Here is a 72,089-nt window from a genome sequence, read left to right as displayed (position 1 = left end):
CAAGGTTTTGGTAGCAGGGGGCTGCCGGGGTGGCCTCTGTGAGAAGAGTCCAGAAGCTGCCCCATGTTAGATAAGGGCCAGTGCCAGCTGGCTCCAAAGAGACCCGCTGCTGGCCAGAGTCAAGCCATGAGCAATGCTGGTTGGACCTCTGGGAGAGCAGATTTAAGAAAGAAAAAAATTAAATAAAAATAAAAATAAAAATTAAAATTAAAATTAAAATTAAAATTAAAAAATAAAAATACAATTAAAAATAAAAATAAAAAACCTGCTGGGCAACAGCAGCTGGGAGAGTGAAGAGTGGTAAACTGCCCTGCAGTCACCAAGGTCAATGAATAAGGAGGGGGAGAATCCATCAATCCATTTCTTGGGGGGCGTGGTCTGCACCAACTTTGTTGGTGGGCGTCTGCCCAAGTCCTGGATGTTGTTCTCCTCAGCCGAGCCCCCGATGGTCTGCTCCCATGTTTTCAGTGGGTTCCCAACCATCGTTTCCCCATCATCCATCTATGGACACCTTCTGGGGGGTTGACCGTTGAGGGCATCTATTTCTTGGGTGGATTTCCTCTTTGTCCCTAGTAGCACAATTTCATCCATCTTCTGACACTTTACAGGGTGATTGGCCACGGAGGTCATCCACTTCTTGGGTGGACTCCCTCTTCCTCCTGAGCCACACCATTTCATCCAGCCTTGGATGCTTACAGGGGGGTTGGCCGTCGAGGTCATCCATTTCTTGTGTGGATTTCCTCTTCTGTCCCAGACGGATCGTTACATCCATCCTTTGGCCTTTGCAGCGCACCACCCAAAGGCTGGCAGTCCCTGCCTGATTTCCCTGCACCCTGTCTACTCCAAGTCTCCTTGAATTCCAGGCACTAGGAACTTGGCAAGAGGTTGCCAGCTACAGGGCAGCCCTTTTTATGGGGCGGGTGCCAGCATACACTGAGGTGGCACGAGAGTAGGTGGCAGCTGACATCACAGGAGGCCCCTTCGTGGCAGAGGAGGCAGATACTGAGTCCACCCTGCATCGTTTTGCTCATCCTTACCACAGATCTTAGAAACAGTCTTCCCCATTTCATCTCTTCCATTTGCTCCTTCTGTTGCTCTTGAAGGAACTGAGCGGATTCTGACAGAGCTGAAATTGGTTGTGCTACTGTTGTATTTGCTCCATTCTGCTCCTGCCTTTCACCTTGCCTGACGGCTGCAGATGGGTCCCTCCTGTTTCAAGGGGGGAAACAGATCCTAGCCCAGGAGCTGGCAGGACTCATTGAGAGGGCTTTAAACTAGGTATGAAGGGGGATGGGGATGAAATGAGGCTCAATAGAGATGATCCTCCTGCCTAACTAACCTGATTTCCTTTTATGATAAGATCACCCGTATGATGGACCAAGGGAAACCAGCTGATGTGATTTTTTTGGACTTCAGCAAGGCTTTTGACACGGTTTCCCATAGGATCCTACTGGACAAAATGTCCACCATACAGCTAAATAAAAACATCATACGATGGGTGAGCAATTGGCTAACGGGCAGGGCCCAAAGGGTTATGGTAAATGGGGCTGCGTCAGGCTGGCGGGCGGTCACCAGTGGGGTCCCTCAAGGCTCCATTTTAGGGCCGGTACTTTTCAATATTTTTATAAACGATCTGGATGTAGGAATAGAAGGTATTTTGAGCAAGTTTGCTGATGACACCAAACTTGGAGGAGTTGTGGACTCGAATGAGGGTGGAAAGGCCTTGCAGAGGGATCTGGATAGGTTGGAGAGCTGGGCGATCACCAACCGCATGAAGCTCAACAAGAGCAAGTGCCGGGTCCTGCACCTGGGACGGGGAAATCCTGGCTGCACTTACAGACTGGGCAATGAGACGCTAGAGAGCAGCCTAGAAGAGAGGGATCTGGGGGTCGTGGTAGACAGCAAGTTGAATATGAGCCAGCAGTGTGCCCTGGCGGCCAGGAGGGCCAACCGTGTCCTGGGGTGCATCAAGCACGGCAGCGCTAGTAGGTCAAGGGAGGTGATTGTCCCGCTCTACTCTGCGCTGGTGCGGCCTCACCTCGAGTACTGTGTGCAGTTCTGGGCACCACAGTATAAAAAGGACATGAAACTGTTGGAGAGTGTACAGAGGAGGGCTACGAAGATGGTGAAAGGCCTGGAGGGGAAGACGTACGAGGAACGGCTGAGGTCACTGGGCCTGTTCAGCCTGGAGAAGAGGAGGCTGAGGGGAGACCTCATCACAGTCTACAACTTCCTCGTAAGGGGCTGTCGAGAGGCAGTAGACCTTTTCTCCATTAACACCAGTGACAGGACCCGCGGGAACGGGGTTAAGCTGAGGCAGGGGAAATTTAGGCTCGACATCAGGAGGGGGTTCTTCACAGAGAGGGTGGTTGCACACTGGAACAGGCTCCCCAGGGAAGTGGTCACTGCACCGAACCTGTCTGAATTTAAGAAGAGATTGGACTGTGCACTTAGTCACATGGTCTGAACTTTTGGGTAGACCTGTGCGGTATCAAGAGTTGGACTTGATGATCCTTAAGGGTCCCTTCCAACTCAGGATATTCTATGATTCTATGATTCTATGATCCTGGAGTACATGGAAAACAGCTTCCTGACTCAGCTGGTTTGCTGAGAAGGACTACCTACCAGAGAAGGACTGGTGGGAGATGTGCTGGTCGGGAGCTACCTTGGTCAGAGTGACCACAAAATGGTGGAGTTCTCTGTTCTTGGTGAAGTCAGGAGGGGCGCGTCAGTTAAACTGCTACCCTGGACTTCCGGAGGGCAGACTTTGAGCTGTGCAGGACACTGGTAGGAAGGGTCCCTTGGGAGTCAGTGCTGAAGGGCAGAGGGGTCCAGGAAGGCTGGATGCTGCTCAGGAAGGAAGTCTTAAAAGCACAGGACCAGGCTGTCCCTGTGTGCTGTAAATGAGCTGGCGGGGAAGAAGACCAGCGTGGCTGAAGAGGGAAATTTTACTGAGTGTCCAGGAGAAAAAGAGAGTTTACGTCTGGTGGAAGAAGGGACAGGCAACTCGGGGAGAGTACAAGGAAGTTGCCAGCATACGCAGAGAAAAAAATCAGGAAGGCTAAAGCCGAGCACGAGCTCAGCCTGGCCCACGGCTTGGACAGGTACACTCTTTGCTGGGTTAAAAACTGGCTGGATGGCCGGGCCCAGTGAGTGGTGGTGAACGGAGTGAAATCCAGCTGGCGACTGGTCATGAGTGCTGTTCCCCAGGGGTCGGTGTTGGGGCCCATCCTCTTTAATATCTTTGTTGATGATTTGGATGAGGGAATTGCGTGCACCCTCAGAATGTTTGCAGATGACACCAATTGGGGGGGAAGTATTGATCTGCCGGAAGGGGTGAAGGCCCTGCAGAGGGACCTAGACAGGTTGGATCGATGGGCAGAGGCCAATGGGATGAGGTTCAACATGGCTAAGTGCTGGGTCCTGCGCTTTGGTCACCACAACCCCATGCAACGCTACAGGCTACAAGTAATTTTATGCTACAAGTAATTTCAATAATTAAAAGTTTCACAAGTTTAATTTTAACAATTGAGAAAATCACAATTTTAATTCTAATCATTAAAAAATAAACATATCAACAAGAAGTGCTTCGTTCAGAGGAAGGGCAATTTCCACAGTGTGCGCTATCCCAGCAGGCCACTAGATGGTACGACAGGATTCTGTCTGCACGACGGCAGCCACCCAGCGCTCCCAGGCAAAATCCTCCAGTCAGCAGCTAACATTCTTCTGGCTGAAGATTTGTAACTCTGCAATGAAATTTAGAAATTTTAATACATGTGCATTCATCAACATTTTTGTCGTTTACAGTTAATTGCTATGTTCCAGAGCTCCATCTTCAGCGGTGACTTTCTGAGGTGCGTTCACAGAACGCTTCACATAGCAGCATACTGCACAGACTGTCTCACAGCTGCCTGCCTAACACCTACAAAATGATGAGCTATGAAAATTAAGCTACAGGATTCACGTGTAGATTGTGATCCCACGTGGAAATCGCAGTGCCTGAGAGTCAAGAGCAGCTATGAGAAACTTCTGCTCTGGAGCATCCTCCAGAGGAGCCACCACATCTCTGGGCCTTCCTTGCCCTTTGGAAACGTACAGAGAAATGTGGGGGGTAGGTTCTTTTTCTGTAGTGGACTTTTTCATTGCTTTTCAACAGTTTTACGGTTTACCTGCTTAAATTCATCCTTGCAGAGATTTGATTCAGAATTGGTTTCAGCTTATGAAATTAGCCTTATGGAAGCACCACCTATATTTAATATGTTTGATACCACTTTGGAATGCAAACCACTAGCAAAAATGTTCCAAAATACTTTTAACCCCAGTGGAGAGATAAGTTATATGGAGTGAAAAATTAAGAGCCTTTTACAATTTTGAATTAATGAGCCCATAGCTAGAACACTCTATACAGTTCAGAGTACTTCCATAGCTGGTATGTGACACCTGAAAATACTTTGGGAAAAAAATCAGTTAGGAGTTGGGAGCATTTCTGAAGAATGCTTTAAAAAATGCAATACTTTTAACCAACTGACAAGCAGAAAAGGAGAGGAATCAGACAAATGCCTATACGTATTTTTATGGAGATGCATTGCTTGCAGGGATTAAGTAGAAGATGGGGAAGAAAGAAGACAGACACACAAATTCAAATACTGAGATACATTGGATGTGGATGGGAGGATGGCTTGGTTCATTTAGACTGAAAAAAGGCTTTAAATGCCACTTTACATATGGAACAGTTTTTCTTGAACATGTAGGATGCAGTGGAGAAAATGACCAAATAGATCTTCCATTTTTATCTTGACCTGTCCCTTTTCTTCTATTCTTCGTTAACTAGTTAAAGGAACTGGCTATTCAAGGCAGCAAGGCCTATTAGGGTGGCTTGAACCTTCAGCAATACTTTTTTGGATTTGTTGGGAGGTTTTTGTTGGTATGCTTTGGTGGGATTCTCGTACTATAAAGACAGTAGGGATCACAGAGAGTCTCCCATCGGGTATGTTTTCCTGGTTCAGCCGCTACTCATTTAACTCAGGGAAAACAGCACTGAACTGTGACAGATGCTTACAGGATGTGAGGGCATTACGCTGGCTGTGTTAAAAATACCACTGTGAAACACAGAAAAAATAGTGTCAGCTCCACAGAGACTGGCCCACTGGAGTCCAGTCCTACCAGACCTTCACAGCCCAAACCAAAGTGCATTTTAGTTGTGCCATTGCAATATCCCTGTGAGAGAGACCCTAGGAGACTTGCACAGCTCTGCTGTGGTCTTGTGCCATAATTTGCACCCACCGTTCAACTCCATTGACTTTAACAGGGATTGATTTCAGCACCAGAACCACAAATTACTGTCATTCCTTTGCAACATCAGTCAATAAAATACCTTATCAAGTCAAGCTGTACATTCTAATTAATTCCGTAATTCTGACTGTAAATTCTAACTAACGAAGTAACAAATTTTATTCTTTTAAACCTTACATTTGAGGTTCTCAGATAGCCTGGGGGCTCAGCGCAGGACAGGAAAGGAGGGCTCAAACAACACTTGAAAGTTCACTGGTCTTGTATGGGTGGCAAGCGAAAGGCAAGCAGGGGCCAGCTGCACTAATGTACCTACACTTCCTACCTGTGGTTAAGTCCACAGTCATTCCCCTCAACTCCAACACGGCTGAACACCATCCTTCTCAGGCTGTCCCTTGATGGTGTGCCCCCATTTTCTTTTATTAGTGGGCGTCTGTTCATGACCTGGACATGAATCATCTTATTTCGCACCTCGATGGTCCTCACTGACGTTGTTGGTGGGCATCTGTCAGTGGCCTGGACATTGCTCTTCTCAGGCTCAACTCTGATGCCTTGCGCCAGTGCCGTTGGTGGGTGTCTGTACCAAATTGCCACCATTTTGTTAACGTCAACCCACGCCCTGATGGTCCGCAAAAACTTTGTCAGTGGGTCCAGATTCATTTGTGCATCATCCACCTTTTGATGCTTATTGGAGGGTTGGTTGTCAAGGTCATCCATTTCTGCTGTGTATTTCCTTTTCCTCCCCAGCCGCACCATTTCTTCCAGCCTTGGACGCTTTCTGGGGGGCTGGCCATCAAGGTCATCCATTTCTTCCGGGTATTTCCTCTTCCTTTTCAGCCGCTCCATCTCATCCAGCCTGGGACGCTTACGAGGGGGTTGGTTGTTGAGGTCTTTCATTTTTTCCGTGTATTTCCTCTTCCGTCCCAGACGGATCATTGGATTCATCCTTTGGGCTCTGCAGCGCACTGCCCAAAGCCACCAAAGGCTGGCAGTCCCTGCCTGATTGCCCTGCATAGGTCACTGTCCAAATGCCCTTCGAGTCTCTCTGTGGCACTCCAGGTGCAGGAAGCTTCTGGACTAGTTGCTGGCACTTTGGCAGCCCCTTTATTAAGGTGGGGGCAAGATGACCTCATAGAGAGGTGACATGACGTTTAAAGAGGCTTCCCCTCTTTCCTCACACCTCATTAAAATGGTTGCCCTGGTGCTGGCAATTACTCGCCGAGCTTCTCGCTCCCCGAGTGCCAGGGAGACACTTGAAGGGCCCAGCTTCATGGGAGCCACTGCACAGGGCTGTTGCGTGAGCCCACCACAGGGACGCCAAGGCCAGGGCGGCCTGTGGGACTGGGTCTGCGGTCAGAGGCCAAGATGACTGATGGGCCCTTGCTGTCTTCAGCTCCTCCTGTCTTCAGTGATCGGAGGCACGGCTGAAGGCAGAGGCAGCTCCACCACCACTGCCCCTTTCTGCTGCTCAGAGAAGAATGTGAGGCCCAGGAGAGAAGCGGAGAGAGACCGCTTGGGCTCGGTCCCTCAGTGCTCCCTCAGGAGGCCTCATCAGGCCCATCCTGTTCTATGCTAATTAGATATCTCCGTTTGGTGATAAAACCAGACCTGGCAGAATTTGGGAACTTAATTAGCTTTTGTCAAACATTTAGGTAATAATAGGCCCATGAACAGTCGGAAACCTGGGCTTACAATGCACAAGTCTTGCGATCTTGTTTACTTTTAAGCGGTTATGCTTAAAATCAGTGGATGTATGAGCAATACTCGCAACGTATTTTGATTTCAAGAACTTCATGCAATACGTTCTGGATTTCTGCAATTAAAAAATAGTTTGAATGATCTTTATTAGGAAGTTCATGGCATAACATGAAAATAAACACATGCCCTAATGAATCAAAATGGATTAAGTTATGGAGAAGTTTGCACAGGATTTTATTAGACCCAGTTTCATTGAATATTTTCAATGAAAATAGAAAAAGATTAGAAGGGCAATTCCCCCGCTCTACTTTTTGATGTGGAGAACCAGGGTTGAGGCTGTTACATTCTGATGTGGTGTTTCCTGTGATATCTGTGGCAGGGTTCAGAAAGGAGCTGTATTGCGTTTCCGTGGCAAGGTTTTGGTAGCAGGGGGCTGCCGGGGTGGCCTCTGTGAGAAGAGTCCAGAAGCTGCCCCATGTTAGATAAGGGCCAGTTCCAGCTGGCTCCAAAGAGACCCGCTGCTGGCCAGAGTCAAGCCATGAGCAATGCTGGTTGGACCTCTGGGAGAGCAGATTTAAGAAAGAAAAAAATAAAATGAAAAATAAAAAATAAAAAATAAAAAGAAAAAAATAAAAAATAAAACGTAAAAAATAAAACATAAAACATAAATAAAAATAAATTTTACAAAATAAAAATAAAAATACAATTAAAAATAAAAATAAAAAACCTGCTGGGCAACAGCAGCTGGGAGAGTGAAGAGTGGTAAACTGCCCTGCAGTCACCAAGGTCAGTGAATTAGGAGGGGGAGAATCCATCAATCCATTTCTTGGGGGGCGTGGTCTGCACCAACTTTGTTGGTGGGCGTCTGCCCAAGTCCTGGATGTTGTTCTCCTCAGCCGAGCCCCCGATGGTCTGCTCCCATGTTTTCAGTGGGTTCCCAACCATCGTTTCCCCATCATCCATCTATGGACACCTTCTGGGGGGTTGACCGTTGAGGGCATCTATTTCTTGGGTGGATTTCCTCTTTGTCCCTAGTAGCACAATTTCATCCATCTTCTGACACTTTACAGGGTGATTGGCCACGGAGGTCATCCACTTCTTGGGTGGACTCCCTCTTCCTCCTGAGCCACACCATTTCATCCAGCCTTGGATGCTTACAGGGGGGTTGGCCGTCGAGGTCATCCATTTCTTGTGTGGATTTCCTCTTCTGTCCCAGACGGATCGTTACATCCATCCTTTGGCCTTTGCAGCGCACCACCCAAAGGCTGGCAGTCCCTGCCTGATTTCCCTGCACCCTGTCTACTCCAAGTCTCCTTGAATTCCAGGCACTAGGACCTTGGCAAGAGGTTGCCAGCTACAGGGCAGCCCTTTTTATGGGGCGGGTGCCAGCATACACTGAGGTGGCACGAGAGTAGGTGGCAGCTGACATCACAGGAGGCCCCTTCGTGGCAGAGGAGGCAGATACTGAGTCCACCCTGCATCGTTTTGCTCATCCTTACCACAGATCTTAGAAACAGTCTTCCCCATTTCATCTCTTCCATTTGCTCCTTCTGTTGCTCTTGAAGGAACCGAGCGGATTCTGACAGAGCTGAAATTGGTTGTGCTACTGTTGTATTTGCTCCATTCTGCTCCTGCCTTTCACCTTGCCTGACGGCTGCAGATGGGTCCCTCCTGTTTCAAGGGGGGAAACAGATCCTAGCCCAGGAGCTGGCAGGACTCACTGAGAGGGCTTTAAACTAGGTATGAAGGGGGATGGGGATGAAATGAGGCTCAATAGAGATGATCCTGGAGTACATGGAAAACAGCTTCCTGACTCAGCTGGTTTGCTGAGAAGGACTACCTACCAGAGAAGGACTGGTGGGAGATGTGCTGGTCGGGAGCTGCCTTGGTCAGAGTGACCACAAAATGGTGGAGTTCTCTGTTCTTGGTGAAGTCAGGAGGGGCGCGTCAGTTAAACTGCTACCCTGGACTTCCGGAGGGCAGACTTTGAGCTGTGCAGGACACTGGTAGGAAGGGTCCCTTGGGAGTCAGTGCTGAAGGGCAGAGGGGTCCAGGAAGGCTGGATGCTGCTCAGGAAGGAAGTCTTAAAAGCGCAGGAGCAGGCTGTCCCTGTGTGCTGTAAATGAGCTGGCGGGGAAGAAGACCAGCGTGGCTGAAGAGGGAAATTTTGCTGAGTGTCCAGGAGATAAAGAGAGTTTACGTGTGGTGGAAGAAGGGACAGGCAACTCGGGGAGAGTACAAGGAAGTTGCCAGCATACGCAGAGAAAAAAATCAGGAAGGCTAAAGCCGAGCACGAGCTCAGCCTGGCTCACGGCTTGGGCAGGTACACTCTTTGCTGGGTTAAAAACTGGCTGGATGGCCGGGCCCAGTGAGTGGTGGTGAACGGAGTGAAATCCAGCTGGCGACCGGTCATGAGTGCTGTTCCCCAGGGGTCGGTGTTGGGGCCCATCCTCTTTAGTATCTTTGTTGATGATTTGGATGAGGGAATTGCGTGCACCCTCAGAATGTTTGCAGATGACACCAATTTGGGGGGAAGTATTGATCTGCCGGAAGGGATGAAGGCCCTGCAGAGGGACCTAGACAGGTTGGATCGATGGGCAAAGGCCAATGGGATGAGGTTCAACATGGCTAAGTGCTGGGTCCTGCGCTTTGGTCACCACAACCCCATGCAACGCTACAGGCTACAAGTAATTTTATGCTACAAGTAATTTTAATAATTAAAAGTTTCACAAGTTTAGTTTTAACAATTAAGAAATTCACAATTTTAATTCTAATCATTAAAAAATAAACATATCAACAAGAAGTGCTTCGTTCAGAGGAAGGGCAATTTCCACAGTGTGCGCTATCCCAGCAGGCCACTAGATGGTACGACAGGATTCTGTCTGCACGACGGCAGCCACCCAGCGCTCCCAGGCAAAATCCTCCAGTCAGCAGCTAACATTCTTCTGGCTGAAGATTTGTAACTCTGCAATGAAATTTAGAAATTTTAATACATGTGCAGTCATCAACATTTTTGTCGTTTACAGTTAATTGCTGTGTTCCAGAGCTCCATCTTCAGCGGTGACTTTCTGAGGTGCGTTCACAGAACGCTTCACATAGCAGCATACTGCACAGACTGTCTCACAGCTGCCTGCTTAACACCTACAAAATGATGAGCTATGAAAACTAAGCTACAGGATTCACGTGTAGATTGTGATCCCACGTGGAAATCGCAGTGCCTGAGAGTCAAGAGCAGCTATGAGAAACTTCTGCTCTGGAGCATCCTCCAGAGGAGCCACCACATCTCTGGGCCTTCCTTGCCCTTTGGAAACGTACAGAGAAATGTGGGGGGTAGGTTCTTTTTCTGTAGTGGACTTTTTCATTGCTTTTCAACAGTTTTACGGTTTACCTGCTTAAATTCATCCTTGCAGAGATTTGATTCAGAATTGGTTTCAGCTTATGAAATTAGCCTTATGGAAGCACCACCTATATTTAATATGTTTGATACCACTTTGGAATGCAAACCACTAGCAAAAATGTTCCAAAATACTTTTAACCCCAGTGGAGAGATAAGTTATATGGAGTGAAAAATTAAGAGCCTTTTACAGTTTTGAATTAATGAGCCCATAGCTAGAACACTCTATACAGTTCAGAGTACTTCCATAGCTGGTATGTGACACCTGAAAATACTTTGGGAAAAAAATCAGTTAGGAGCTGAGAGCATTTCTGAAGAATGCTTTAAAAAATGCAATACTTTTAACCAACTGACAAGCAGAAAAGGAGAGGAATCAGACAAATGCCTATATGTATTTTTATGGAGATGCATTGCTTGCAGGGATTAAGTAGAAGATGGGGAAGAAAGAAGACAGACACACAAATTCAAATACTGAGATACATTGGATGTGGATGGGAGGATGGCTTGGTTCATTTAGACTGAAAAAAGGCTTTAAATGCCACTTTACATATGGAACAGTTTTTCTTGAACATGTAGGATGCAGTGGAGAAAATGACCAAATAGATCTTCCATTTTTATCTTGACCTGTCCCTTTTCTTCTATTCTTCGTTAACTAGTTAAAGGAACTGGCTATTCAAGGCAGCAAGGCCTATTAGGGTGGCTTGAACCCTCAGCAATACTTTTTTAGATTTGTTGGGAGGTTTTTGTTGGTATGCTTTGGTGGGATTCACGTACTATAAAGACAGTAGGGATCACAGAGAGTCTCCCATCGGGTATGTTTTCCTGGTTCAGCCGCTACTCATTTAACTCAGGGAAAACAGCACTGAACTGTGACAGATGCTTACAGGATGTGAGGGCATTACACCGGCTGTGTTAAAAATACCACTGTGAAACACAGAAAAAATAGTGTCAGCTCCACAGAGACTGGCCCACTGGAGTCCAGTCCTACCAGACCTTCACAGCCCAAACCAAAGTGCATTTTAGTTGTGCCATTGCAATATCCCTGTGAGAGAGACCCTAGGAGACTTGCACAGCTCTGCTGTGGTCTTGTGCCATAATTTGCACCCACCGTTCAACTCCATTGACTTTAACAGGGATTGATTTCAGCACCAGAACCACAAATTACTGTCATTCCTTTGCAACATCAGTCAATAAAATACCTTATCAAGTCAAGCTGTACATTCTAATTAATTCCGTAATTCTAACTGTAAATTCTAACTAACGAAGTAACAAATTTTATTCTTTTAAACCTTACATTTGAGGTTCTCAGATAGCCTGGGGGCTCAGCGCAGGACAGGAAAGGAGGGCTCAAACAACACTTGAAAGTTCACAGGTCTTGTATGGGTGGCAAGCAAAAGGCAAGCAGGGGCCAGCTGCACTAATGTACCTACACTTCCTACCTGTGGTTAAGTCCACAGTCATTCCCCTCAACTCCAACACGGCTGAACACCATCCTTCTCAGGCTGTCCCTTGATGGTCTGCCCCCATTTTCTTTTATTAGTGGGCGTCTGTTCATGACCTGGACATGAATCATCTTATTTCGCACCTCGATGGTCCTCACTGACGTTGTTGGTGGGCATCTGTCAGTGGCCTGGACATTGCTCTTCTCAGGCTCAACTCTGATGCCTTGCGCCAGCGCCGTTGGTGGGTGTCTGCACCAAATTGCCACCATTTTGTTAACGTCAACCCACGCCCTGATGGTCCGCAAAAACTTTGTCAGTGGGTCCAGATTCATTTGTGCATCATCCACCTTCTGACGCTTATTGCAGGGTTGGCCATCAAGGTCGTCCATTTCTTCTGTGTATTTCCTCTTCCTTTTCAGCCGCTCCATCTCATCCAGCCTTGGACGCTTTTTGGGGGGCTGGTCATCAAGGTCATCCATTTCTTCTGTATATTTCCTCTTCCTTTTCAGCCGCTCCATCTCATCCAGCCTGGGACGCTTATGAGGGGGTTGGTCGTTGAGGTCTTTCATTTTTTCTGTGTATTTCCTCTTCCGTCCCAGACGGATCATTGGATTCATCCTTTGGGCTCTGCAGCGCACTGCCCAAAGCCACCAAAGGCTGGCAGTCCGTGCCTGATTGCTCTGCATAGGTCACTGTGCAAATGCCCTTCGAGTCTCTCCGTGCACTCCAGGTGCAGGAAGCTTCTGGACTAGTTGCTGGCACTTTGGCAGCCCCTTTATTAAGGTGGGGGCAAGATGACCTCATAGAGAGGTGACATGACGTTTAAAGAGGCTTCCCCTCTTTCCTCACACCTCATTAAAATGGTTGCCCTGGTGCTGGCAATTACTCGCCGAGCTTCGCGCTCCCCGAGTGCCAGGGAGACACTTGAAGGGCCCAGCTTCATGGGAGCCACTGCACAGGGCTGTTGCGTGAGCCCACCACAGGGACGCCAAGGCCAGGGCGGCCTGTGGGACTGGGTCTGCGGTCAGAGGCCAAGATGACTGATGGGCCCTTGCTGTCTTCAGCTCCTCCTGTCTTCAGTGATCGGAGGCACGGCTGAAGGCAGAGGCAGCTCCACCACCACTGCCCCTTTCTGCTGCTCAGAGAAGAATGTGAGGCCCAGGAGAGAAGCGGAGAGAGACCGCTTGGGCTCGGTCCCTCAGTGCTCCCTCAGGAGGCCTCATTGTTAGCGTTCATGAAGACACATAATCCACAAAGTGATTATATGAAGGTGCTTTATTAGGCGCCGGAAGTTAGGGGCATGCCTGCCCAAATCTAACTTCGTCTGATTTGTTTTCTTAGTTCTCTTTTATCTCCTAAGATACTACATATGCATTAGGTTTCACAACTCATCTATGCATATTCATTTCCTAGCTCCACCTAGCCTCGCTTCGTATGCTAATTATCTTATCAGTCCTTCTGCGCTTGCGTATCACTCTCTGGTGGTCGTCCGGGTGGTCGTCGGGATGAAGTAAGATGTCTTCATCAGAGTTGAACTTTTTAACCTTTCCTTTTCACGCATGCTCTCTGAGCCCTTGGTCTCAGTCCAAACTGCAAGGTTGGTTTGACCCAGTTCCCAGAGTCCAAGAAGCCCCAGTTATCTAGATGTCTTGCAAATTGAGCATTCTTTTAATCCTCCTTACTCCTCATCATGAATTGGTGCATTCTCATGTTACCCTTGCACATATATTTTGTATCTTCCAAGCGCAGCCTCGGAACAGTACATCGCAAATGTAACATACTAAACAATATTGTATTATTTCTTCTTCTATTACTAACATTTCCCCCCTTTGAAAGCATTTCACTCCTTTCGAGGAGGGCAAATGCTTTCACTAACTAACTAAAATATTTTATACTCAGTGCTCACCAATAATATAACCACGGAAAATTACATCATTAAGAATCAAGGAAATTACAAAGATTAGGATTGTCACAACATTTCATAAGTCCACCACTTCTGCTTTATGTTACATTCGCTCTTCTGGTTGGGTTCACTTGATCTGAAACTGATCTTGTCTATTCGGTTTTCATTCCATTTCACCTCCTGGGTTCCTCAGATTCTTTCTCTGAAATCCAAAGTTGTTAGATGCCGGTGGAGGATATTGAGGATGTGGTTCCATTTACCGAGCAATAGTTTGCATCACTGTCCGGTTCCAGGTTGTCTTCCTTAGAATCAGACTTTTCAGCATTATAAATGTTAACCAAATTAGTACCCCTACAATCACCAATATAATTATTGTCTCCAGTAAGGACTTAACCCAATTACTAATATTCCATCCACTAAAAATTTTATCCAACCAGCTTGTTGTCATATCTTTCTCTTCCTGTTCTGCATCTTGTTCCACTCGAGCCAGTTGTTCTATGTCATGTTCTACATCAATAGTCACATTTGGAATGTGGATGCAGCAATGATCAATACGATCTTTTAGAAATCCACATACTCCATGTTCCTTTAATAACAGTGTATCTAATGCCAATCGATTTTGTAGCACCATTTTAGTTGTAGATTGTAGTTGGATATTAAGGTCTCTAAAGCCTTCTTTTGTGGCTCTCGCAAGCCTACTCACTTGTCCTGTAAGTTTATAAATCATTTCCCTATTTCGATAAGTAGCTACCTGTGCAAATAGAGATTCTAACGCCCAACTGAATTTTACTCCATCCGAGGGTTCATGCCATGTATCTTCATCTTTCCCTTCTTCTAAACTTCTTTTTGCCCTACTAATTTGTAGGGTTTCCAACTTTCCCTTAAAAGGAGACTTTTTCCATATTGGACGCAGTGTGGGGAGGGAGTCCTAGAGTTATTTCTTTTACTTCCCCATCTATCGGTGGGTGTGTAGTCCAAGTTCCGTTACTGGCTGCCCATACAAATTGTCCTGGACTTTGTATGGTACTATAGCTACAATCCACTGTGACTTGACTAGCCTGGCTATTTCTTTCCGAATTGTACTTAATTCCTCGGCAAGCACATCCTGCCCTAAGAGCTATCAATACCGGAAGTAAGTGCTCGATATCTTCATTATTACTGTCGCAAGTATATTTCTTCTCACAAGTCCACCAAGCTACCTTTGTTGACTCTTGTCTACCACTACTATCAACCCGGCTTACTGTATAAAACTGATCAGTTCCATTCTGCTTTCCCTGCCATTTAATACACCATGATGTATTCCCTCCATACTGGAATTTCTGCAATAAACTTACTGTCCAATCACTATCCCACCCTTTCATTCCTTTTGGCTTATTTTTCTCTTGTCATTCCCAAACAATCTTTTCTCTAACTCCTTCTACTACACGTAGTTCGTCGTAATAACACTGTCCCACATTCTTAAATCTGCCTTTCATTATGAAATGGTAGTTCTTCTTCTTTTCACATTCAGACCTTGATGCTGGGGGGCTCAGTTTCCTATAGTATTGTGTAACATTTATCCTCTCTAGAACTTTCACTTCTTTACATTGAATTGTTTCATTTCCTTTTACTTGGGGCAGTGGCAGGTGGTTATACCCCACTCAAGCGGGTCCCCTGTTGCTTTTGGAATGGGCAAACAAGCAGTAATTCTATCAGTTCCTTTCATTATGGCAAAATCTTTAATCAATCCTACCAGTAAATTCTCTGATGGTTGCCTGTGTGGGATCTGTACCACTTGTGTCCATGGTACCTGGCCCTCTCTTTTTCTTCTAGATCCTTTTCAGTGGGCTACCAATATTCCTTTATCCAATTTCGGATATACCAATATTTCTCTTATCCCGTAATCTGTGCTATTTTCATGTGTTACCACGCACCGGTAATTTCCTTTGTTGACTTTAGTAACACTAAACAGGGTTCAGGTGGTAGCTCCTCTCAGCTGTTGGCCCAATTCTATGGTTTTACTTACGTACGCCTTCCCCTTCCATCCAGCCTTCAATCCTGTATTGTCCCTGGTTGTGTCTACGTATATTTCCTGGCTCTGTCCGGAGTCATTTATTTTTTCCCAGACCACCTGTAGAGAGCTAATTGTTATTGGTTTATCGTTGTGCATTCCACATTCCAAAGTAACATTTTCTCCTCTGAATATTTCCTCTTTCTTATATTTTTCTGGTATTTCTAGGAACCCAATTACAAGGTATTTACACAAAACAATTACTGTTATCGTTACTGTTGTTAAGAACCCCAATATTGTATGGTTATACGCGCTTCATCTGTAGTTTTGTATCTCCGATTGCTCGCACTGACCAAAATTCGGGAACCTTTTTCACCCGAGTATAATGAATCCAAGCATCCACCCCTTCTACCTTTAAAACTAGTCAATAATACTTGATAAGGTCCGGCCCACCGTTCTCTCAGGGGTTCTTCATTCCAGTTTTTAATGTACACTTGGTCACCTGGCTGAATGTCGTGGACAGGATTTTCCAGTGCCAACGGTCGGTTCCACACCAGAACACTTCGAAGTTGAGCTAAAGTTTTACCAAGAGACAATACATAATTATAAACATCCTGGCTCCCTGTTATATGCATATTAGGATTTGGTTCTGGGGATTCATAAGGCTTTCCATACGTAATCTCGTATGGGCTTACTGACATTCCACTCCTTGGCTTTATCCTTATTCTCAGTAAAGCTATAGGCAAAGCTTGTGGCCATTGTATTTTGGCTTCCTGGCAGATTTTACTGATCTGTCCCTTTAGAGTTTGGTTCATCCTTTCTACCTGTCCACTAGATTGGGGACTCCATGCAGTATGTAAATTCCAAGAAATTCCTAATAGCCGACTTACGTCTTTAACCACAGATGAAACAAAGTGCGGCCCCCTATCCGAGGATATTCCTAATGGTACCCCAAACCTCGGAATGGTTTTCCACTATATAACCATTTTACTGTCTCTTTAGCTTGATTGGTGTGACAGGGAAGGGCTTCTGGCCATCTGAAAAAGGTGTCAACCCCTACTAACAAATACCTACATCCCCTAGTCCTAGGTAACTCTACAAAATCAACTTGCCAGTAATCTCCTGGTTCTATTCCTACTCTAACTCTTCCCATTTCAGCATGTTTTCTTGCTACTGGATTATTTTTCAGACAAATCTCACACTTTGACATTACTGATTTTGCCATTGTTAACATATGTGTAGAGATAATGCTACGTTTTAAAATGTTACTATTGCCTCTGCACCCCAGTGACACTCATTATGTCTTGTCTGAAGTATTTCTCGCATCACCAAGGGGGGTATTACTACCTGGCCCGTAGCGGTTACATACCGTCCATCAGAGTTCTTTCGGGCCTTTAGGAGATTTGCTAATTTCTCATCCTCTGGTGAATATCTTGGTTCCTTGGGAAGATTAAGACAAGTGGGGCCTACCTTGAGTGGTACCAAAGCCATTACATTCCACACCTCCCGAGCAATTTGTCGAGCTGCTCGATCTGCCAGCCGATTCCCTTCTGATATTTTCAAGGTTCCTCCTTGATGAGCTTTACAGTGCATAATAGCCACTTGTTTTGGTTTTTGTACCGCATTTATCAAATTTAACACCTCCTCTTGATAGCTTAAATTGGCTCCTTGTGAGGACAACAGCCCTCTTTCTTTCCATAATGCTCCATGAACATGGACTAATCCAAAAGCATACTTTGAATCTGTCCAAATGTTTACCATCTTCCCTTTACTCAGTTCCAGTGCTCGAGGTAGGGCTATCAGTTCCGCTCGCTGTGCTGATGTTTCAGGTGGTAAAGGTTTTGCTTCGATCACTGTCTTCAGGGTTGTTACTGCATACCCTGCATATCGTGTTCCATTCTCCGCAAAACTACTACCATCAGTAAAAAGTTCCCAGTCATACCTTTCAAGGGGTACATCCTTCAAATCCTCGCGGCTGGCATGGGTATGTTCACTTATTTCCACACAATTGTGTTCCAACGGTCCTTCTTCTGGAACAGTTCCTAGAAATACTGCTGGATTTAACAGGTTAGTTGTTTTCAAGGTTACGTCATCTTGTTCAGTTAGTATTGTCTGATATTTCATCATTCGGCTGGGTGATAACCAGTGGCCCCCCTTTTGTTCTAAAACAGTTGTTACCATATGTGGTACAAAAACTTCAATATGTTTTCCCATTTGAAGGCAAATAATTTTCTACTATCTTTATCAAGAGGTATGCAAAAGAAGGCATCCTTTAAATCTATCACAGTAAACCATTTATATTTCTCTCTCACAGATGTTAACAATGTGTAAGGATTAGCCACTACCGGGTGAATGTCCTTTGTTATTTCATTTATTGCTCTAAGATCTTGTACCAATCTATACTCACCATTTGGCTTCCTTACTGGAAAAATTGGAGTATTGTATTCCAATTTACATTCTTCCAGAATCTGATGTTTGAGAAATTTGTCAATAATTTTCACTGTCCCCTGCCTAGCTTCTATCTTAAGTGGATATTGTTTGATTCGAACAGGTTTGGCTCCTTCCTTTAATTCCACCTTTACCGGTTGTGCCAGTTTCGACTTCCCTGGTATATCTGTTTCCCATACTGTTGGTATAACTGCATTTTCTACTTCTCTTGGAATATTAACAAAGAGTTTATCTTTGATCATTAGGATTTGTCCTACTTTGGACTCAGGTACCTTCGTTATTAATTCTCCATCCTCAAAGGTTATTGTTGCATCTAATTTAGCTAATAGATCCCGTCCCAAGAGTGGAATCGGGCATTCTGGTACATACAAAAATTCATGGGTTAGTTCCTTACCCCCAAAACGCAAATCAAGGGGTTGTAAGAATGGCCGTTCCTCCTCCTTCCCTGTGGCTCCAATTATTGTAGTTGTCTTAGTTCCCAATCGTCCTTTTAAACTATTTAACACTGAATATGTTGCTCCTATTACATTTACAGACTAATTAACACAGAGAAAGAAGCTCCTGTAACCAACAACAACAAAAATTCAAGCCTCTCTCTTCGTTTCCTAGCTTTATTTCAGCTAGTGGACCTGCTAGGGTAGATGCCCCAGGTCCCCGTCATTTCTGACTGTTGTACGTTTATCCTGCAGCCTAAGACAAATTCTTTCTGATATCAGGGGCCGATTGCCCTAGAAAGAGGCTAGCCAATTGCCTCTGTTTGTTTTCTGAAGCCAGGTCCAAATTTTCTGTCTTTTTTTTTTTTTTTTTTCCATTGCATTTCAAAGTTGGTCCAAAAATTCAAAAATTCCATAGGGTTTTCTTTTGGACCTTGTTGGAACAGATTCTCAATTCCCAATGTAACCAGATTTTGGTATTTACATAATTTCCGGGGTGGTAAGGTCTCGGGGGGGGGGGGGGGGGGGGGGGGGGGGTCGGTCAGGGGAATGCAATGGTTGAAAGTTCCCTGAGCGGTCCCATTGGCAATCTGAGCTCACACATGAACTCAGGTTGTTTCAAGAGTTAGCTGCTTTTCTGTTTCCATGACAACTCTCTCCCGGACCCATCACGGTCCCCCTGCCCCAGAGGGCTCACACCACGATTTAGAGATCTCAGCCTCGGGTTGAGGTGGAACTATTAACATTCCTACATCCTCTTTCCCTGCTCATTCAACTTCAAACAGCTCTGTTAAATACTACATGCCACACAGCCTTTAACACCTTCAACAACCCTTTTAACACTTCCTTTATCTTCTTCCAGCCTGTACTTTTCTAATGCCAACACCAAAGGCTCAGTCAGGGACCAACTTAATTCCATACCTTTTCCCTCCAAGATGCTGAAACAACATATCAGTATACAACATTTCATCCTATTTTCCTTCTCTCCTCAAAAACAACATTAATTGCAAGACACTGTTATAGTCGATTGATCCATAAAGTGGCCATTTAGTTTATATATTGGCCACAATTGATTGCAATACTTAGTGGAAATCCTCTTGCTTTCCGCGCCCCCCCCACTCCCCCTTCCGACAATACCCTTGCAATGTGCCAATATACACCCAAGGAGGCTTTCTTTAAAACGTCTTTGTTTTGGATATTACCCATTTCCTTGATTTCCCATTCCCTTTTATTTATTTATATTAATTACTGTCCCTTGTTTCAATTTCCACGCAAACCTTTTTATTGCAGGTTTTTACTATGTTTTCCTAGTCTTCTCAAATGTCCCAATTCTCTGGGATTAAACTCCACATACAAACTTCACTATTTCAGATTATTAATGAGCCCCGTTCCAATCGTAAATCCACAGGACTTCGGAAAAACACCTGAAGCACTCAGCCTTCCGTCTTCTAGACAAACAATACCACCTTTTCCACAAAATTTACATTTCAACAAGGCCGAATTTCAAGCCGAATGCTAATTTTTCTCATGCACTTTGTTAGTAAGCCTACACAAAACAAGGAATCACTCCTGTGTATCCATCAAGACGGGGGTTTAAAAGGTATTGAGGCCTAAATAAATTCGCTCTCCATTCTACCGCTTTGATAATCAGTCAGCCCCCTTCCCCCGATACTTGGGAAACCGACCAAACACCACCGCAAATATACCGAAACTTTTAAACTGTTACTTAGATAATGTTCCCACCTTCCTCCTTGTCACACTCAAAACATTTAAGAACGAAATAGGATTGCAAGATGCACCGCCGGGCCCGTGTATTGGGCACCACCAATCAACATTTGGATAAAGCAGCACTTCTTTTCGGTCTGTCGTGCGCTTCGTTCGTCTCCGGCCGCTCCCCTCGCGGAGGATACGGAACCGCGGATCGGAACTCCGCACTCGCTTCGCAGCGATGCTGCGTCTCACTCACAACACAATCATGCAATCACACAGAGAGGCCCCTTGCACTCTCGCTCACAAAATAACATTAATTGTAAGATAGTATTGTACTGTAAGGTTCCGTTTTCTGCCCAACTTTCTTGATCTTCTAGTTCATACTGTGGCCACCAAACATTACAGTAATCAACCAGTTTACCCTTTCGTGACTCCTGTCTGAAACACCCCTCCTTCCAGTGTGCTAGTAAACAGCCCAAAGGGGAGGATCGCGGTACCGAAGCATTACCGCCCAGAATACTTTTAAGTTTTTCCATTATCAGCTATAGCTTTTACCGAACCGAACCAGATGCTGAGCCTGCAGCAAAACCAGACCACTGATGCCGAACCTGCAGCGCTTTCGCGACTGTCTGACGGACGGCGCCTAGGCTTACCACGGGAATTCCCTAGCCCAACCGTGCGTGGCTTTCGCCGCGTCTGACCGGCAGGCTCCCAGACCAGATCGGTACCGATTATCAGAAAGCACCTTTTTCTTACCCTTTCAGCGGTACGTTGTGAGCAGCGGGGGTCGGTCGCGGCCGATGGCTCCCCGAGAAACTCCTCGGTGCCGGCTGGAGCGTGATCAGTTCGCGAGCCGCCTCAGCAGTGCCCACGAGGTCCCATCTGGGTCGCCAAAATGTTAGCGTTCATGAAGACACATAATCCACAAAGTGATTATATGAAGGTGCTTTATTAGGCGCCGGAAGTTAGGGGCATGCCTGCCCAAATCTAACTTCGTCTGATTTGTTTTCTTAGTTCTCTTTTATCTCCTAAGATACTACATATGCATTAGGTTTCACAACTCATCTATGCATATTCATTTCCTAGCTCCACCTAGCCTCGCTTCGTATGCTAATTATCTTATCAGTCCTTCTGCGCTTGCGTATCACTCTCTGGTGGTCGTCCGGGTGGTCGTCGGGATGAAGTAAGATGTCTTCATCAGAGTTGAACTTTTTAACCTTTCCTTTTCACGCATGCTCTCTGAGCCCTTGGTCTCAGTCCAAACCGCAAGGTTGGTTTGACCCAGTTCCCAGAGTCCAAGAAGCCCCAGTTATCTAGATGTCTTGCAAATTGAGCATTCTTTTAATCCTCCTTACTCCTCATCATGAATTGGTGCATTCTCATGTTACCCTTGCACATATATTTTGTATCTTCCAAGCGCAGCCTCGGAACAGTACATCGCAAATGTAACATACTAAACAATATTGTATTATTTCTTCTTCTATTACTAACATCATCAGGCCCATCCTGTTCTGTGCTAATTAGATATCTCCGTTTGGTGATAAAACCAGACCTGGCAGAATTTGGGAACTTAATTAATTTTTGTCAAACATTTAGGTAATAATAGGCCCATGAACAGTTGGAAACCTGGGCTTACAATGCACAAGTCTTGCGATCTTGTTTACTTTTAGGTGGTTATGCTTAAAATCAGTGGATGTATGAGCAATACACGCAACGTATTTTGATTTCAAGAACTTCACGCAATACGTTCTGGATTTCTGCAATTAAAAAGTAGTTTGAATGATCTTTATTAGGAAGTTCATGGCATAACATGAAAATAAACACATGCCCTAATGAATCAAAATGGATTAAGTTATGGAGAAGTTTGCACAGGATTTTATTAGACCCAGTTTCATTGAATATTTTCAATGAAAATAGAAAAAGATTAGAAGGGCAATTCCCCCGCTCTACTTTTTGATGTGGAGAACCAGGGTTGAGGCTGTTACATTCTGATGTGGTGTTTCCTGTGATATCTGTGGCAGGGTTCAGAAAGGAGCTGTATTGCGTTTCCGTGGCAAGGTTTTGGTAGCAGGGGGCTGCCGGGGTGGCCTCTGTGAGAAGAGTCCAGAAGCTGCCCCATGTTAGATAAGGGCCAGTTCCAGCTGGCTCCAAAGAGACCCGCTGCTGGCCAGAGTCAAGCCATGAGCAATGCTGGTTGGACCTCTGGGAGAGCAGATTTAAGAAAGAAAAAAATAAAATGAAAAATAAAAAATAAAAAATAAAAAGAAAAAAATAAAAAATAAAACGTAAAAAATAAAACATAAAACATAAATAAAAATAAATTTTACAAAATAAAAATAAAAATACAATTAAAAATAAAAATAAAAAACCTGCTGGGCAACAGCAGCTGGGAGAGTGAAGAGTGGTAAACTGCCCTGCAGTCACCAAGGTCAGTGAATTAGGAGGGGGAGAATCCATCAATCCATTTCTTGGGGGGCGTGGTCTGCACCAACTTTGTTGGTGGGCGTCTGCCCAAGTCCTGGATGTTGTTCTCCTCAGCCGAGCCCCCGATGGTCTGCTCCCATGTTTTCAGTGGGTTCCCAACCATCGTTTCCCCATCATCCATCTATGGACACCTTCTGGGGGGTTGACCGTTGAGGGCATCTATTTCTTGGGTGGATTTCCTCTTTGTCCCTAGTAGCACAATTTCATCCATCTTCTGACACTTTACAGGGTGATTGGCCACGGAGGTCATCCACTTCTTGGGTGGACTCCCTCTTCCTCCTGAGCCACACCATTTCATCCAGCCTTGGATGCTTACAGGGGGGTTGGCCGTCGAGGTCATCCATTTCTTGTGTGGATTTCCTCTTCCGTCCCAGACGGATCGTTACATCCATCCTTTGGCCTTTGCAGCGCACCACCCAAAGGCTGGCAGTCCCTGCCTGATTTCCCTGCACCCTGTCTACTCCAAGTCTCCTTGAATTCCAGGCACTAGGAACTTGGCAAGAGGTTGCCAGCTACAGGGCAGCCCTTTTTATGGGGCGGGTGCCAGCATACACTGAGGTGGCACGAGAGTAGGTGGCAGCTGACATCACAGGAGGCCCCTTCGTGGCAGAGGAGGCAGATACTGAGTCCACCCTGCATCGTTTTGCTCATCCTTACCACAGATCTTAGAAACAGTCTTCCCCATTTCATCTCTTCCATTTGCTCCTTCTGTTGCTCTTGAAGGAACCGAGCGGATTCTGACAGAGCTGAAATTGGTTGTGCTACTGTTGTATTTGCTCCATTCTGCTCCTGCCTTTCACCTTGCCTGACGGCTGCAGATGGGTCCCTCCTGTTTCAAGGGGGGAAACAGATCCTAGCCCAGGAGCTGGCAGGACTCACTGAGAGGGCTTTAAACTAGGTATGAAGGGGGATGGGGATGAAATGAGGCTCAATAGAGATGATCCTGGAGTACATGGAAAACAGCTTCCTGACTCAGCTGGTTTGCTGAGAAGGACTACCTACCAGAGAAGGACTGGTGGGAGATGTGCTGGTCGGGAGCTGCCTTGGTCAGAGTGACCACAAAATGGTGGAGTTCTCTGTTCTTGGTGAAGTCAGGAGGGGCGCGTCAGTTAAACTGCTACCCTGGACTTCCGGAGGGCAGACTTTGAGCTGTGCAGGACACTGGTAGGAAGGGTCCCTTGGGAGTCAGTGCTGAAGGGCAGAGGGGTCCAGGAAGGCTGGATGCTGCTCAGGAAGGAAGTCTTAAAAGCGCAGGAGCAGGCTGTCCCTGTGTGCTGTAAATGAGCTGGCGGGGAAGAAGACCAGCGTGGCTGAAGAGGGAAATTTTGCTGAGTGTCCAGGAGATAAAGAGAGTTTACGTGTGGTGGAAGAAGGGACAGGCAACTCGGGGAGAGTACAAGGAAGTTGCCAGCATACGCAGAGAAAAAAATCAGGAAGGCTAAAGCCGAGCACGAGCTCAGCCTGGCTCACGGCTTGGGCAGGTACACTCTTTGCTGGGTTAAAAACTGGCTGGATGGCCGGGCCCAGTGAGTGGTGGTGAACGGAGTGAAATCCAGCTGGCGACCGGTCATGAGTGCTGTTCCCCAGGGGTCGGTGTTGGGGCCCATCCTCTTTAGTATCTTTGTTGATGATTTGGATGAGGGAATTGCGTGCACCCTCAGAATGTTTGCAGATGACACCAATTTGGGGGGAAGTATTGATCTGCCGGAAGGGATGAAGGCCCTGCAGAGGGACCTAGACAGGTTGGATCGATGGGCAGAGGCCAATGGGATGAGGTTCAACATGGCTAAGTGCTGGGTCCTGCGCTTTGGTCACCACAACCCCATGCAACGCTACAGGCTACAAGTAATTTTATGCTACAAGTAATTTTAATAATTAAAAGTTTCACAAGTTTAGTTTTAACAATTAAGAAATTCACAATTTTAATTCTAATCATTAAAAAATAAACATATCAACAAGAAGTGCTTCGTTCAGAGGAAGGGCAATTTCCACAGTGTGCGCTATCCCAGCAGGCCACTAGATGGTACGACAGGATTCTGTCTGCACGACGGCAGCCACCCAGCGCTCCCAGGCAAAATCCTCCAGTCAGCAGCTAACATTCTTCTGGCTGAAGATTTGTAACTCTGCAATGAAATTTAGAAATTTTAATACATGTGCAGTCATCAACATTTTTGTCGTTTACAGTTAATTGCTATGTTCCAGAGCTCCATCTTCAGCGGTGACTTTCTGAGGTGCGTTCACAGAACGCTTCACATAGCAGCATACTGCACAGACTGTCTCACAGCTGCCTGCTTAACACCTACAAAATGATGAGCTATGAAAACTAAGCTACAGGATTCACGTGTAGATTGTGATCCCACGTGGAAATCGCAGTGCCTGAGAGTCAAGAGCAGCTATGAGAAACTTCTGCTCTGGAGCATCCTCCAGAGGAGCCACCACATCTCTGGGCCTTCCTTGCCCTTTGGAAACGTACAGAGAAATGTGGGGGGTAGGTTCTTTTTCTGTAGTGGACTTTTTCATTGCTTTTCAACAGTTTTACGGTTTACCTGCTTAAATTCATCCTTGCAGAGATTTGATTCAGAATTGGTTTCAGCTTATGAAATTAGCCTTATGGAAGCACCACCTATATTTAATATGTTTGATACCACTTTGGAATGCAAACCACTAGCAAAAATGTTCCAAAATACTTTTAACCCCAGTGGAGAGATAAGTTATATGGAGTGAAAAATTAAGAGCCTTTTACAGTTTTGAATTAATGAGCCCATAGCTAGAACACTCTATACAGTTCAGAGTACTTCCATAGCTGGTATGTGACACCTGAAAATACTTTGGGAAAAAAAATCAGTTAGGAGCTGAGAGCATTTCTGAAGAATGCTTTAAAAAATGCAATACTTTTAACCAACTGACAAGCAGAAAAGGAGAGGAAGCAGACAAATGCCTATATGTATTTTTATGGAGATGCATTGCTTGCAGGGATTAAGTAGAAGATGGGGAAGAAAGAAGACAGACACACAAATTCAAATACTGAGATACATTGGATGTGGATGGGAGGATGGCTTGGTTCATTTAGACTGAAAAAAGGCTTTAAATGCCACTTTACATATGGAACAGTTTTTCTTGAACATGTAGGATGCAGTGGAGAAAATGACCAAATAGATCTTCCATTTTTATCTTGACCTGTCCCTTTTCTTCTATTCTTCGTTAACTAGTTAAAGGAACTGGCTATTCAAGGCAGCAAGGCCTATTAGGGTGGCTTGAACCCTCAGCAATACTTTTTTGGATTTGTTGGGAGGTTTTTGTTGGTATGCTTTGGTGGGATTCACGTACTATAAAGACAGTAGGGATCACAGAGAGTCTCCCATCGGGTATGTTTTCCTGGTTCAGCCGCTACTCATTTAACTCAGGGAAAACAGCACTGAACTGTGACAGATGCTTACAGGATGTGAGGGCATTACGCTGGCTGTGTTAAAAATACCACTGTGAAACACAGAAAAAATAGTGTCAGCTCCACAGAGACTGGCCCACTGGAGTCCAGTCCTACCAGACCTTCACAGCCCAAACCAAAGTGCATTTTAGTTGTGCCATTGCGATATCCCTGTGAGAGAGACCCTAGGAGACTTGCACAGCTCTGCTGTGGTCTTGTGCCATAATTTGCACCCACCGTTCAACTCCATTGACTTTAACAGGGATTGATTTCAGCACCAGAACCACAAATTACTGTCATTCCTTTGCAACATCAGTCAATAAAATACCTTATCAAGTCAAGCTGTACATTCTAATTAATTCCGTAATTCTAACTGTAAATTCTAACTAACGAAGTAACAAATTTTATTCTTTTAAACCTTACATTTGAGGTTCTCAGATAGCCTGGGGGCTCAGCGCAGGACAGGAAAGGAGGGCTCAAACAACACTTGAAAGTTCACAGGTCTTGTATGGGTGGCAAGCAAAAGGCAAGCAGGGGCCAGCTGCACTAATGTACCTACACTTCCTACCTGTGGTTAAGTCCACAGTCATTCCCCTCAACTCCAACATGGCTGAACACCATCCTTCTCAGGCTGTCCCTTGATGGTCTGCCCCCATTTTCTTTTATTAGTGGGCGTCTGTTCATGACCTGGACATGAATCATCTTATTTCGCACCTCGATGGTCCTCACTGACGTTGTTGGTGGGCATCTGTCAGTGGCCTGGACATTGCTCTTCTCAGGCTCAACTCTGATGCCTTGCGCCAGCGCCGTTGGTGGGTGTCTGCACCAAATTGCCACCATTTTGTTAACGTCAACCCACGCCCTGATGGTCCGCAAAAACTTTGTCAGTGGGTCCAGATTCATTTGTGCATCATCCACCTTCTGACGCTTATTGCAGGGTTGGCCATCAAGGTCGTCCATTTCTTCTGTGTATTTCCTCTTCCTTTTCAGCCGCTCCATCTCATCCAGCCTTGGACGCTTTTTGGGGGGCTGGTCATCAAGGTCATCCATTTCTTCTGTATATTTCCTCTTCCTTTTCAGCCGCTCCATCTCATCCAGCCTGGGACGCTTATGAGGGGGTTGGTCGTTGAGGTCTTTCATTTTTTCTGTGTATTTCCTCTTCCGTCCCAGACGGATCATTGGATTCATCCTTTGGGCTCTGCAGCGCACTGCCCAAAGCCACCAAAGGCTGGCAGTCCGTGCCTGATTGCTCTGCATAGGTCACTGTGCAAATGCCCTTCGAGTCTCTCCGTGCACTCCAGGTGCAGGAAGCTTCTGGACTAGTTGCTGGCACTTTGGCAGCCCCTTTATTAAGGTGGGGGCAAGATGACCTCATAGAGAGGTGACATGACGTTTAAAGAGGCTTCCCCTCTTTCCTCACACCTCATTAAAATGGTTGCCCTGGTGCTGGCAATTACTCGCCGAGCTTCTCGCTCCCTGAGTGCCAGGGAGACACTTGAAGGGCCCAGCTTCATGGGAGCCACTGCACAGGGCTGTTGCGTGAGCCCACCACAGGGACGCCAAGGCCAGGGCGGCCTGTGGGACTGGGTCTGCGGTCAGAGGCCAAGATGACTGATGGGCCCTTGCTGTCTTCAGCTCCTCCTGTCTTCAGTGATCGGAGGCACGGCTGAAGGCAGAGGCAGCTCCACCACCACTGCCCCTTTCTGCTGCTCAGAGAAGAATGTGAGGCCCAGGAGAGAAGCGGAGAGAGACCGCTTGGGCTCGGTCCCTCAGTGCTCCCTCAGGAGGCCTCATTGTTAGCGTTCATGAAGACACATAATCCACAAAGTGATTATATGAAGGTGCTTTATTAGGCGCCGGAAGTTAGGGGCATGCCTGCCCAAATCTAACTTCGTCTGATTTGTTTTCTTAGTTCTCTTTTATCTCCTAAGATACTACATATGCATTAGGTTTCACAACTCATCTATGCATATTCATTTCCTAGCTCCACCTAGCCTCGCTTCGTATGCTAATTATCTTATCAGTCCTTCTGCGCTTGCGTATCACTCTCTGGTGGTCGTCCGGGTGGTCGTCGGGATGAAGTAAGATGTCTTCATCAGAGTTGAACTTTTTAACCTTTCCTTTTCACGCATGCTCTCTGAGCCCTTGGTCTCAGTCCAAACTGCAAGGTTGGTTTGACCCAGTTCCCAGAGTCCAAGAAGCCCCAGTTATCTAGATGTCTTGCAAATTGAGCATTCTTTTAATCCTCCTTACTCCTCATCATGAATTGGTGCATTCTCATGTTACCCTTGCACATATATTTTGTATCTTCCAAGCGCAGCCTCGGAACAGTACATCGCAAATGTAACATACTAAACAATATTGTATTATTTCTTCTTCTATTACTAACATTTCCCCCCTTTGAAAGCATTTCACTCCTTTCGAGGAGGGCAAATGCTTTCACTAACTAACTAAAATATTTTATACTCAGTGCTCACCAATAATATAACCACGGAAAATTACATCATTAAGAATCAAGGAAATTACAAAGATTAGGATTGTCACAACATTTCATAAGTCCACCACTTCTGCTTTATGTTACATTCGCTCTTCTGGTTGGGTTCACTTGATCTGAAACTGATCTTGTCTATTCGGTTTTCATTCCATTTCACCTCCTGGGTTCCTCAGATTCTTTCTCTGAAATCCAAAGTTGTTAGATGCCGGTGGAGGATATTGAGGGTGTGGTTCCATTTACCGAGCAATAGTTTGCATCACTGTCCGGTTCCAGGTTGTCTTCCTTAGAATCAGACTTTTCAGCATTATAAATGTTAACCAAATTAGTACCCCTACAATCACCAATATAATTATTGTCTCCAGTAAGGACTTAACCCAATTACTAATATTCCATCCACTAAAAATTTTATCCAACCAGCTTGTTGTCATATCTTTCTCTTCCTGTTCTGCATCTTGTTCCACTCGAGCCAGTTGTTCTATGTCATGTTCTACATCAATAGTCACATTTGGAATGTGGATGCAGCAATGATCAATACGATCTTTTAGAAATCCACATACTCCATGTTCCTTTAATAACAGTGTATCTAATGCCAATCGATTTTGTAGCACCATTTTAGTTGTAGATTGTAGTTGGATATTAAGGTCTCTAAAGCCTTCTTTTGTGGCTCTCGCAAGCCTACTCACTTGTCCTGTAAGTTTATAAATCATTTCCCTATTTCGATAAGTAGCTACCTGTGCAAATAGAGATTCTAACGCCCAACTGAATTTTACTCCATCCGAGGGTTCATGCCATGTATCTTCATCTTTCCCTTCTTCTAAACTTCTTTTTGCCCTACTAATTTGTAGGGTTTCCAACTTTCCCTTAAAAGGAGACTTTTTCCATATTGGACGCAGTGTGGGGAGGGAGTCCTAGAGTTATTTCTTTTACTTCCCCATCTATCGGTGGGTGTGTAGTCCAAGTTCCGTTACTGGCTGCCCATACAAATTGTCCTGGACTTTGTATGGTACTATAGCTACAATCCACTGTGACTTGACTAGCCTGGCTATTTCTTTCCGAATTGTACTTAATTCCTCGGCAAGCACATCCTGCCCTAAGAGCTATCAATACCGGAAGTAAGTGCTCGATATCTTCATTATTACTGTCGCAAGTATATTTCTTCTCACAAGTCCACCAAGCTACCTTTGTTGACTCTTGTCTACCACTACTATCAACCCGGCTTACTGTATAAAACTGATCAGTTCCATTCTGCTTTCCCTGCCATTTAATACACCATGATGTATTCCCTCCATACTGGAATTTCTGCAATAAACTTACTGTCCAATCACTATCCCACCCTTTCATTCCTTTTGGCTTATTTTTCTCTTGTCATTCCCAAACAATCTTTTCTCTAACTCCTTCTACTACACGTAGTTCGTCGTAATAACACTGTCCCACATTCTTAAATCTGCCTTTCATTATGAAATGGTAGTTCTTCTTCTTTTCACATTCAGACCTTGATGCTGGGGGGCTCAGTTTCCTATAGTATTGTGTAACATTTATCCTCTCTAGAACTTTCACTTCTTTACATTGAATTGTTTCATTTCCTTTTACTTGGGGCAGTGGCAGGTGGTTATACCCCACTCAAGCGGGTCCCCTGTTGCTTTTGGAATGGGCAAACAAGCAGTAATTCTATCAGTTCCTTTCATTATGGCAAAATCTTTAATCAATCCTACCAGTAAATTCTCTGATGGTTGCCTGTGTGGGATCTGTACCACTTGTGTCCATGGTACCTGGCCCTCTCTTTTTCTTCTAGATCCTTTTCAGTGGGCTACCAATATTCCTTTATCCAATTTCGGATATACCAATATTTCTCTTATCCCGTAATCTGTGCTATTTTCATGTGTTACCACGCACCGGTAATTTCCTTTGTTGACTTTAGTAACACTAAACAGGGTTCAGGTGGTAGCTCCTCTCAGCTGTTGGCCCAATTCTATGGTTTTACTTACGTACGCCTTCCCCTTCCATCCAGCCTTCAATCCTGTATTGTCCCTGGTTGTGTCTACGTATATTTCCTGGCTCTGTCCGGAGTCATTTATTTTTTCCCAGACCACCTGTAGAGAGCTAATTGTTATTGGTTTATCGTTGTGCATTCCACATTCCAAAGTAACATTTTCTCCTCTGAATATTTCCTCTTTCTTATATTTTTCTGGTATTTCTAGGAACCCAATTACAAGGTATTTACACAAAACAATTACTGTTATCGTTACTGTTGTTAAGAACCCCAATATTGTATGGTTATACGCGCTTCATCTGTAGTTTTGTATCTCCGATTGCTCGCACTGACCAAAATTCGGGAACCTTTTTCACCCGAGTATAATGAATCCAAGCATCCACCCCTTCTACCTTTAAAACTAGTCAATAATACTTGATAAGGTCCGGCCCACCGTTCTCTCAGGGGTTCTTCATTCCAGTTTTTAATGTACACTTGGTCACCTGGCTGAATGTCGTGGACAGGATTTTCCAGTGCCAACGGTCGGTTCCACACCAGAACACTTCGAAGTTGAGCTAAAGTTTTACCAAGAGACAATACATAATTATAAACATCCTGGCTCCCTGTTATATGCATATTAGGATTTGGTTCTGGGGATTCATAAGGCTTTCCATACGTAATCTCGTATGGGCTTACTGACATTCCACTCCTTGGCTTTATCCTTATTCTCAGTAAAGCTATAGGCAAAGCTTGTGGCCATTGTATTTTGGCTTCCTGGCAGATTTTACTGATCTGTCCCTTTAGAGTTTGGTTCATCCTTTCTACCTGTCCACTAGATTGGGGTCTCCATGCAGTATGTAAATTCCAAGAAATTCCTAATAGCCGACTTACGTCTTTAACCACAGATGAAACAAAGTGCGGCCCCCTATCCGAGGATATTCCTAATGGTACCCCAAACCTCGGAATGGTTTTCCACTATATAACCATTTTACTGTCTCTTTAGCTTGATTGGTGTGACAGGGAAGGGCTTCTGGCCATCTGAAAAAGGTGTCAACCCCTACTAACAAATACCTACATCCCCTAGTCCTAGGTAACTCTACAAAATCAACTTGCCAGTAATCTCCTGGTTCTATTCCTACTCTAACTCTTCCCATTTCAGCATGTTTTCTTGCTACTGGATTATTTTTCAGACAAATCTCACACTTTGACATTACTGATTTTGCCATTGTTAACATATGTGTAGAGATAATGCTACGTTTTAAAATGTTACTATTGCCTCTGCACCCCAGTGACACTCATTATGTCTTGTCTGAAGTATTTCTCGCATCACCAAGGGGGGTATTACTACCTGGCCCGTAGCGGTTACATACCGTCCATCAGAGTTCTTTCGGGCCTTTAGGAGATTTGCTAATTTCTCATCCTCTGGTGAATATCTTGGTTCCTTGGGAAGATTAAGACAAGTGGGGCCTACCTTGAGTGGTACCAAAGCCATTACATTCCACACCTCCCGAGCAATTTGTCGAGCTGCTCGATCTGCCAGCCGATTCCCTTCTGATATTTTCAAGGTTCCTCCTTGATGAGCTTTACAGTGCATAATAGCCACTTGTTTTGGTTTTTGTACCGCATTTATCAAATTTAACACCTCCTCTTGATAGCTTAAATTGGCTCCTTGTGAGGACAACAGCCCTCTTTCTTTCCATAATGCTCCATGAACATGGACTAATCCAAAAGCATACTTTGAATCTGTCCAAATGTTTACCATCTTCCCTTTACTCAGTTCCAGTGCTCGAGGTAGGGCTATCAGTTCCGCTCGCTGTGCTGATGTTTCAGGTGGTAAAGGTTTTGCTTCGATCACTGTCTTCAGGGTTGTTACTGCATACCCTGCATATCGTGTTCCATTCTCCGCAAAACTACTACCATCAGTAAAAAGTTCCCAGTCATACCTTTCAAGGGGTACATCCTTCAAATCCTCGCGGCTGGCATGGGTATGTTCACTTATTTCCACACAATTGTGTTCCAACGGTCCTTCTTCTGGAACAGTTCCTAGAAATACTGCTGGATTTAACAGGTTAGTTGTTTTCAAGGTTACGTCATCTTGTTCAGTTAGTATTGTCTGATATTTCATCATTCGGCTGGGTGATAACCAGTGGCCCCCCTTTTGTTCTAAAACAGTTGTTACCATATGTGGTACAAAAACTTCAATATGTTTTCCCATTTGAAGGCAAATAATTTTCTACTATCTTTATCAAGAGGTATGCAAAAGAAGGCATCCTTTAAATCTATCACAGTAAACCATTTATATTTCTCTCTCACAGATGTTAACAATGTGTAAGGATTAGCCACTACCGGGTGAATGTCCTTTGTTATTTCATTTATTGCTCTAAGATCTTGTACCAATCTATACTCACCATTTGGCTTCCTTACTGGAAAAATTGGAGTATTGTATTCCAATTTACATTCTTCCAGAATCTGATGTTTGAGAAATTTGTCAATAATTTTCACTGTCCCCTGCCTAGCTTCTATCTTAAGTGGATATTGTTTGATTCGAACAGGTTTGGCTCCTTCCTTTAATTCCACCTTTACCGGTTGTGCCAGTTTCGACTTCCCTGGTATATCTGTTTCCCATACTGTTGGTATAACTGCATTTTCTACTTCTCTTGGAATATTAACAAAGAGTTTATCTTTGATCATTAGGATTTGTCCTACTTTGGACTCAGGTACCTTCGTTATTAATTCTCCATCCTCAAAGGTTATTGTTGCATCTAATTTAGCTAATAGATCCCGTCCCAAGAGTGGAATCGGGCATTCTGGTACATACAAAAATTCATGGGTTAGTTCCTTACCCCCAAAACGCAAATCAAGGGGTTGTAAGAATGGCCGTTCCTCCTCCTTCCCTGTGGCTCCAATTATTGTAGTTGTCTTAGTTCCCAATCGTCCTTTTAAACTATTTAACACTGAATATGTTGCTCCTATTACATTTACAGACTAATTAACACAGAGAAAGAAGCTCCTGTAACCAACAACAACAAAAATTCAAGCCTCTCTCTTCGTTTCCTAGCTTTATTTCAGCTAGTGGACCTGCTAGGGTAGATGCCCCAGGTCCCCGTCATTTCTGACTGTTGTACGTTTATCCTGCAGCCTAAGACAAATTCTTTCTGATATCAGGGGCCGATTGCCCTAGAAAGAGGCTAGCCAATTGCCTCTGTTTGTTTTCTGAAGCCAGGTCCAAATTTTCTGTCTTTTTTTTTTTTTTTTTTCCATTGCATTTCAAAGTTGGTCCAAAAATTCAAAAATTCCATAGGGTTTTCTTTTGGACCTTGTTGGAACAGATTCTCAATTCCCAATGTAACCAGATTTTGGTATTTACATAATTTCCGGGGTGGTAAGGGTCTCGGGGGGGGGGGGGGGGGGGGGGGGGGTCGGTCAGGGGAATGCAATGGTTGAAAGTTCCCTGAGCGGTCCCATTGGCAATCTGAGCTCACACATGAACTCAGGTTGTTTCAAGAGTTAGCTGCTTTTCTGTTTCCATGACAACTCTCTCCCGGACCCATCACGGTCCCCCTGCCCCAGAGGGCTCACACCACGATTTAGAGATCTCAGCCTCGGGTTGAGGTGGAACTATTAACATTCCTACATCCTCTTTCCCTGCTCATTCAACTTCAAACAGCTCTGTTAAATACTACATGCCACACAGCCTTTAACACCTTCAACAACCCTTTTAACACTTCCTTTATCTTCTTCCAGCCTGTACTTTTCTAATGCCAACACCAAAGGCTCAGTCAGGGACCAACTTAATTCCATACCTTTTCCCTCCAAGATGCTGAAACAACATATCAGTATACAACATTTCATCCTATTTTCCTTCTCTCCTCAAAAACAACATTAATTGCAAGACACTGTTATAGTCGATTGATCCATAAAGTGGCCATTTAGTTTATATATTGGCCACAATTGATTGCAATACTTAGTGGAAATCCTCTTGCTTTCCGCGCCCCCCCCACTCCCCCTTCCGACAATATCCTTGCAATGTGCCAATATAAACCCAAGGAGGCTTTCTTTAAAACGTCTTTGTTTTGGATATTACCCATTTCCTTGATTTCCCATTCCCTTTTATTTATTTATATTAATTACTGTCCCTTGTTTCAATTTCCACGCAAACCTTTTTATTGCAGGTTTTTACTATGTTTTCCTAGTCTTCTCAAATGTCCCAATTCTCTGGGATTAAACTCCACATACAAACTTCACTATTTCAGATTATTAATGAGCCCCGTTCCAATCGTAAATCCACAGGACTTCGGAAAAACACCTGAAGCACTCAGCCTTCCGTCTTCTAGACAAACAATACCACCTTTTCCACAAAATTTACATTTCAACAAGGCCGAATTTCAAGCCGAATGCTAATTTTTCTCATGCACTTTGTTAGTAAGCCTACACAAAACAAGGAATCACTCCTGTGTATCCATCAAGACGGGGGTTTAAAAGGTATTGAGGCCTAAATAAATTCGCTCTCCATTCTACCGCTTTGATAACCAGTCAGCCCCCTTCCCCCGATACTTGGGAAACCGACCAAACACCACCGCAAATATACCGAAACTTTTAAACTGTTACTTAGATAATGTTCCCACCTTCCTCCTTGTCACACTCAAAACATTTAAGAACGAAATAGGATTGCAAGATGCACCGCCGGGCCCGTGTATTGGGCACCACCAATCAACATTTGGATAAAGCAGCACTTCTTTTCGGTCTGTCGTGCGCTTCGTTCGTCTCCGGCCGCTCCCCTCGCGGAGGATACGGAACCGCGGATCGGAACTCCGCACTCGCTTCGCAGCGATGCTGCGTCTCACTCACAACACAATCATGCAATCACACAGAGAGGCCCCTTGCACTCTCGCTCACAAAATAACATTAATTGTAAGATAGTATTGTACTGTAAGGTTCCGTTTTCTGCCCAACTTTCTTGATCTTCTAGTTCATACTGTGGCCACCAAACATTACAGTAATCAACCAGTTTACCCTTTCGTGACTCCTGTCTGAAACACCCCTCCTTCCAGTGTGCTAGTAAACAGCCCAAAGGGGAGGATCGCGGTACCGAAGCATTACCGCCCAGAATACTTTTAAGTTTTTCCATTATCAGCTATAGCTTTTACCGAACCGAACCAGATGCTGAGCCTGCAGCAAAACCAGACCACTGATGCCGAACCTGCAGCGCTTTCGCGACTGTCTGACGGACGGCGCCTAGGCTTACCACGGGAATTCCCTAGCCCAACCGTGCGTGGCTTTCGCCGCGTCTGACCGGCAGGCTCCCAGACCAGATCGGTACCGATTATCAGAAAGCACCTTTTTCTTACCCTTTCAGCGGTACGTTGTGAGCAGCGGGGGTCGGTCGCGGCTGATGGCTCCCCGAGAAACTCCTCGGTGCCGGCTGGAGCGTGATCAGTTCGCGAGCCGCCTCAGCAGTGCCCACGAGGTCCCATCTGGGTCGCCAAAATGTTAGCGTTCATGAAGACACATAATCCACAAAGTGATTATATGAAGGTGCTTTATTAGGCGCCGGAAGTTAGGGGCATGCCTGCCCAAATCTAACTTCGTCTGATTTGTTTTCTTAGTTCTCTTTTATCTCCTAAGATACTACATATGCATTAGGTTTCACAACTCATCTATGCATATTCATTTCCTAGCTCCACCTAGCCTCGCTTCGTATGCTAATTATCTTATCAGTCCTTCTGCGCTTGCGTATCACTCTCTGGTGGTCGTCCGGGTGGTCGTCGGGATGAAGTAAGATGTCTTCATCAGAGTTGAACTTTTTAACCTTTCCTTTTCACGCATGCTCTCTGAGCCCTTGGTCTCAGTCCAAACTGCAAGGTTGGTTTGACCCAGTTCCCAGAGTCCAAGAAGCCCCAGTTATCTAGATGTCTTGCAAATTGAGCATTCTTTTAATCCTCCTTACTCCTCATCATGAATTGGTGCATTCTCATGTTACCCTTGCACATATATTTTGTATCTTCCAAGCGCAGCCTCGGAACAGTACATCGCAAATGTAACGTACTAAACAATATTGTATTATTTCTTCTTCTATTACTAACATCATCAGGCCCATCCTGTTCTGTGCTAATTAGATATCTCCGTTTGGTGATAAAACCAGACCTGGCAGAATTTGGGAACTTAATTAATTTTTGTCAAACATTTAGGTAATAATAGGCCCATGAACAGTTGGAAACCTGGGCTTACAATGCACAAGTCTTGCGATCTTGTTTACTTTTAGGTGGTTATGCTTAAAATCAGTGGATGTATGAGCAATACACGCAACGTATTTTGATTTCAAGAACTTCACGCAATACGTTCTGGATTTCTGCAATTAAAAAGTAGTTTGAATGATCTTTATTAGGAAGTTCATGGCATAACATGAAAATAAACACATGCCCTAATGAATCAAAATGGATTAAGTTATGGAGAAGTTTGCACAGGATTTTATTAGACCCAGTTTCATTGAATATTTTCAATGAAAATAGAAAAAGATTAGAAGGGCAATTCCCCCGCTCTACTTTTTGATGTGGAGAACCAGGGTTGAGGCTGTTACATTCTGATGTGGTGTTTCCTGTGATATCTGTGGCAGGGTTCAGAAAGGAGCTGTATTGCGTTTCCGTGGCAAGGTTTTGGTAGCAGGGGGCTGCCGGGGTGGCCTCTGTGAGAAGAGTCCAGAAGCTGCCCCATGTTAGATAAGGGCCAGTTCCAGCTGGCTCCAAAGAGACCCGCTGCTGGCCAGAGTCAAGCCATGAGCAATGCTGGTTGGACCTCTGGGAGAGCAGATTTAAGAAAGAAAAAAATAAAATGAAAAATAAAAAATAAAAAATAAAAAGAAAAAAATAAAAAATAAAACGTAAAAAATAAAACATAAAACATAAATAAAAATAAATTTTACAAAATAAAAATAAAAATACAATTAAAAATAAAAATAAAAAACCTGCTGGGCAACAGCAGCTGGGAGAGTGAAGAGTGGTAAACTGCCCTGCAGTCACCAAGGTCAGTGAATTAGGAGGGGGAGAATCCATCAATCCATTTCTTGGGGGGCGTGGTCTGCACCAACTTTGTTGGTGGGCGTCTGCCCAAGTCCTGGATGTTGTTCTCCTCAGCCGAGCCCCCGATGGTCTGCTCCCATGTTTTCAGTGGGTTCCCAACCATCGTTTCCCCATCATCCATCTATGGACACCTTCTGGGGGGTTGACCGTTGAGGGCATCTATTTCTTGGGTGGATTTCCTCTTTGTCCCTAGTAGCACAATTTCATCCATCTTCTGACACTTTACAGGGTGATTGGCCACGGAGGTCATCCACTTCTTGGGTGGACTCCCTCTTCCTCCTGAGCCACACCATTTCATCCAGCCTTGGATGCTTACAGGGGGGTTGGCCGTCGAGGTCATCCATTTCTTGTGTGGATTTCCTCTTCCGTCCCAGACGGATCGTTACATCCATCCTTTGGCCTTTGCAGCGCACCACCCAAAGGCTGGCAGTCCCTGCCTGATTTCCCTGCACCCTGTCTACTCCAAGTCTCCTTGAATTCCAGGCACTAGGAACTTGGCAAGAGGTTGCCAGCTACAGGGCAGCCCTTTTTATGGGGCGGGTGCCAGCATACACTGAGGTGGCACGAGAGTAGGTGGCAGCTGACATCACAGGAGGCCCCTTCGTGGCAGAGGAGGCAGATACTGAGTCCACCCTGCATCGTTTTGCTCATCCTTACCACAGATCTTAGAAACAGTCTTCCCCATTTCATCTCTTCCATTTGCTCCTTCTGTTGCTCTTGAAGGAACCGAGCGGATTCTGACAGAGCTGAAATTGGTTGTGCTACTGTTGTATTTGCTCCATTCTGCTCCTGCCTTTCACCTTGCCTGACGGCTGCAGATGGGTCCCTCCTGTTTCAAGGGGGGAAACAGATCCTAGCCCAGGAGCTGGCAGGACTCACTGAGAGGGCTTTAAACTAGGTATGAAGGGGGATGGGGATGAAATGAGGCTCAATAGAGATGATCCTGGAGTACATGGAAAACAGCTTCCTGACTCAGCTGGTTTGCTGAGAAGGACTACCTACCAGAGAAGGACTGGTGGGAGATGTGCTGGTCGGGAGCTGCCTTGGTCAGAGTGACCACAAAATGGTGGAGTTCTCTGTTCTTGGTGAAGTCAGGAGGGGCGCGTCAGTTAAACTGCTACCCTGGACTTCCGGAGGGCAGACTTTGAGCTGTGCAGGACACTGGTAGGAAGGGTCCCTTGGGAGTCAGTGCTGAAGGGCAGAGGGGTCCAGGAAGGCTGGATGCTGCTCAGGAAGGAAGTCTTAAAAGCGCAGGAGCAGGCTGTCCCTGTGTGCTGTAAATGAGCTGGCGGGGAAGAAGACCAGCGTGGCTGAAGAGGGAAATTTTGCTGAGTGTCCAGGAGATAAAGAGAGTTTACGTGTGGTGGAAGAAGGGACAGGCAACTCGGGGAGAGTACAAGGAAGTTGCCAGCATACGCAGAGAAAAAAATCAGGAAGGCTAAAGCCGAGCACGAGCTCAGCCTGGCTCACGGCTTGGGCAGGTACACTCTTTGCTGGGTTAAAAACTGGCTGGATGGCCGGGCCCAGTGAGTGGTGGTGAACGGAGTGAAATCCAGCTGGCGACCGGTCATGAGTGGTGTTCCCCAGGGGTCGGTGTTGGGGCCCATCCTCTTTAGTATCTTTGTTGATGATTTGGATGAGGGAATTGCGTGCACCCTCAGAATGTTTGCAGATGACACCAATTTGGGGGGAAGTATTGATCTGCCGGAAGGGATGAAGGCCCTGCAGAGGGACCTAGACAGGTTGGATCGATGGGCAGAGGCCAATGGGATGAGGTTCAACATGGCTAAGTGCTGGGTCCTGCGCTTTGGTCACCACAACCCCATGCAACGCTACAGGCTACAAGTAATTTTATGCTACAAGTAATTTTAATAATTAAAAGTTTCACAAGTTTAGTTTTAACAATTAAGAAATTCACAATTTTAATTCTAATCATTAAAAAATAAACATATCAACAAGAAGTGCTTCGTTCAGAGGAAGGGCAATTTCCACAGTGTGCGCTATCCCAGCAGGCCACTAGATGGTACGACAGGATTCTGTCTGCACGACGGCAGCCACCCAGCGCTCCCAGGCAAAATCCTCCAGTCAGCAGCTAACATTCTTCTGGCTGAAGATTTGTAACTCTGCAATGAAATTTAGAAATTTTAATACATGTGCAGTCATCAACATTTTTGTCGTTTACAGTTAATTGCTATGTTCCAGAGCTCCATCTTCAGCGGTGACTTTCTGAGGTGCGTTCACAGAACGCTTCACATAGCAGCATACTGCACAGACTGTCTCACAGCTGCCTGCTTAACACCTACAAAATGATGAGCTATGAAAACTAAGCTACAGGATTCACGTGTAGATTGTGATCCCACGTGGAAATCGCAGTGCCTGAGAGTCAAGAGCAGCTATGAGAAACTTCTGCTCTGGAGCATCCTCCAGAGGAGCCACCACATCTCTGGGCCTTCCTTGCCCTTTGGAAACGTACAGAGAAATGTGGGGGGTAGGTTCTTTTTCTGTAGTGGACTTTTTCATTGCTTTTCAACAGTTTTACGGTTTACCTGCTTAAATTCATCCTTGCAGAGATTTGATTCAGAATTGGTTTCAGCTTATGAAATTAGCCTTATGGAAGCACCACCTATATTTAATATGTTTGATACCACTTTGGAATGCAAACCACTAGCAAAAATGTTCCAAAATACTTTTAACCCCAGTGGAGAGATAAGTTATATGGAGTGAAAAATTAAGAGCCTTTTACAGTTTTGAATTAATGAGCCCATAGCTAGAACACTCTATACAGTTCAGAGTACTTCCATAGCTGGTATGTGACACCTGAAAATACTTTGGGAAAAAAATCAGTTAGGAGCTGAGAGCATTTCTGAAGAATGCTTTAAAAAATGCAATACTTTTAACCAACTGACAAGCAGAAAAGGAGAGGAAGCAGACAAATGCCTATATGTATTTTTATGGAGATGCATTGCTTGCAGGGATTAAGTAGAAGATGGGGAAGAAAGAAGACAGACACACAAATTCAAATACTGAGATACATTGGATGTGGATGGGAGGATGGCTTGGTTCATTTAGACTGAAAAAAGGCTTTAAATGCCACTTTACATATGGAACAGTTTTTCTTGAACATGTAGGATGCAGTGGAGAAAATGACCAAATAGATCTTCCATTTTTATCTTGACCTGTCCCTTTTCTTCTATTCTTCGTTAACTAGTTAAAGGAACTGGCTATTCAAGGCAGCAAGGCCTATTAGGGTGGCTTGAACCCTCAGCAATACTTTTTTGGATTTGTTGGGAGGTTTTTGTTGGTATGCTTTGGTGGGATTCTCGTACTATAAAGACAGTAGGGATCATAGAGAGTCTCCCATCGGGCATGTTTTCCTGGTTCAGCCGCTACTCATTTAACTCAGGGAAAACAGCACTGAACTGTGACAGATGCTTACAGGATGTGAGGGCATTACGCTGGCTGTGTTAAAAATACCACTGTGAAACACAGAAAAAATAGTGTCAGCTCCACAGAGACTGGCCCACTGGAGTCCAATCCTACCAGACCTTCACAGCCCAAACCAAAGTGCATTTTAGTTGTGCCATTGCGATATCCCTGTGAGAGAGACCCTAGGAGACTTGCACAGCTCTGCTGTGGTTTTGTGCCATAATTTGCACCCACCGTTCAACTCCATTGACTTTAACAGGGATTGATTTCAGCACCAGAACCACAAATTACTGTCATTCCTTTGCAACATCAGTCAATAAAATACCTTATCAAGTCAAGCTGTACATTCTAATTAATTCCGTAATTCTGACTGTAAAATCTAACTAACGAAGTAACAAATTTTATTGTCTTAGACCTTACATTTGAGGTTCTCAGATAGCCTGGGGGCTCAGCGCAGGACAGGAAAGGAGGGCTCAAACAACACTTGAAAGTTCACAGGTCTTGTATGGGTGGCAAGCAAAAGGCAAGCAGGGGCCAGCTGCACTAATGTACCTACACTTCCTACCTGTGGTTAAGTCCACAGTCATTCCCCTCAACTCCAACACGGCTGAACACCATCCTTCTCAGGCTGTCCCTTGATGGTCTGCCCCCATTTTCTTTTATTAGTGGGCGTCTGTTCATGACCTGGACATGAATCATCTTATTTCGCACCTCGATGGTCCTCACTGACGTTGTTGGTGGGCATCTGTCAGTGGCCTGGACATTGCTCTTCTCAGGCTCAACTCTGATGCCTTGCGCCAGTGCCGTTGGTGGGTGTCTGTACCAAATTGCCACCATTTTGTTAACGTCAACCCACGCCCTGATGGTCCGCAAAAACTTTGTCAGTGGGTCCAGATTCATTTGTGCATCATCCACCTTTTGATGCTTATTGGAGGGTTGGTTGTCAAGGTCATCCATTTCTGCTGTGTATTTCCTTTTCCTCCCCAGCCGCACCATTTCTTCCAGCCTTGGATGTTTTCTGGGGGGCTGGCCATCAAGGTCATCCATTTCTTCCGGGTATTTCCTCTTCCTTTTCAGCCGCTCCATCTCATCCAGCCTGGGACGCTTACGAGGGGGTTGGTTGTTGAGGTCTTTCATTTTTTCCGTGTATTTCCTCTTCCGTCCCAGACGGATCATTGGATTCATCCTTTGGGCTCTGCAGCGCACTGCCCAAAGCCACCAAAGGCTGGCAGTCCCTGCCTGATTGCCCTGCATAGGTCACTGTCCAAATGCCCTTCGAGTCTCTCTGTGGCACTCCAGGTGCAGGAAGCTTCTGGACTAGTTGCTGGCACTTTGGCAGCCCCTTTATTAAGGTGGGGGCAAGATGACCTCATAGAGAGGTGACATGACGTTTAAAGAGGCTTCCCCTCTTTCCTCACACCTCATTAAAATGGTTGCCCTGGTGCTGGCAATTACTCGCCGAGCTTCGCGCTCCCCGAGTGCCAGGGAGACACTTGAAGGGCCCAGCTTCATGGGAGCCACTGCACAGGGCTGTTGCTTGATCCCACCACAGGGACGCCAAGGCCAGGGCGGCCTGTGGGACTGGGTCTGCGGTCAGAGGCCAAGATGACTGATGGGCCCTTGCTGTCTTCAGCTCCTCCTGTCTTCAGTGATCGGAGGCACGGCTGAAGGCAGAGGCAGCTCCACCACCACTGCCCCTTTCTGCTGCTCAGAGAAGAATGTGAGGCCCAGGAGAGAAGCGGAGAGAGACCGCTTGGGCTCGGTCCCTCAGTGCTCCCTCAGGAGGCCTCATCAGGCCCATCCTGTTCTGTGCTAATTAGATATCTCCGTTTGGTGATAAAACCAGACCTGGCAGAATTTGGGAACTTAATTAGCTTTTGTCAAACATTTAGGTAATAATAGGCCCATGAACAGTCGGAAACCTGGGCTTACAATGCACAAGTCTTGCGATCTTGTTTACTTTTAAGCGGTTATGCTTAAAATCAGTGGATGTATGAGCAATACTCGCAACGTATTTTGATTTCAAGAACTTCATGCAATACGTTCTGGATTTCTGCAATTAAAAAATAGTTTGAATGATCTTTATTAGGAAGTTCATGGCATAACATGAAAATAAACACATGCCCTAATGAATCAAAATGGATTAAGTTATGGAGAAGTTTGCACAGGATTTTATTAGACCCAGTTTCATTGAATATTTTCAATGAAAATAGAAAAAGATTAGAAGGGCAATTCCCCCGCTCTACTTTTTGATGTGGAGAACCAGGGTTGAGGCTGTTACATTCTGATGTGGTGTTTCCTGTGATATCTGTGGCAGGGTTCAGAAAGGAGCTGTATTGCGTTTCCGTGGCAAGGTTTTGGTAGCAGGGGGCTGCCGGGGTGGCCTCTGTGAGAAGAGTCCAGAAGCTGCCCCATGTTAGATAAGGGCCAGTTCCAGCTGGCTCCAAAGAGACCCGCTGCTGGCCAGAGTCAAGCCATGAGCAATGCTGGTTGGACCTCTGGGAGAGCAGATTTAAGAAAGAAAAAAATAAAATGAAAAATAAAAAATAAAAAATAAAAAGAAAAAAATAAAAAATAAAACGTAAAAAATAAAACATAAAACATAAAAATAAATTTTACAAAATAAAAATAAAAATACAATTAAAAATAAAAATAAAAAACCTGCTGGGCAACAGCAGCTGGGAGAGTGAAGAGTGGTAAACTGCCCTGCAGTCACCAAGGTCAGTGAATTAGGAGGGGGAGAATCCATCAATCCATTTCTTGGGGGGCGTGGTCTGCACCAACTTTGTTGGTGGGCGTCTGCCCAAGTCCTGGATGTTGTTCTCCTCAGCCGAGCCCCCGATGGTCTGCTCCCATGTTTTCAGTGGGTTCCCAACCATCGTTTCCCCATCATCCATCTATGGACACCTTCTGGGGGGTTGACCGTTGAGGGCATCTATTTCTTGGGTGGATTTCCTCTTTGTCCCTAGTAGCACAATTTCATCCATCTTCTGACACTTTACAGGGTGATTGGCCACGGAGGTCATCCACTTCTTGGGTGGACTCCCTCTTCCTCCTGAGCCACACCATTTCATCCAGCCTTGGATGCTTACAGGGGGGTTGGCCGTCGAGGTCATCCATTTCTTGTGTGGATTTCCTCTTCTGTCCCAGACGGATCGTTACATCCATCCTTTGGCCTTTGCAGCGCACCACCCAAAGGCTGGCAGTCCCTGCCTGATTTCCCTGCACCCTGTCTACTCCAAGTCTCCTTGAATTCCAGGCACTAGGAACTTGGCAAGAGGTTGCCAGCTACAGGGCAGCCCTTTTTATGGGGCGGGTGCCAGCATACACTGAGGTGGCACGAGAGTAGGTGGCAGCTGACATCACAGGAGGCCCCTTCGTGGCAGAGGAGGCAGATACTGAGTCCACCCAGCATCGTTTTGCTCATCCTTACCACAGATCTTAGAAACAGTCTTCCCCATTTCATCTCTTCCATTTGCTCCTTCTGTTGCTCTTGAAGGAACCGAGCGGATTCTGACAGAGCTGAAATTGGTTGTGCTACTGTTGTATTTGCTCCATTCTGCTCCTGCCTTTCACCTTGCCTGACGGCTGCAGATGGGTCCCTCCTGTTTCAAGGGGGGAAACAGATCCTAGCCCAGGAGCTGGCAGGACTCACTGAGAGGGCTTTAAACTAGGTATGAAGGGGGATGGGGATGAAATGAGGCTCAATAGAGATGATCCTGGAGTACATGGAAAACAGCTTCCTGACTCAGCTGGTTTGCTGAGAAGGACTACCTACCAGAGAAGGACTGGTGGGAGATGTGCTGGTCGGGAGCTGCCTTGGTCAGAGTGACCACAAAATGGTGGAGTTCTCTGTTCTTGGTGAAGTCAGGAGGGGCGCGTCAGTTAAACTGCTACCCTGGACTTCCGGAGGGCAGACTTTGAGCTGTGCAGGACACTGGTAGGAAGGGTCCCTTGGGAGTCAGTGCTGAAGGGCAGAGGGGTCCAGGAAGGCTGGATGCTGCTCAGGAAGGAAGTCTTAAAAGCGCAGGAGCAGGCTGTCCCTGTGTGCTGTAAATGAGCTGGCGGGGAAGAAGACCAGCGTGGCTGAAGAGGGAAATTTTGCTGAGTGTCCAGGAGATAAAGAGAGTTTACGTGTGGTGGAAGAAGGGACAGGCAACTCGGGGAGAGTACAAGGAAGTTGCCAGCATACGCAGAGAAAAAAATCAGGAAGGCTAAAGCCGAGCACGAGCTCAGCCTGGCTCACGGCTTGGACAGGTACACTCTTTGCTGGGTTAAAAACTGGCTGAATGGCCGGGCCCAGTGAGTGGTGGTGAACGGAGTGAAATCCAGCTGGCGACCGGTCATGAGTGGTGTTCCCCAGGGGTCGGTGTTGGGGCCCATCCTCTTTAGTATCTTTGTTGATGATTTGGATGAGGGAATTGCGTGCACCCTCAGAATGTTTGCAGATGACACCAATTTGGGGGGAAGTATTGATCTGCCGGAAGGGATGAAGGCCCTGCAGAGGGACCTAGACAGGTTGGATCGATGGGCAGAGGCCAATGGGATGAGGTTCAACATGGCTAAGTGCTGGGTCCTGCGCTTTGGTCACCACAACCCCATGCAACGCTACAGGCTACAAGTAATTTTATGCTACAAGTAATTTTAATAATTAAAAGTTTCACAAGTTTAGTTTTAACAATTAAGAAATTCACAATTTTAATTCTAATCATTAAAAAATAAACATATCAACAAGAAGTGCTTCGTTCAGAGGAAGGGCAATTTCCACAGTGTGCGCTATCCCAGCAGGCCACTAGATGGTACGACAGGATTCTGTCTGCACGACGGCAGCCACCCAGCGCTCCCAGGCAAAATCCTCCAGTCAGCAGCTAACATTCTTCTGGCTGAAGATTTGTAACTCTGCAATGAAATTTAGAAATTTTAATACATGTGCATTCATCAACATTTTTGTCGTTTACAGTTAATTGTTATGTTCCAGAGCTCCATCTTCAGCGGTGACTTTCTGAGGTGCGTTCACAGAACGCTTCACATAGCAGCATACTGCACAGACTGTCTCACAGCTGCCTGCCTAACACCTACAAAATGATGAGCTATGAAAATTAAGCTACAGGATTCACGTGTAGATTGTGATCCCACGTGGAAATTGCAGTGCCTGAGAGTCAAGAGCAGCTATGAGAAACTTCTGCTCTGGAGCATCCTCCAGAGGAGCCACCACATCTCTGGGCCTTCCTTGCCCTTTGGAAACGTACAGAGAAATGTGGGGGGTAGGTTCTTTTTCTGTAGTGGACTTTTTCATTGCTTTTCAACAGTTTTACGGTTTACCTGCTTAAATTCATCCTTGCAGAGATTTGATTCAGAATTGGTTTCAGCTTATGAAATTAGCCTTATGGAAGCACCACCTATATTTAATATGTTTGATACCACTTTGGAATGCAAACCACTAGCAAAAATGTTCCAAAATACTTTTAACCCCAGTGGAGAGATAAGTTATATGGAGTGAAAAATTAAGAGCCTTTTACAGTTTTGAATTAATGAGCCCATAGCTAGAACACTCTATACAGTTCAGAGTACTTCCATAGCTGGTATGTGACACCTGAAAATACTTTGGGAAAAAAATCAGTTAGGAGCTGAGAGCATTTCTGAAGAATGCTTTAAAAAATGCAATACTTTTAACCAACTGACAAGCAGAAAAGGAGAGGAATCAGACAAACGCCTATATGTATTTTTATGGAGATGCATTGCTTGCAGGGATTAAGTAGAAGATGGGGAAGAAAGAAGACAGACACACAAATTCAAATACTGAGATACATTGGATGTGGATGGGAGGATGGCTTGGTTCATTTAGACTGAAAAAAGGCTTTAAATGCCACTTTACATACGGAACAGTTTTTCTTGAACATGTAGGATGCAGTGGAGAAAATGACCAAATAGATCTTCCATTTTTATCTTGACCTGTCCCTTTTCTTCTATTCTTCGTTAACTAGTTAAAGGAACTGGCTATTCAAGGCAGCAAGGCCTATTAGGGTGGCTTGAACCCTCAGCAATACTTTTTTGGATTTGTTGGGAGGTTTTTGTTGGTATGCTTTGGTGGGATTCTCGTACTATAAAGACAGTAGGGATCATAGAGAGTCTCCCATCGGGCATGTTTTCCTGGTTCAGCCGCTACTCATTTAACTCAGGGAAAACAGCACTGAACTGTGACAGATGCTTACAGGATGTGAGGGCATTACGCCGGCTGTGTTAAAAATACCACTGTGAAACACAGAAAAAATAGTGTCAGCTCCACAGAGACTGGCCCACTGGAGTCCAATCCTACCAGACCTTCACAGCCCAAACCAAAGTGCATTTTAGTTGTGCCATTGCGATATCCCTGTGAGAGAGACCCTAGGAGACTTGCACAGCTCTGCTGTGGTTTTGTGCCATAATTTGCACCCACCGTTCAACTCCATTGACTTTAACAGGGATTGATTTCAGCACCAGAACCACAAATTACTGTCATTCCTTTGCAACATCAGTCAATAAAATACCTTATCAAGTCAAGCTGTACATTCTAATTAATTCCGTAATTCTAACTGTAAATTCTAACTAACGAAGTAACAAATTTTATTCTTTTAAACCTTACATTTGAGGTTCTCAGATAGCCTGGGGGCTCAGCGCAGGACAGGAAAGGAGGGCTCAAACAACACTTGAAAGTTCACAGGTCTTGTATGGGTGGCAAGCAAAAGGCAAGCAGGGGCCAGCTGCACTAATGTACCTACACTTCCTACCTGTGGTTAAGTCCACAGTCATTCCCCTCAACTCCAACACGGCTGAACACCATCCTTCTCAGGCTGTCCCTTGATGGTCTGCCCCCATTTTCTTTTATTAGTGGGCGTCTGTTCATGACCTGGACATGAATCATCTTATTTCGCACCTCGATGGTCCTCACTGACGTTGTTGGTGGGCATCTGTCAGTGGCCTGGACATTGCTCTTCTCAGGCTCAACTCTGATGCCTTGCGCCAGTGCCGTTGGTGGGTGTCTGTACCAAATTGCCACCATTTTGTTAACGTCAACCCACGCCCTGATGGTCCGCAAAAACTTTGTCAGTGGGTCCAGATTCATTTGTGCATCATCCACCTTTTGATGCTTATTGGAGGGTTGGTTGTCAAGGTCATCCATTTCTGCTGTGTATTTCCTTTTCCTCCCCAGCCGCACCATTTCTTCCAGCCTTGGATGCTTTCTGGGGGGCTGGCCATCAAGGTCATCCATTTCTTCCGGGTATTTCCTCTTCCTTTTCAGCCGCTCCATCTCATCCAGCCTGGGACGCTTACGAGGGGGTTGGTTGTTGAGGTCTTTCATTTTTTCCGTGTATTTCCTCTTCCGTCCCAGACGGATCATTGGATTCATCCTTTGGGCTCTGCAGCGCACTGCCCAAAGCCACCAAAGGCTGGCAGTCCCTGCCTGATTGCCCTGCATAGGTCACTGTCCAAATGCCCTTCGAGTCTCTCTGTGGCACTCCAGGTGCAGGAAACTTCTGGACTAGTTGCTGGCACTTTGGCAGCCCCTTTATTAAGGTGGGGGCAAGATGACCTCATAGAGAGGTGACATGACGTTTAAAGAGGCTTCCCCTCTTTCCTCACACCTCATTAAAATGGTTGCCCTGGTGCTGGCAATTACTCGCCGAGCTTCGCGCTCCCCGAGTGCCAGGGAGACACTTGAAGGGCCCAGCTTCATGGGAGCCACTGCACAGGGCTGTTGCGTGAGCCCACCACAGGGACGCCAAGGCCAGGGCGGCCTGTGGGACTGGGTCTGCGGTCAGAGGCCAAGATGACTGATGGGCCCTTGCTGTCTTCAGCTCCTCCTGTCTTCAGTGATCGGAGGCACGGCTGAAGGCAGAGGCAGCTCCACCACCACTGCCCCTTTCTGCTGCTCAGAGAAGAATGTGAGGCCCAGGAGAGAAGCGGAGAGAGACCGCTTGGGCTCGGTCCCTCAGTGCTCCCTCAGGAGGCCTCATCAGGCCCATCCTGTTCTGTGCTAATTAGATATCTCCGTTTGGTGATAAAACCAGACCTGGCAGAATTTGGGAACTTAATTAGCTTTTGTCAAACATTTAGGTAATAATAGGCCCATGAACAGTCGGAAACCTGGGCTTACAATGCACAAGTCTTGCGATCTTGTTTACTTTTAAGCGGTTATGCTTAAAATCAGTGGATGTATGAGCAATACTCGCAACGTATTTTGATTTCAAGAACTTCATGCAATACGTTCTGGATTTCTGCAATTAAAAAATAGTTTGAATGATCTTTATTAGGAAGTTCATGGCATAACATGAAAATAAACACATGCCCTAATGAATCAAAATGGATTAAGTTATGGAGAAGTTTGCACAGGATTTTATTAGACCCAGTTTCATTGAATATTTTCAATGAAAATAGAAAAAGATTAGAAGGGCAATTCCCCCGCTCTACTTTTTGATGTGGAGAACCAGGGTTGAGGCTGTTACATTCTGATGTGGTGTTTCCTGTGATATCTGTGGCAGGGTTCAGAAAGGAGCTGTATTGCGTTTCCGTGGCAAGGTTTTGGTAGCAGGGGGCTGCCGGGGTGGCCTCTGTGAGAAGAGTCCAGAAGCTGCCCCATGTTAGATAAGGGCCAGTTCCAGCTGGCTCCAAAGAGACCCGCTGCTGGCCAGAGTCAAGCCATGAGCAATGCTGGTTGGACCTCTGGGAGAGCAGATTTAAGAAAGAAAAAAATAAAATAAAAAATAAAAAAATAAAACAAATAAAAATAAAAATTAAAAAATAAAAATAAAAATACAATTAAAAATAAAAATAAAAAACCTGCTGGGCAACAGCAGCTGGGAGAGTGAAGAGTGGTAAACTGCCCTGCAGTCACCAAGGTCAGTGAATAAGGAGGGGGAGAATCCATCAATCCATTTCTTGGGGGGCGTGGTCTGCACCAACTTTGTTGGTGGGCGTCTGCCCAAGTCCTGGATGTTGTTCTCCTCAGCCGAGCCCCCGATGGTCTGCTCCCATGTTTTCAGTGGGTTCCCAACCATCGTTTCCCCATCATCCATCTATGGACACCTTCTGGGGGGTTGACCGTTGAGGGCATCTATTTCTTGGGTGGATTTCCTCTTTGTCCCTAGTAGCACAATTTCATCCATCTTCTGACACTTTACAGGGTGATTGGCCACGGAGGTCATCCACTTCTTGGGTGGACTCCCTCTTCCTCCTGAGCCACACCATTTCATCCAGCCTTGGATGCTTACAGGGGGGTTGGCCGTCGAGGTCATCCATTTCTTGTGTGGATTTCCTCTTCTGTCCCAGACGGATCGTTACATCCATCCTTTGGCCTTTGCAGCGCACCACCCAAAGGCTGGCAGTCCCTGCCTGATTTCCCTGCACCCTGTCTACTCCAAGTCTCCTTGAATTCCAGGCACTAGGAACTTGGCAAGAAGTTGCCAGCTACAGGGCAGCCCTTTTTATGGGGCGGGTGCCAGCATACACTGAGGTGGCACGAGAGTAGGTGGCAGCTGACATCACAGGAGGCCCCTTCGTGGCAGAGGAGGCAGATACTGAGTCCACCCAGCATCGTTTTGCTCATCCTTACCACAGATCTTAGAAACAGTCTTCCCCATTTCATCTCTTCCATTTGCTCCTTCTGTTGCTCTTGAAGGAACCGAGCGGATTCTGACAGAGCTGAAATTGGTTGTGCTACTGTTGTATTTGCTCCATTCTGCTCCTGCCTTTCACCTTGCCTGACGGCTGCAGATGGGTCCCTCCTGTTTCAAGGGGGGAAACAGATCCTAGCCCAGGAGCTGGCAGGACTCACTGAGAGGGCTTTAAACTAGGTATGAAGGGGGATGGGGATGAAATGAGGCTCAATAGAGATGATCCTGGAGTACATGGAAAACAGCTTCCTGACTCAGCTGGTTTGCTGAGAAGGACTACCTACCAGAGAAGGACTGGTGGGAGATGTGCTGGTCGGGAGCTGCCTTGGTCAGAGTGACCACAAAATGGTGGAGTTCTCTGTTCTTGGTGAAGTCAGGAGGGGCGCGTCAGTTAAACTGCTACCCTGGACTTCCGGAGGGCAGACTTTGAGCTGTGCAGGACACTGGTAGGAAGGGTCCCTTGGGAGTCAGTGCTGAAGGGCAGAGGGGTCCAGGAAGGCTGGATGCTGCTCAGGAAGGAAGTCTTAAAAGCGCAGGAGCAGGCTGTCCCTGTGTGCTGTAAATGAGCTGGCGGGGAAGAAGACCAGCGTGGCTGAAGAGGGAAATTTTGCTGAGTGTCCAGGAGATAAAGAGAGTTTACGTGTGGTGGAAGAAGGGACAGGCAACTCGGGGAGAGTACAAGGAAGTTGCCAGCATACGCAGAGAAAAAAATCAGGAAGGCTAAAGCCGAGCACGAGCTCAGCCTGGCTCACGGCTTGGACAGGTACACTCTTTGCTGGGTTAAAAACTGGCTGGATGGCCGGGCCCAGTGAGTGGTGGTGAACGGAGTGAAATCCAGCTGGCGACCGGTCATGAGTGCTGTTCCCCAGGGGTCGGTGTTGGGGCCCATCCTCTTTAGTATCTTTGTTGATGATTTGGATGAGGGAATTGCGTGCACCCTCAGAATGTTTGCAGATGACACCAATTTGGGGGGAAGTATTGATCTGCCGGAAGGGATGAAGGCCCTGCAGAGGGACCTAGACAGGTTGGATCGATGGGCAGAGGCCAATGGGATGAGGTTCAACATGGCTAAGTGCTGGGTCCTGCGCTTTGGTCACCACAACCCCATGCAATGCTACAGGCTACAAGTAATTTTATGCTACAAGTAATTTTAATAATTAAAAGTTTCACAAGTTTAGTTTTAACAATTAAGAAATTCACAATTTTAATTCTAATCATTAAAAAATAAACATATCAACAAGAAGTGCTTCGTTCAGAGGAAGGGCAATTTCCACAGTGTGCGCTATCCCAGCAGGCCACTAGATGGTACGACAGGATTCTGTCTGCACGACGGCAGCCACCCAGCGCTCCCAGGCAAAATCCTCCAGTCAGCAGCTAACATTCTTCTGGCTGAAGATTTGTAACTCTGCAATGAAATTTAGAAATTTTAATACATGTGCATTCATCAACATTTTTGTCGTTTACAGTTAATTGTTATGTTCCAGAGCTCCATCTTCAGCGGTGACTTTCTGAGGTGCGTTCACAGAACGCTTCACATAGCAGCATACTGCACAGACTGTCTCACAGCTGCCTGCCTAACACCTACAAAATGATGAGCTATGAAAATTAAGCTACAGGATTCACGTGTAGATTGTGATCCCACGTGGAAATTGCAGTGCCTGAGAGTCAAGAGCAGCTATGAGAAACTTCTGCTCTGGAGCATCCTCCAGAGGAGCCACCACATCTCTGGGCCTTCCTTGCCCTTTGGAAACGTACAGAGAAATGTGGGGGGTAGGTTCTTTTTCTGTAGTGGACTTTTTCATTGCTTTTCAACAGTTTTACGGTTTACCTGCTTAAATTCATCCTTGCAGAGATTTGATTCAGAATTGGTTTCAGCTTATGAAATTAGCCTTATGGAAGCACCACCTATATTTAATATGTTTGATACCACTTTGGAATGCAAACCACTAGCAAAAATGTTCCAAAATACTTTTAACCCCAGTGGAGAGATAAGTTATATGGAGTGAAAAATTAAGAGCCTTTTACAGTTTTGAATTAATGAGCCCATAGCTAGAACACTCTATACAGTTCAGAGTACTTCCATAGCTGGTATGTGACACCTGAAAATACTTTGGGAAAAAAATCAGTTAGGAGCTGAGAGCATTTCTGAAGAATGCTTTAAAAAATGCAATACTTTTAACCAACTGACAAGCAGAAAAGGAGAGGAATCAGACAAACGCCTATATGTATTTTTATGGAGATGCATTGCTTGCAGGGATTAAGTAGAAGATGGGGAAGAAAGAAGACAGACACACAAATTCAAATACTGAGATACATTGGATGTGGATGGGAGGATTGCTTGGTTCATTTAGACTGAAAAAAGGCTTTAAATGCCACTTTACATACGGAACAGTTTTTCTTGAACATGTAGGATGCAGTGGAGAAAATGACCAAATAGATCTTCCATTTTTATCTTGACCTGTCCCTTTTCTTCTATTCTTCGTTAACTAGTTAAAGGAACTGGCTATTCAAGGCAGCAAGGCCTATTAGGGTGGCTTGAACCCTCAGCAATACTTTTTTGGATTTGTTGGGAGGTTTTTGTTGGTATGCTTTGGTGGGATTCTCGTACTATAAAGACAGTAGGGATCATAGAGAGTCTCCCATCGGGCATGTTTTCCTGGTTCAGCCGCTACTCATTTAACTCAGGGAAAACAGCACTGAACTGTGACAGATGCTTACAGGATGTGAGGGCATTACGCCGGCTGTGTTAAAAATACCACTGTGAAACACAGAAAAAATAGTGTCAGCTCCACAGAGACTGGCCCACTGGAGTCCAATCCTACCAGACCTTCACAGCCCAAACCAAAGTGCATTTTAGTTGTGCCATTGCGATATCCCTGTGAGAGAGACCCTAGGAGACTTGCACAGCTCTGCTGTGGTTTTGTGCCATAATTTGCACCCACCGTTCAACTCCATTGACTTTAACAGGGATTGATTTCAGCACCAGAACCACAAATTACTGTCATTCCTTTGCAACATCAGTCAATAAAATACCTTATCAAGTCAAGCTGTACATTCTAATTAATTCCGTAATTCTAACTGTAAATTCTAACTAACGAAGTAACAAATTTTATTCTTTTAAACCTTACATTTGAGGTTCTCAGATAGCCTGGGGGCTCAGCGCAGGACAGGAAAGGAGGGCTCAAACAACACTTGAAAGTTCACAGGTCTTGTATGGGTGGCAAGCAAAAGGCAAGCAGGGGCCAGCTGCACTAATGTACCTACACTTCCTACCTGTGGTTAAGTCCACAGTCATTCCCCTCAACTCCAACACGGCTGAACACCATCCTTCTCAGGCTGTCCCTTGATGGTCTGCCCCCATTTTCTTTTATTAGTGGGCGTCTGTTCATGACCTGGACATGAATCATCTTATTTCGCACCTCGATGGTCCTCACTGACGTTGTTGGTGGGCATCTGTCAGTGGCCTGGACATTGCTCTTCTCAGGCTCAACTCTGATGCCTTGCGCCAGTGCCGTTGGTGGGTGTCTGTACCAAATTGCCACCATTTTGTTAACGTCAACCCACGCCCTGATGGTCCGCAAAAACTTTGTCAGTGGGTCCAGATTCATTTGTGCATCATCCACCTTTTGATGCTTATTGGAGGGTTGGTTGTCAAGGTCATCCATTTCTGCTGTGTATTTCCTTTTCCTCCCCAGCCGCACCATTTCTTCCAGCCTTGGATGCTTTCTGGGGGGCTGGCCATCAAGGTCATCCATTTCTTCCGGGTATTTCCTCTTCCTTTTCAGCCGCTCCATCTCATCCAGCCTGGGACGCTTACGAGGGGGTTGGTTGTTGAGGTCTTTCATTTTTTCCGTGTATTTCCTCTTCCGTCCCAGACGGATCATTGGATTCATCCTTTGGGCTCTGCAGCGCACTGCCCAAAGCCACCAAAGGCTGGCAGTCCCTGCCTGATTGCCCTGCATAGGTCACTGTCCAAATGCCCTTCGAGTCTCTCTGTGGCACTCCAGGTGCAGGAAGCTTCTGGACTAGTTGCTGGCACTTTGGCAGCCCCTTTATTAAGGTGGGGGCAAGATGACCTCATAGAGAGGTGACATGACGTTTAAAGAGGCTTCCCCTCTTTCCTCACACCTCATTAAAATGGTTGCCCTGGTGCTGGCAATTACTCGCCGAGCTTCGCGCTCCCCGAGTGCCAGGGAGACACTTGAAGGGCCCAGCTTCATGGGAGCCACTGCACAGGGCTGTTGCTTGATCCCACCACAGGGACGCCAAGGCCAGGGCGGCCTGTGGGACTGGGTCTGCGGTCAGAGGCCAAGATGACTGATGGGCCCTTGCTGTCTTCAGCTCCTCCTGTCTTCAGTGATCGGAGGCACGGCTGAAGGCAGAGGCAGCTCCACCACCACTGCCCCTTTCTGCTGCTCAGAGAAGAATGTGAGGCCCAGGAGAGAAGCGGAGAGAGACCGCTTGGGCTCGGTCCCTCAGTGCTCCCTCAGGAGGCCTCATCAGGCCCATCCTGTTCTGTGCTAATTAGATATCTCCGTTTGGTGATAAAACCAGACCTGGCAGAATTTGGGAACTTAATTAGCTTTTGTCAAACATTTAGGTAATAATAGGCCCATGAACAGTCGGAAACCTGGGCTTACAATGCACAAGTCTTGCGATCTTGTTTACTTTTAAGCGGTTATGCTTAAAATCAGTGGATGTATGAGCAATACTCGCAACGTATTTTGATTTCAAGAACTTCATGCAATACGTTCTGGATTTCTGCAATTAAAAAATAGTTTGAATGATCTTTATTAGGAAGTTCATGGCATAACATGAAAATAAACACATGCCCTAATGAATCAAAATGGATTAAGTTATGGAGAAGTTTGCACAGGATTTTATTAGACCCAGTTTCATTGAATATTTTCAATGAAAATAGAAAAAGATTAGAAGGGCAATTCCCCCGCTCTACTTTTTGATGTGGAGAACCAGGGTTGAGGCTGTTACATTCTGATGTGGTGTTTCCTGTGATATCTGTGGCAGGGTTCAGAAAGGAGCTGTATTGCGTTTCCGTGGCAAGGTTTTGGTAGCAGGGGGCTGCCGGGGTGGCCTCTGTGAGAAGAGTCCAGAAGCTGCCCCATGTTAGATAAGGGCCAGTTCCAGCTGGCTCCAAAGAGACCCGCTGCTGGCCAGAGTCAAGCCATGAGCAATGCTGGTTGGACCTCTGGGAGAGCAGATTTAAGAAAGAAAAAAATAAAATAAAAAATAAAAAAATAAAACAAATAAAAATAAAAATTAAAAAATAAAAATAAAAATACAATTAAAAATAAAAATAAAAAACCTGCTGGGCAACAGCAGCTGGGAGAGTGAAGAGTGGTAAACTGCCCTGCAGTCACCAAGGTCAGTGAATAAGGAGGGGGAGAATCCATCAATCCATTTCTTGGGGGGCGTGGTCTGCACCAACTTTGTTGGTGGGCGTCTGCCCAAGTCCTGGATGTTGTTCTCCTCAGCCGAGCCCCCGATGGTCTGCTCCCATGTTTTCAGTGGGTTCCCAACCATCGTTTCCCCATCATCCATCTATGGACACCTTCTGGGGGGTTGACCGTTGAGGGCATCTATTTCTTGGGTGGATTTCCTCTTTGTCCCTAGTAGCACAATTTCATCCATCTTCTGACACTTTACAGGGTGATTGGCCACGGAGGTCATCCACTTCTTGGGTGGACTCCCTCTTCCTCCTGAGCCACACCATTTCATCCAGCCTTGGATGCTTACAGGGGGGTTGGCCGTCGAGGTCATCCATTTCTTGTGTGGATTTCCTCTTCCGTCCCAGACGGATCGTTACATCCATCCTTTGGCCTTTGCAGCGCACCACCCAAAGGCTGGCAGTCCCTGCCTGATTTCCCTGCACCCTGTCTACTCCAAGTCTCCTTGAATTCCAGGCACTAGGAACTTGGCAAGAGGTTGCCAGCTACAGGGCAGCCCTTTTTATGGGGCGGGTGCCAGCATACACTGAGGTGGCACGAGAGTAGGTGGCAGCTGACATCACAGGAGGCCCCTTCGTGGCAGAGGAGGCAGATACTGAGTCCACCCAGCATCGTTTTGCTCATCCTTACCACAGATCTTAGAAACAGTCTTCCCCATTTCATCTCTTCCATTTGCTCCTTCTGTTGCTCTTGAAGGAACCGAGCGGATTCTGACAGAGCTGAAATTGGTTGTGCTACTGTTGTATTTGCTCCATTCTGCTCCTGCCTTTCACCTTGCCTGACGGCTGCAGATGGGTCCCTCCTGTTTCAAGGGGGGAAACAGATCCTAGCCCAGGAGCTGGCAGGACTCACTGAGAGGGCTTTAAACTAGGTATGAAGGGGGATGGGGATGAAATGAGGCTCAATAGAGATGATCCTGGAGTACATGGAAAACAGCTTCCTGACTCAGCTGGTTTGCTGAGAAGGACTACCTACCAGAGAAGGACTGGTGGGAGATGTGCTGGTCGGGAGCTACCTTGGTCAGAGTGACCACAAAATGGTGGAGTTCTCTGTTCTTGGTGAAGTCAGGAGGGGCGCGTCAGTTAAACTGCTACCCTGGACTTCCGGAGGGCAGACTTTGAGCTGTGCAGGACACTGGTAGGAAGGGTCCCTTGGGAGTCAGTGCTGAAGGGCAGAGGGGTCCAGGAAGGCTGGATGCTGCTCAGGAAGGAAGTCTTAAAAGCGCAGGAGCAGGCTGTCCCTGTGTGCTGTAAATGATCTGGCGGGGAAGAAGACCAGCGTGGCTGAAGAGGGAAATTTTGCTGAGTGTCCAGGAGAAAAAGAGAGTTTACGTGTGGTGGAAGAAGGGACAGGCAACTCGGGGAGAGTACAAGGAAGTTGCCAGCATACGCAGAGAAAAAAATCAGGAAGGCTAAAGCCGAGCACGAGCTCAGCCTGGCCCACGGCTTGGACAGGTACACTCTTTGCTGGGTTAAAAACTGGCTGGATGGCCGGGCCCAGTGAGTGGTGGTGAACGGAGTGAAATCCAGCTGGCGACCGGTCATGAGTGGTGTTCCCCAGGGGTCGGTGTTGGGGCCCATCCTCTTTAGTATCTTTGTTGATGATTTGGATGAGGGAATTGCGTGCACCCTCAGAATGTTTGCAGATGACACCAATTTGGGGGGAAGTATTGATCTGCCGGAAGGGATGAAGGCCCTGCAGAGGGACCTAGACAGGTTGGATCGATGGGCAGAGGCCAATGGGATGAGGTTCAACATGGCTAAGTGCTGGGTCCTGCGCTTTGGTCACCACAACCCCATGCAACGCTACAGGCTACAAGTAATTTTATGCTACAAGTAATTTTAATAATTAAAAGTTTCACAAGTTTAGTTTTAACAATTAAGAAATTCACAATTTTAATTCTAATCATTAAAAAATAAACATATCAACAAGAAGTGCTTCATTCAGAGGAAGGGCAATTTCCACAGCGTGCGCTATCCCAGCAGGCCACTAGATGGTACGACAGGATTCTGTCTGCACGACGGCAGCCACCCAGCGCTCCCAGGCAAAATCCTCCAGTTAACATTCTTCTGGCTGAAGATTTGTAACCCTGCAATGAAATTTAGAAATTTTAATACATGTGCATTCATCAACATTTTTGTCGTTTACAGTTAATTGCTATGTTCCAGAGCTCCATCTTCAGCGGTGACTTTCTGAGGTGCGTTCACAGAACGCTTCACATAGCAGCATACTGCACAGACTGTCTCACAGCTGCCTGCTTAACACCTACAAAATGATGAGCTATGAAAATTAAGCTACAGGATTCACGTGTAGATTGTGATCCGACGTGGAAATCGCAGTGCCTGAGAGTCAAGAGCAGCTATGAGAAACTTCTGCTCTGGAGCATCCTCCAGAGGAGCCACCACAACTCTGGGCCTTCCTTGCCCTTTGGAAACGTACAGAGAAATGTGGGGGGTAGGTTCTTTTTCTGTAGTGGACTTTTTCATTGCTTTTCAACAGTTTTACGGTTTACCTGCTTAAATTCATCCTTGCAGAGATTTGATTCAGAATTGGTTTCAGCTTATGAAATTAGCCTTATGGAAGCACCACCTATATTTAATATGTTTGATACCACTTTGGAATGCAAACCACTAGCAAAAATGTTCCAAAATACTTTTAACCCCAGTGGAGAGATAAGTTATATGGAGTGAAAAATTAAGAGCCTTTTACAGTTTTGAATTAATGAGCCCATAGCTAGAACACTCTATACAGTTCAGAGTACTTCCATAGCTGGTATGTGACACCTGAAAATACTTTGGGAAAAAAATCAGTTAAGAGCTGAGAGCATTTTTGAAGAATGCTTTAAAAAATGCAATACTTTTAACCAACTGACAAGCAGAAAAGGAGAGGAATCAGACAAACGCCTATATGTATTTTTATGGAGATGCATTGCTTGCAGGGATTAAGTAGAAGATGGGGAAGAAAGAAGACAGACACACAAATTCAAATACTGAGATACATAGGATGTGGATGGGAGGATTGCTTGGTTCATTTAGACTGAAAAAAGGCTTTAAATGCCACTTTACATATGGAACAGTTTTTCTTGAACATGTAGGATGCAGTGGAGAAAATGACCAAATAGATCTTCCATTTTTATCTTGACCTGTCCCTTTTCTTCTATTCTTCGTTAACTAGTTAAAGGAACTGGTTATTCAAGGCAGCAAGGCCTATTAGGGTGGCTTGAACCCTCAGCAATACTTTTTTAGATTTGTTGGGAGGTTTTTGTTGGTATGCTTTGGTGGGATTCTCGTACTATAAAGACAGTAGGGATCATAGAGAGTCTCCCATCGGGTATGTTTTCCTGGTTCAGCCGCTACTCATTTAACTCAGGGAAAACAGCACTGAACTGTGACAGATGCTTACAGGATGTGAGGGCATTACGCTGGCTGTGTTAAAAATACCACTGTGAAACACAGAAAAAATAGTGTCAGCTCCACAGAGACTGGCCCACTGGAGTCCAATCCTACCAGACCTTCACAGCCCAAACCAAAGTGCATTTTAGTTGTGCCATTACAATATCCCTGTGAGAGAGACCCTAGGAGACTTGCACAGCTCTGCTGTGGTCTTGTGCCATAATTTGCACCCACCGTTCAACTCCATTGACTTTAACAGGGATTGATTTCAGCACCAGAACCACAAATTACTGTCATTCCTTTGCAACATCAGTCAATAAAATACCTTATCAAGTCAAGCTGTACATTCTAATTAATTCCGTAATTCTGACTGTAAAATCTAACTAACGAAGTAACAAATTTTATTGTCTTAGACCTTACATTTGAGGTTCTCAGATAGCCTGGGGGCTCAGCGCAGGACAGGAAAGGAGGGCTCAAACAACACTTGAAAGTTCACAGGTCTTGTATGGGTGGCAAGCAAAAGGCAAGCAGGGGCCAGCTGCACTAATGTACCTACACTTCCTACCTGTGGTTAAGTCCACAGTCATTCCCCTCAACTCCAACACGGCTGAACACCATCCTTCTCAGGCTGTCCCTTGATGGTCTGCCCCCATTTTCTTTTATTAGTGGGCGTCTGTTCATGACCTGGACATGAATCATCTTATTTCGCACCTCGATGGTCCTCACTGACGTTGTTGGTGGGCATCTGTCAGTGGCCTGGACATTGCTCTTCTCAGGCTCAACTCTGATGCCTTGCGCCAGTGCCGTTGGTGGGTGTCTGTACCAAATTGCCACCATTTTGTTAACGTCAACCCACGCCCTGATGGTCCGCAAAAACTTTGTCAGTGGGTCCAGATTCATTTGTGCATCATCCACCTTTTGATGCTTATTGGAGGGTTGGTTGTCAAGGTCATCCATTTCTGCTGTGTATTTCCTTTTCCTCCCCAGCCGCACCATTTCTTCCAGCCTTGGATGCTTTCTGGGGGGCTGGCCATCAAGGTCATCCATTTCTTCCGGGTATTTCCTCTTCCTTTTCAGCCGCTCCATCTCATCCAGCCTGGGACGCTTACGAGGGGGTTGGTTGTTGAGGTCTTTCATTTTTTCCGTGTATTTCCTCTTCCGTCCCAGACGGATCATTGGATTCATCCTTTGGGCTCTGCAGCGCACTGCCCAAAGCCACCAAAGGCTGGCAGTCCCTGCCTGATTGCCCTGCATAGGTCACTGTCCAAATGCCCTTCGAGTCTCTCTGTGGCACTCCAGGTGCAGGAAGCTTCTGGACTAGTTGCTGGCACTTTGGCAGCCCCTTTATTAAGGTGGGGGCAAGATGACCTCATAGAGAGGTGACATGACGTTTAAAGAGGCTTCCCCTCTTTCCTCACACCTCATTAAAATGGTTGCCCTGGTGCTGGCAATTACTCGCCGAGCTTCGTGCTCCCCGAGTGCCAGGGAGACACTTGAAGGGCCCAGCTTCATGGGAGCCACTGCACAGGGCTGTTGCTTGATCCCACCACAGGGACGCCAAGGCCAGGGCGGCCTGTGGGACTGGGTCTGCGGTCAGAGGCCAAGATGACTGATGGGCCCTTGCTGTCTTCAGCTCCTCCTGTCTTCAGTGATCGGAGGCACGGCTGAAGGCAGAGGCAGCTCCACCACCACTGCCCCTTTCTGCTGCTCAGAGAAGAATGTGAGGCCCAGGAGAGAAGCGGAGAGAGACCGCTTGGGCTCGGTCCCTCAGTGCTCCCTCAGGAGGCCTCATCAGGCCCATCCTGTTCTGTGCTAATTAGATATCTCCGTTTGGTGATAAAACCAGACCTGGCAGAATTTGGGAACTTAATTAGCTTTTGTCAAACATTTAGGTAATAATAGGCCCATGAACAGTCGGAAACCTGGGCTTACAATGCACAAGTCTTGCGATCTTGTTTACTTTTAAGCGGTTATGCTTAAAATCAGTGGATGTATGAGCAATACTCGCAACGTATTTTGATTTCAAGAACTTCATGCAATACGTTCTGGATTTCTGCAATTAAAAAATAGTTTGAATGATCTTTATTAGGAAGTTCATGGCATAACATGAAAATAAACACATGCCCTAATGAATCAAAATGGATTAAGTTATGGAGAAGTTTGCACAGGATTTTATTAGACCCAGTTTCATTGAATATTTTCAATGAAAATAGAAAAAGATTAGAAGGGCAATTCCCCCGCTCTACTTTTTGATGTGGAGAACCAGGGTTGAGGCTGTTACATTCTGATGTGGTGTTTCCTGTGATATCTGTGGCAGGGTTCAGAAAGGAGCTGTATTGCGTTTCCGTGGCAAGGTTTTGGTAGCAGGGGGCTGCCGGGGTGGCCTCTGTGAGAAGAGTCCAGAAGCTGCCCCATGTTAGATAAGGGCCAGTTCCAGCTGGCTCCAAAGAGACCCGCTGCTGGCCAGAGTCAAGCCATGAGCAATGCTGGTTGGACCTCTGGGAGAGCAGATTTAAGAAAGAAAAAAATAAAATAAAAAATAAAAAAATAAAACAAATAAAAATAAAAATTAAAAAATAAAAATAAAAATACAATTAAAAATAAAAATAAAAAACCTGCTGGGCAACAGCAGCTGGGAGAGTGAAGAGTGGTAAACTGCCCTGCAGTCACCAAGGTCAGTGAATAAGGAGGGGGAGAATCCATCAATCCATTTCTTGGGGGGCGTGGTCTGCACCAACTTTGTTGGTGGGCGTCTGCCCAAGTCCTGGATGTTGTTCTCCTCAGCCGAGCCCCCGATGGTCTGCTCCCATGTTTTCAGTGGGTTCCCAACCATCGTTTCCCCATCATCCATCTATGGACACCTTCTGGGGGGTTGACCGTTGAGGGCATCTATTTCTTGGGTGGATTTCCTCTTTGTCCCTAGTAGCACAATTTCATCCATCTTCTGACACTTTACAGGGTGATTGGCCACGGAGGTCATCCACTTCTTGGGTGGACTCCCTCTTCCTCCTGAGCCACACCATTTCATCCAGCCTTGGATGCTTACAGGGGGGTTGGCCGTCGAGGTCATCCATTTCTTGTGTGGATTTCCTCTTCCGTCCCAGACGGATCGTTACATCCATCCTTTGGCCTTTGCAGCGCACCACCCAAAGGCTGGCAGTCCCTGCCTGATTTCCCTGCACCCTGTCTACTCCAAGTCTCCTTGAATTCCAGGCACTAGGAACTTGGCAAGAGGTTGCCAGCTACAGGGCAGCCCTTTTTATGGGGCGGGTGCCAGCATACACTGAGGTGGCACGAGAGTAGGTGGCAGCTGACATCACAGGAGGCCCCTTCGTGGCAGAGGAGGCAGATACTGAGTCCACCCAGCATCGTTTTGCTCATCCTTACCACAGATCTTAGAAACAGTCTTCCCCATTTCATCTCTTCCATTTGCTCCTTCTGTTGCTCTTGAAGGAACCGAGCGGATTCTGACAGAGCTGAAATTGGTTGTGCTACTGTTGTATTTGCTCCATTCTGCTCCTGCCTTTCACCTTGCCTGACGGCTGCAGATGGGTCCCTCCTGTTTCAAGGGGGGAAACAGATCCTAGCCCAGGAGCTGGCAGGACTCACTGAGAGGGCTTTAAACTAGGTATGAAGGGGGATGGGGATGAAATGAGGCTCAATAGAGATGATCCTGGAGTACATGGAAAACAGCTTCCTGACTCAGCTGGTTTGCTGAGAAGGACTACCTACCAGAGAAGGACTGGTGGGAGATGTGCTGGTCGGGAGCTACCTTGGTCAGAGTGACCACAAAATGGTGGAGTTCTCTGTTCTTGGTGAAGTCAGGAGGGGCGCGTCAGTTAAATTGCTACCCTGGACTTCCGGAGGGCAGACTTTGAGCTGTGCAGGACACTGGTAGGAAGGGTCCCTTGGGAGTCAGTGTTGAAGGGCAGAGGGGTCCAGGAAGGCTGGATGCTGCTCAGGAAGGAAGTCTTAAAAGCGCAGGAGCAGGCTGTCCCTGTGTGCTGTAAATGAGCTGGCGGGGAAGAAGACCAGCGTGGCTGAAGAGGGAAATTTTGCTGAGTGTCCAGGAGATAAAGAGAGTTTACGTCTGGTGGAAGAAGGGACAGGCAACTCGGGGAGAGTACAAGGAAGTTGCCAGCATACGCAGAGAAAAAAATCAGGAAGGCTAAAGCCGAGCACGAGCTCAGCCTGGCCCACGGCTTGGACAGGTACACTCTTTGCTGGGTTAAAAACTGGCTGGATGGCCCGGCCCAGTGAGTGGTGGTGAACGGAGTGAAATCCAGCTGGCGACCGGTCATGAGTGGTGTTCCCCAGGGGTCGGTGTTGGGGCCCATCCTCTTTAGTATCTTTGTTGATGATTTGGATGAGGGAATTGCGTGCACCCTCAGAATGTTTGCAGATGACACCAATTTGGGGGGAAGTATTGATCTGCCGGAAGGGATGAAGGCCCTGCAGAGGGACCTAGACAGGTTGGATCGATGGGCAGAGGCCAATGGGATGAGGTTCAACATGGCTAAGTGCTGGGTCCTGCGCTTTGGTCACCACAACCCCATGCAACGCTACAGGCTACAAGTAATTTTATGCTACAAGTAATTTTAATAATTAAAAGTTTCACAAGTTTAGTTTTAACAATTAAGAAATTCACAATTTTAATTCTAATCATTAAAAAATAAACATATCAACAAGAAGTGCTTCATTCAGAGGAAGGGCAATTTCCACAGCGTGCGCTATCCCAGCAGGCCACTAGATGGTACGACAGGATTCTGTCTGCACGACGGCAGCCACCCAGCGCTCCCAGGCAAAATCCTCCAGTTAACATTCTTCTGGCTGAAGATTTGTAACTCTGCAATGAAATTTAGAAATTTTAATACATGTGCAGTCATCAACATTTTTGTCGTTTACAGTTAATTGCTATGTTCCAGAGCTCCATCTTCAGCGGTGACTTTCTGAGGTGCGTTCACAGAACGCTTCACATAGCAGCATACTGCACAGACTGTCTCACAGCTGCCTGCTTAACACCTACAAAATGATGAGCTATGAAAATTAAGCTACAGGATTCACGTGTAGATTGTGATCCCACGTGGAAATCGCAGTGCCTGAGAGTCAAGAGCAGCTATGAGAAACTTCTGCTCTGGAGCATCCTCCAGAGGAGCCACCACATCTCTGGGCCTTCCTTGCCCTTTGGAAACGTACAGAGAAATGTGGGGGGTAGGTTCTTTTTCTGTAGTGGACTTTTTCATTGCTTTTCAACAGTTTTACGGTTTACCTGCTTAAATTCATCCTTGCAGAGATTTGATTCAGAATTGGTTTCAGCTTATGAAATTAGCCTTATGGAAGCACCACCTATATTTAATATGTTTGATACCACTTTGGAATGCAAACCACTAGCAAAAATGTTCCAAAATACTTTTAACCCCAGTGGAGAGATAAGTTATATGGAGTGAAAAATTAAGAGCCTTTTACAGTTTTGAATTAATGAGCCCATAGCTAGAACACTCTATACAGTTCAGAGTACTTCCATAGCTGGTATGTGACACCTGAAAATACTTTGGGAAAAAAATCAGTTAGGAGCTGAGAGCATTTCTGAAGAATGCTTTTAAAAATGCAATACTTTTAACCAACTGACAAGCAGAAAAGGAGAGGAATCAGACAAATGCCTATATGTATTTTTATGGAGATGCATTGCTTGCAGGGATTAAGTAGAAGATGGGGAAGAAAGAAGACAGACACACAAATTCAAATACTGAGATACATTGGATGTGGATGGGAGGATGGCTTGGTTCATTTAGACTGAAAAAAGGCTTTAAATGCCACTTTACATACGGAACAGTTTTTCTTGAACATGTAGGATGCAGTGGAGAAAATGACCAAATAGATCTTCCATTTTTATCTTGACCTGTCCCTTTTCTTCTATTCTTCGTTAACTAGTTAAAGGAACTGGCTATTCAAGGCAGCAAGGCCTATTAGGGTGGCTTGAACCCTCAGCAATACTTTTTTGGATTTGTTGGGAGGTTTTTGTTGGTATGCTTTGGTGGGATTCTCGTACTATAAAGACAGTAGGGATCATAGAGAGTCTCCCATCGGGCATGTTTTCCTGGTTCAGCCGCTACTCATTTAACTCAGGGAAAACAGCACTGAACTGTGACAGATGCTTACAGGATGTGAGGGCATTACGCTGGCTGTGTTAAAAATACCACTGTGAAACACAGAAAAAATAGTGTCAGCTCCACAGAGACTGGCCCACTGGAGTCCAATCCTACCAGACCTTCACAGCCCAAACCAAAGTGCATTTTAGTTGTGCCATTGCGATATCCCTGTGAGAGAGACCCTAGGAGACTTGCACAGCTCTGCTGTGGTTTTGTGCCATAATTTGCACCCACCGTTCAACTCCATTGACTTTAACAGGGATTGATTTCAGCACCAGAACCACAAATTACTGTCATTCCTTTGCAACATCAGTCAATAAAATACCTTATCAAGTCAAGCTGTACATTCTAATTAATTCCGTAATTCTAACTGTAAATTCTAACTAACGAAGTAACAAATTTTATTTTTAAACCTTACATTTGAGGTTCTCAGATAGCCTGGGGGCTCAGCGCAGGACAGGAAAGGAGGGCTCAAACAACACTTGAAAGTTCACAGGTCTTGTATGGGTGGCAAGCAAAAGGCAAGCAGGGGCCAGCTGCACTAATGTACCTACACTTCCTACCTGTGGTTAAGTCCACAGTCATTCCCCTCAACTCCAACACGGCTGAACACCATCCTTCTCAGGCTGTCCCTTGATGGTCTGCCCCCATTTTCTTTTATTAGTGGGCGTCTGTTCATGACCTGGACATGAATCATCTTATTTCGCACCTCGATGGTCCTCACTGACGTTGTTGGTGGGCATCTGTCAGTGGCCTGGACATTGCTCTTCTCAGGCTCAACTCTGATGCCTTGCACCAGTGCCGTTGGTGGGTGTCTGTACCAAATTGCCACCATTTTGTTAACGTCAACCCACGCCCTGATGGTCCGCAAAAACTTTGTCAGTGGGTCCAGATTCATTTGTGCATCATCCACCTTTTGATGCTTATTGGAGGGTTGGTTGTCAAGGTCATCCATTTCTGCTGTGTATTTCCTTTTCCTCCCCAGCCGCACCATTTCTTCCAGCCTTGGATGCTTTCTGGGGGGCTGGCCATCAAGGTCATCCATTTCTTCCGGGTATTTCCTCTTCCTTTTCAGCCGCTCCATCTCATCCAGCCTGGGACGCTTACGAGGGGGTTGGTTGTTGAGGTCTTTCATTTTTTCCGTGTATTTCCTCTTCCGTCCCAGACGGATCATTGGATTCATCCTTTGGGCTCTGCAGCGCACTGCCCAAAGCCACCAAAGGCTGGCAGTCCCTGCCTGATTGCCCTGCATAGGTCACTGTCCAAATGCCCTTCGAGTCTCTCTGTGGCACTCCAGGTGCAGGAAGCTTCTGGACTAGTTGCTGGCACTTTGGCAGCCCCTTTATTAAGGTGGGGGCAAGATGACCTCATAGAGAGGTGACATGACGTTTAAAGAGGCTTCCCCTCTTTCCTCACACCTCATTAAAATGGTTGCCCTGGTGCTGGCAATTACTCGCCGAGCTTCGCGCTCCCCGAGTGCCAGGGAGACACTTGAAGGGCCCAGCTTCATGGGAGCCACTGCACAGGGCTGTTGCGTGAGCCCACCACAGGGACGCCAAGGCCAGGGCGGCCTGTGGGACTGGGTCTGCGGTCAGAGGCCAAGATGACTGATGGGCCCTTGCTGTCTTCAGCTCCTCCTGTCTTCAGTGATCGGAGGCACGGCTGAAGGCAGAGGCAGCTCCACCACCACTGCCCCTTTCTGCTGCTCAGAGAAGAATGTGAGGCCCAGGAGAGAAGCGGAGAGAGACCGCTTGGGCTCGGTCCCTCAGTGCTCCCTCAGGAGGCCTCATCAGGCCCATCCTGTTCTGTGCTAATTAGATATCTCCGTTTGGTGATAAAACCAGACCTGGCAGAATTTGGGAACTTAATTAGCTTTTGTCAAACATTTAGGTAATAATAGGCCCATGAACAGTCGGAAACCTGGGCTTACAATGCACAAGTCTTGCGATCTTGTTTACTTTTAAGCGGTTATGCTTAAAATCAGTGGATGTATGAGCAATACTCTCAACGTATTTTGATTTCAAGAACTTCATGCAATACGTTCTGGATTTCTGCAATTAAAAAATAGTTTGAATGATCTTTATTAGGAAGTTCATGGCATAACATGAAAATAAACACATGCCCTAATGAATCAAAATGGATTAAGTTATGGAGAAGTTTGCACAGGATTTTATTAGACCCAGTTTCATTGAATATTTTCAATGAAAATAGAAAAAGATTAGAAGGGCAATTCCCCCGCTCTACTTTTTGATGTGGAGAACCAGGGTTGAGGCTGTTACATTCTGATGTGGTGTTTCCTGTGATATCTGTGGCAGGGTTCAGAAAGGAGCTGTATTGCGTTTCCGTGGCAAGGTTTTGGTAGCAGGGGGCTGCCGGGGTGGCCTCTGTGAGAAGAGTCCAGAAGCTGCCCCATGTTAGATAAGGGCCAGTTCCAGCTGGCTCCAAAGAGACCCGCTGCTGGCCAGAGTCAAGCCATGAGCAATGCTGGTTGGACCTCTGGGAGAGCAGATTTAAGAAAGAAAAAAATAAAATAAAAAATAAAAAAATAAAACAAATAAAAATAAAAATTAAAAAATAAAAATAAAAATACAATTAAAAATAAAAATAAAAAACCTGCTGGGCAACAGCAGCTGGGAGAGTGAAGAGTGGTAAACTGCCCTGCAGTCACCAAGGTCAGTGAATAAGGAGGGGGAGAATCCATCAATCCATTTCTTGGGGGGCGTGGTCTGCACCAACTTTGTTGGTGGGCGTCTGCCCAAGTCCTGGATGTTGTTCTCCTCAGCCGAGCCCCCGATGGTCTGCTCCCATGTTTTCAGTGGGTTCCCAACCATCGTTTCCCCATCATCCATCTATGGACACCTTCTGGGGGGTTGACCGTTGAGGGCATCTATTTCTTGGGTGGATTTCCTCTTTGTCCCTAGTAGCACAATTTCATCCATCTTCTGACACTTTACAGGGTGATTGGCCACGGAGGTCATCCACTTCTTGGGTGGACTCCCTCTTCCTCCTGAGCCACACCATTTCATCCAGCCTTGGATGCCTACAGGGGGGTTGGCCGTCGAGGTCATCCATTTCTTGTGTGGATTTCCTCTTCCGTCCCAGACGGATCGTTACATCCATCCTTTGGCCTTTGCAGCGCACCACCCAAAGGCTGGCAGTCCCTGCCTGATTTCCCTGCACCCTGTCTACTCCAAGTCTCCTTGAATTCCAGGCACTAGGAACTTGGCAAGAGGTTGCCAGCTACAGGGCAGCCCTTTTTATGGGGCGGGTGCCAGCATACACTGAGGTGGCACGAGAGTAGGTGGCAGCTGACATCACAGGAGGCCCCTTCGTGGCAGAGGAGGCAGATACTGAGTCCACCCAGCATCGTTTTGCTCATCCTTACCACAGATCTTAGAAACAGTCTTCCCCATTTCATCTCTTCCATTTGCTCCTTCTGTTGCTCTTGAAGGAACCGAGCGGATTCTGACAGAGCTGAAATTGGTTGTGCTACTGTTGTATTTGCTCCATTCTGCTCCTGCCTTTCACCTTGCCTGACGGCTGCAGATGGGTCCCTCCTGTTTCAAGGGGGGAAACAGATCCTAGCCCAGGAGCTGGCAGGACTCACTGAGAGGGCTTTAAACTAGGTATGAAGGGGGATGGGGATGAAATGAGGCTCAATAGAGATGATCCTGGAGTACATGGAAAACAGCTTCCTGACTCAGCTGGTTTGCTGAGAAGGACTACCTACCAGAGAAGGACTGGTGGGAGATGTGCTGGTCGGGAGCTACCTTGGTCAGAGTGACCACAAAATGGTGGAGTTCTCTGTTCTTGGTGAAGTCAGGAGGGGCGCGTCAGTTAAACTGCTACCCTGGACTTCCGGAGGGCAGACTTTGAGCTGTGCAGGACACTGGTAGGAAGGGTCCCTTGGGAGTCAGTGCTGAAGGGCAGAGGGGTCCAGGAAGGCTGGATGCTGCTCAGGAAGGAAGTCTTAAAAGCGCAGGAGCAGGCTGTCCCTGTGTGCTGTAAATGAGCTGGCGGGGAAGAAGACCAGCGTGGCTGAAGAGGGAAATTTTGCTGAGTGTCCAGGAGATAAAGAGAGTTTACGTCTGGTGGAAGAAGGGACAGGCAACTCGGGGAGAGTACAAGGAAGTTGCCAGCATACGCAGAGAAAAAAATCAGGAAGGCTAAAGCCGAGCACGAGCTCAGCCTGGCCCACGGCTTGGACAGGTACACTCTTTGCTGGGTTAAAAACTGGCTGGATGGCCGGGCCCAGTGAGTGGTGGTGAACGGAGTGAAATCCAGCTGGCGACCGGTCATGAGTGGTGTTCCCCAGGGGTCGGTGTTGGGGCCCATCCTCTTTAGTATCTTTGTTGATGATTTGGATGAGGGAATTGCGTGCACCCTCAGAATGTTTGCAGATGACACCAATTTGGGGGGAAGTATTGATCTGCCGGAAGGGATGAAGGCCCTGCAGAGGGACCTAGACAGGTTGGATCGATGGGCAGAGGCCAATGGGATGAGGTTCAACATGGCTAAGTGCTGGGTCCTGCGCTTTGGTCACCACAACCCCATGCAACGCTACAGGCTACAAGTAATTTTATGCTACAAGTAATTTTAATAATTAAAAGTTTCACAAGTTTAGTTTTAACAATTAAGAAATTCACAATTTTAATTCTAATCATTAAAAAATAAACATATCAACAAGAAGTGCTTCATTCAGAGGAAGGGCAATTTCCACAGCGTGCGCTATCCCAGCAGGCCACTAGATGGTACGACAGGATTCTGTCTGCACGACGGCAGCCACCCAGCGCTCCCAGGCAAAATCCTCCAGTCAGCAGCTAACATTCTTCTGGCTGAAGATTTGTAACCCTGCAATGAAATTTAGAAATTTTAATACATGTGCATTCATCAACATTTTTGTCGTTTACAGTTAATTGCTATGTTCCAGAGCTCCATCTTCAGCGGTGACTTTCTGAGGTGCGTTCACAGAACGCTTCACATAGCAGCATACTGCACAGACTGTCTCACAGCTGCCTGCTTAACACCTACAAAATGATGAGCTATGAAAACTAAGCTACAGGATTCACGTGTAGATTGTGATCCCACGTGGAAATCGCAGTGCCTGAGAGTCAAGAGCAGCTATGAGAAACTTCTGCTCTGGAGCATCCTCCAGAGGAGCCACCACATCTCTGGGCCTTCCTTGCCCTTTGGAAACGTACAGAGAAATGTGGGGGGTAGGTTCTTTTTCTGTAGTGGACTTTTTCATTGCTTTTCAACAGTTTTACGGTTTACCTGCTTAAATTCATCCTTGCAGAGATTTGATTCAGAATTGGTTTCAGCTTATGAAATTAGCCTTATGGAAGCACCACCTATATTTAATATGTTTGATACCACTTTGGAATGCAAACCACTAGCAAAAATGTTCCAAAATACTTTTAACCCCAGTGGAGAGATAAGTTATATGGAGTGAAAAATTAAGAGCCTTTTACAGTTTTGAATTAATGAGCCCATAGCTAGAACACTCTATACAGTTCAGAGTACTTCCATAGCTGGTATGTGACACCTGAAAATACTTTGGGAAAAAAATCAGTTAGGAGCTGAGAGCATTTCTGAAGAATGCTTTTAAAAATGCAATACTTTTAACCAACTGACAAGCAGAAAAGGAGAGGAATCAGACAAATGCCTATATGTATTTTTATGGAGATGCATTGCTTGCAGGGATTAAGTAGAAGATGGGGAAGAAAGAAGACAGACACACAAATTCAAATACTGAGATACATTGGATGTGGATGGGAGGATGGCTTGGTTCATTTAGACTGAAAAAAGGCTTTAAATGCCACTTTACATACGGAACAGTTTTTCTTGAACATGTAGGATGCAGTGGAGAAAATGACCAAATAGATCTTCCATTTTTATCTTGACCTGTCCCTTTTCTTCTATTCTTCGTTAACTAGTTAAAGGAACTGGCTATTCAAGGCAGCAAGGCCTATTAGGGTGGCTTGAACCCTCAGCAATACTCTTTTAGATTTGTTGGGAGGTTTTTGTTGGTATGCTTTGGTGGGATTCTCGTACTATAAAGACAGTAGGGATCATAGAGAGTCTCCCATCGGGCATGTTTTCCTGGTTCAGCCGCTACTCATTTAACTCAGGGAAAACAGCACTGAACTGTGACAGATGCTTACAGGATGTGAGGGCATTACGCTGGCTGTGTTAAAAATACCACTGTGAAACACAGAAAAAATAGTGTCAGCTCCACAGAGACTGGCCCAC

At 46.0% G+C, this 72,089-nt stretch overlaps 1 long non-coding RNA gene across 1 annotated transcript; it reads right to left on the bottom strand.

The window, feature by feature from the left end:
* Window positions 1–13,080: 13,080 nt before the first annotated feature.
* Window positions 13,081–35,198, bottom strand: LOC308188187. Its single transcript, XR_013945214.1, has 2 exons — window positions 30,036–35,198; window positions 13,081–15,183 (listed from the first exon to the last, which is right to left on the bottom strand). It is a non-coding gene; the product is annotated as an uncharacterized lncRNA (long non-coding RNA).
* Between the last annotated feature and the right edge of the window lie 36,891 nt (window positions 35,199–72,089).

Source organism: Anser brachyrhynchus (assembly GCF_964034855.1).
Source record: "Anser brachyrhynchus genome assembly, chromosome: 1".
Classification (NCBI taxonomy): Eukaryota; Metazoa; Chordata; class Aves; order Anseriformes; family Anatidae; genus Anser; species Anser brachyrhynchus.
Note: the sequence above shows the minus strand (reverse complement) of the source record. Positions and strands in the feature narration are given on the sequence as shown.